At 41.5% G+C, this 72,089-nt stretch overlaps 1 protein-coding gene and 1 long non-coding RNA gene across 2 annotated transcripts; both read right to left on the minus strand.

Annotated features, from left to right (window-relative positions):
- Positions 1-5,214: 5,214 nt before the first annotated feature.
- On the minus strand, positions 5,215-25,240 carry LOC135486402 (uncharacterized). Its single transcript, XM_064769162.1, has 4 exons — positions 25,034-25,240; positions 22,053-22,181; positions 5,821-5,963; positions 5,215-5,361 (listed from the first exon to the last, which is right to left on the minus strand). Exons 1-4 carry the CDS (start codon positions 25,198-25,200, stop codon positions 5,273-5,275), a joined length of 528 nt encoding a protein of 175 aa, XP_064625232.1. The 5' UTR covers positions 25,201-25,240; the 3' UTR covers positions 5,215-5,272.
- A 24,276-nt stretch (positions 25,241-49,516) lies between these two features.
- LOC135487151 (uncharacterized) lies at positions 49,517-50,394 on the minus strand. Its single transcript, XR_010446783.1, has 3 exons — positions 50,007-50,394; positions 49,803-49,883; positions 49,517-49,569 (listed from the first exon to the last, which is right to left on the minus strand). It is a non-coding gene; the product is annotated as an uncharacterized LOC135487151 (long non-coding RNA).
- Between the last annotated feature and the right edge of the window lie 21,695 nt (positions 50,395-72,089).

The following is a 72,089-nucleotide window of genomic DNA, read 5'->3' on the forward strand; positions in this document are numbered from 1 at the left end:
TAACATATCATTTATCCTATTATACGATTTAGAAAACCGTCATAGTAATTATACATATAAAAAATGAGTTTTGTTTTGGTCCTTGATCTGATTCCAGGTTTTTAACTACTTGTTTTAGACAAATGTTTCAAGGTTGATCCTTATTTACCTTCTGACTTACATTCTATAGATAGCCACTTGGCTACAATTCATTGCAAGCCTCTTTGAGGAGTGTTGCTAATATGCAAGTTGCAAGTTGCAAGTAGAAAATGCAAGTTGCAAGTTGGAAATGCAAGTTGCAAGTTCGAAATGCAAGTTGCAAGTAGGAAATGCAAGTTGCAAGTTGGAAATGCAAGTTGCAAGTTGCGCAAGTTACAAATATATTTTCATCAAAATTACAAAGATCCCTTCACAAAGTTCAACCAGCTGAAGCCCACAACAAATAAAGGTTTGTTTTTTTATGTAAACAGTTTCTCAACCAAGTGATGAAGAACCTTGTCAATGAACAACATTCTAATTGTTTATATCGGCCAGTGGGTTATTTTGATCTTGGCAATTAAATGCTTACATTATGTAACCATACTGTGGTATCCATTCTAGAATTAAACCCTTGTATAAACAGATCTGAATTTCTTAGTACCTTGGGGATGGGGGTCAAATGGATATTTGGGTCATTTCTATGAGAGGGCTCTGTTCTTTTGTATGTACTTCCTGTTTTAAATCCTAAACACACTCAAGGTCAAGATTTCTATATCCTTTAAACATTAATCATTTATATGCGTGGTTGCACGTGATTTGGAGTAGTGGGATAGATACCCTGCCAGAGCCACTGTGTCGTTAACTCTGAACTGGCCGAATTGCCAAGTGTAGCGCTGGTTGTAGCATTCCTTGATTTCTACTCAAGGAGGATACCGCGGTGACGTCACATCACGTGATCCCGACCCATATTAGTGATCGCTATGGCCAATCAGATTCAGTCTACTGACAGCAGCAGCACTGAACACATCTCCGCGTCTCACTGTCTGGTGCGCTCCTGTACACAAAAACACCAATAGACATGAAATATTGCAATACCTAGTATAGATTCTTCCTGTGTAAAATAATATTTACAGAGCAGATTAACTTCCACGAATAAAAAAGACGTTTGGCGTGGCCAAAGTGCGGAAATAATGTATCCGCTAAAATACACTACGATATACACTAGGCAATGCACTACGCAATATACAGTAGAGATGCAGTTGAGTTTGTTATTGTTTTGACTTAGAAGCCCGCCCATATCATAATATATTCATGTATTCATGAAGTATGAACTCATTTCTGTCCAATACAACTCTAAGAACAGTCAATTTCTCCTTAAATCATCACCGAAACCGCGATATCCGCAGGAAGATTTCGTTCTAGTGTCCGAAAATGCATGATCTTACAGGGGCGCTAACTCGACAAATAGAGGGGATCTATGGGGATCTATGCGAGTTTTAGGTCCAACAGGTCTCAAACTTGTAAAATCTGTAAACATGCCTCCAAATCCCATTATGATAATGAAAAGATTGCCCCATATCTGGGAGACTGTTTTAAACCATCGCTAATTTTGGAAGATCGGTGCCCGGCTATTTGGTTTTAAAAACCCTATTTTTCCCCATCAAAACAGCACTTTTCATTATTCAAATGATAGCTTATTGTCTGAAGACTTATTTCATAGCAGAAAAGTACTAATAACTTTGATTTGATGCGAAAAATCTAACTTTTTTGATGACTTGATTTTCCCTTGGCCGTGGATCGAGTTTGTTTACATTATGCAGCGCCATCTTGGAAAAGCCGTGACGTCACCGCGGTATCCTCCTTGATTTCTACTGAAGGTTTGTGGAGAGACTGGGTGTAAAGAGCTGAGAGGGGAAAATCATTGATTTTGCATGGTTGGGACCAAGAATCTTACGTCGACTTAGGGATTTTGGCGACTAAGAGATGGCAAGTTAGAAAGTTAGAAATTATAATTTCATACTGTACCTATTATAATAATCCTTCTTATGTCTCAATGTTCATGCTTCAATGGTGTCAGCATACAGAGTGTTTCATAAAAAATAGTTCTGCATTATTATATGATGATTCAATAACGTTAAGTAAACATTTTTCTAACTTTTTGTTGATGCATTCAATCCTGAATAGAAATCAAAAGACTTCCTGTTACTTTAAATCGAGGAACCAGTTTCTTCACTGGAATCATATTGAAGATCCAAGGAATTTACTCTAAAGGGAAACTGAAAAATGATTATTTGCATGATTTTGTTCAGTCTGTGTTCAGTAGACTCAATAATTCAGTCTGGGGTCACCGCAAAACCCACTCTATCCCCTGTTTGTGTGAGTAGGTGCGAGGATAGACGACTGGATTAACGGGTAGTGTTCAGATGCTGAAAGTTGCCAGCTGCCTTGATTAGGAGGGTGAACTGCATGCCAGAGTCACAGAATAAGGCGTCAATGGCCATCTTATAATCCAGATATGCATCATACGCCAATCTTGTTGATAATATGGTGTATATACTATACGATAGATTGATTTGACCAAGCCTGCTAGACCTTTTTAAACACGAGAGCACAGTATCAACCCCCTATCAAGTTGACACGTTGGGAAAGTTTCATGAGCACAGGTCCATTGGTATTTCCGCAAAGTCCCGTAGTCTATTCTTTTAATAGTATAGATAGATGGAGAACACAACATAGAAAATAACCCAGTACATGACAATGGAATAGAAAATGGAATAGACACGTCAATATTTAAATGTGGGTTTAAAGAGTTTACTGAAGAAACCCAATACTGGCCTACCAGATCTTTTCCTTAGACAATCTATAGACAGTCTACCTCGAGTAGGCCTACCAGTAACATGGCATAAGCAATCTACTTTGTGTACTACATTTCAATTTGATTGATCGAAACTTGCAACTTGCATTTTCAACTTGCAACTTGCATTTTCAACTTGCAACTTGCATTTTCAACTTGCAACTTGCATTTTCAACTTGCAACTTGCATTTTTAACTTGCAACTTGCATTTTCAACTTGCAACTTGCATTTTTAACTTGCAACTTGCAACTTGCAGAAAGGAAGCAGGTGAATCCTCGCAGTTATGCAATATTTACAGGTATTTTCCAATATTGTGTATCAATGGGAAGCACAGCCGCTAGTGTACGAGGCCTATGTGGGGTAAACATGCAAGAGAACATGCATAGTTACATATGAAGAATGGAATGATTTTGCTTGAAATCGTCTCTAAGTATAGTGATGAAGGCAGCACTATACATCCCCGCTGGTTGCCGAACACCATCGCTCCCGCGATGGTTTGTAGTCACATTTTTTGTTGTCAGCACTATACAGTTGCGCCAAATGTGTTTTGCCTAGGTGTGATAGTGCCTGTCCTTAAAAAGAATACCTTGGACCCGAATTGTCCAAATAACTATCGACCTATAACAGTCAGCTCTGTACATACTAAGATAGTGGAAGGCTTTATGGTTCCAGTTGATGAAGCTAATGATAATCAGTTTGGTTTTAAAAAGGGCAACGGTGTCGAATTTGGATGTGCTCTTTTGCACGACATTGCCTCAAGTTGTTAATCACTGTAAATCGCCTCTATTTGTCTGTGCACTTGACGCAGAGAAATGCTTTGATAGCATTTGGCATGAAGGATTATTTTTGAAATTGCTTGATGAGATCCCGGAGTGTCACTGATTTCTTTTACGAAATTGGTATAGCAGATTATCGGCTACAGTAAAATGGAATGGAGAGTATAGCCAGTCAATACGAGTATTGCAGGGTACCCGGCAAGGAAGTATTTTGTCTCCTTACCTCTTTAAAATTTTCTTGAATGATATGTTTTCACGTGTTTCCAAAACTAAGAGAGGTGTTTGTATTGATTGCGAAGAGTATAATTCTATAGCGTTTGCAGATGATGTCACTCTGTTTAGTTTTACTACTTTTGGATTACAGGCACTTGTTAAATGTATGCGTAAACTATTCCATTGAATGGCGTTTCAAATTCAATACTGTAAAATCCCCGTGTTTGATTATTGGGAAACATGATTTCAAGGAGGAGCCAAGTTGGTTAATGTATGGCACTCTAAACAGCTGGATGTGTTAGGAGTGCGATTTGATAATAATGGTTGTGGCAAAGATCACGTTGATCAAAGGTTAAGGAAATGTAGAGGAGCTTTTTATGCCAATGCTGAGAATGGTTTGTGTTACCCTGGATTGTTGACTGAAGCGAAGGTGTATCTTTGGCGCACACTTTGCGCCCCTATCTTAATATTTGGGTGTGACACTCTATGTCTGACTAACGGTCAAATCTGTAACATGAATGTACGCGCCCATGTCTGACGGAGTCGTGGACTCTCTTCGATCTCTCTTCCGCTCCCCCACTTACAATAAGGGGGGCACTGAGTTGGCCCTGACCAGGCTCTCACTGAAGAGTTTTTAAATTGCATTATATATCTTTTATGTATATGGCCCTGACCAGGCCTTTGCTCAAGTGATTTTAATTTATACTATACTATGTACTGAAAGTTTAAACTACTATTTACGGTCTTTGAATGTACTTGAATATTTCTTTTCCCCAATTATGGGGGTGCAATAAATATTATTATTATTATTATTAACTGTTTCTCTAAACAAAAGAAAATGTTATGCAAATGTAAAATTTATTGAAGTACCGCAGAGTAATCCTTTTTTTCACGGTAGTAATAGTTTTCAAAAGTTAGTAAAATTTCCGATCTTCTCATTGAAACTGGTAGCCATTAGTCTATTTTGATGACGTCACGAAAATGATGGCTCCGGGCTGAATGCACTGATCGGAACCATTTTTTTCATTGGAGGATTTTCAAATTGTTTCTAATTTGCATATGTTCTGTGGCAATAGCATGCGTTGGGTCTCTTAATCTATGTCCAGTAAATGATGATTTATCAAGTTATCAAGATTCTCGGTAAAGCGCAATGGTGCAGACTGGTTGTGCATTGTTTAGTCCTGAGGGGCTGCTCCGGTAACTGCTGTTTTCATCCTCAAGGATGTCCCAGCCAAATTGTTATGGATACTTTCCCTGGGGTATTTATTTTCTACTGGTGTCGCTGGGCCGAAATTTGGAATCCCAATCGGAAGTGAATTCAACTAAGCAAACCCATGGTAAATTGTGTCGTATTCCGTCAATCAACGAGCTTTTGGGCCACGATCGGGAACATAAATCTGAGATGCAACATGGTCATTTCGTAGAAATATATTTACTGGTGTTAAAACTAGACAGTAAATTGCGGTGTTGCCTACATGGTCAAACCGTTGCCACCTCCAATAAGACCAGCTTCAATGAGGTCCTTCAGAGTGTCTATGTTATCACCGGCTTCGTCCAGACCTGCAAGCACAACACAGAAAAACAAATAATAGTACAGGATATTTGTAACATTACATTTATCACGGATAGATTACATAAAGCATGAGGTAATTAGGTATAACCAGAGTCTCTTAAATAAGGAGACCGGCAACTAGGGAACGAATGGTTTCAACATCAAAGCCACGCCCGTTCCGAAAGACGCGCACTAGGACAGAGCTCTCTCGGGTCACGCAAGCCAATTTCGCACAGCTGGAATTGAACAATTATTCGATCAGCTGAATATATCCAGTCTTACGAGATTCATGGCTGTATAAAACATACAATGGCCACCGTGCCGAAATGTTCACAATGTATTGATTTTAATTAATCCTGGTAGTGCAAACATTTAATATACATTACGTGCGTTCATCTTTCATATACTACATCTTCTGAATAGCCTAACTTTGAAACAATACGTTGGTATATTTCAATCCAACTCACTAAGACAGTTATCCTGTGCAACAAGAACGAATCCCTTGCAGCACTTAACGTGTTTGTCTGGGCAAGCATCCTGGTCGGGCACCTCATAGTAGTCCACGTAGTATTTGGATTGTTGTGTATATCTCATATCGTACAGAGAACATCTAGAAAAGAGATTAGGCCGGGTCTATTTGGCAGGCCGCTCGCCGAACAGGCATCTTTTTTGTCCTGTTTGGAGAGCTGCTTGCCAAAAAGCACTAATAGGCCACCCTGTTCGGCCAGTCGGGCTTGCCAAACAGGTAAAAAATCTACCCTGTTTGGCGAGCTGGAGACTTTACTTTAATATTAATGAGTTCGGCTCTCCATTCAGGACAAGAAAAAGTCGCTGTTTGGTAAGCCGGGCTTGCCAAGTAGTCACTTCCAAGAGATTAACGTCACCATAGCGTCATTCACCAGATTTATGACGTCGGACAACGTTATGGCCACGCAATTTCCTTGATTTTTGCCTTGCCGCGCCCCCGTTCGCAGCGCCAAAAGAGCGTTTCTCTCTGCGTTGCGATGCTACTGTCACATATCGGTAAAATTTGGTACTAACTCGCGCCATATTTGTGGCAGAGACTAAAACCTCTGTAGCATGTATGACTGTTCGGGGAGAGCGATTTATCAAAGATGGCGAAATTGTAAGTTTTGAAAGGAAAAATTGGTGTTTATTTCATCAAATTCCAAGCAAAATCAACCGAGTTTGATCAATTTTTCGAAAGATGATATTTTCGCAATCTTCGCTGAACATACCTCACTCAAAGATATTTTCCAGCTTTGCGGCGATATTTGGTAAATTGATATTTTGTGAAGTGGTTGACCAATCCAAAATGAATTCACATCTTTAAAAACATTTGAGCACCCGGTTTCCTTAATATTTCTTTTTTGGCACTTAATTTGGTGATTTTTCGAAGAAATCTCATTAATTATTTATGACGTTTTGGATCACGTGATGTTAATCAAGCCCTTTTTCGCGGCAATTGCGTGCACGACGCGATATTGTAAAAATATTTTAATGCACAGCGTGTCTCAAATAAATTGTGGTTAAAAGTGAGAATGGCATGATTGTAGCCTGTTTGAGTTCTGTTGATGAATATGCTTAGTCTGACTATAATTTCTACAACTTGTGGCCAAATGACCAGATGATTTTGAGCCTTTTGATAAAGCTACTGGTAGAATAGTCATCACATCAGACATGTCAGAGTGACACTGACAGTGACTGACTGAGTGAGTGTTATGTTATGTTATGAGACTGGAGGTATGTCATGTGTTCCACCATATCGTCATTGATATTGACCAGGAATACTATCGATTTGTGTGGATGTGCTCAAACAGTAATGCTTCACTTCCGAACAGATCCAGGTGACTGAGATGTCACTACTACTACATTGTTGGGCAATCCGACTGATTCTTAATTCAGAAATTTCTCTGTATATCCTCTGTGAAAATAAACTTTCTCATAATGATATATCTTTTGTTTGTTTGTTTGGTAATTTTAGTTGCCTATGTTTAGGCACTTTTTTTGCCAGATTTGCTTGTAAAAGGCTGCCATAGTTCAGGAAAAGAAATCATATACACATTACAATGTGGATCTTCACGGTCCAAAACACCAGGGCCTACTAGGTGACATGGCTCAATAATAGGCATTGTCTGGTAATTTTGGACGACCTTTGGATGGATAGTTTATTTTCCCTGACCCTGGCCTGGGTCTGAACGAGCTTCCAAGCCATCAATGATGCTTATAAAGCCGGGAATAGCCTCATCAGTACCCCCACAAGAGTTATTTTGTGCCAGACATCGCGCACAGAACTTGCCATCATCTCATTTTTAGAGTTGCTGTATCAGTAAAAGATAATACCAAAAAGCTGATAAAGTATGTAATTTGAGCAGCATGACCAATGCCAGTGTTAAAAGGTGTAAACTTAACCTATTACAGGACATCTTCCTGCAAGATTGTGATTGGTTTAACTTGAAGTTTGTCATCAATTTGTCTGTTGTAATTGTACATCCATGCTGTTGTCATTCAGGAAAAATCTGCTTTATCTTTCAGCTAATACTTTCACTTCTCAAGTCAATCGGGTTTGATGAACATGTCAAGCTGTTGAATGGTGTAAACAATCATTAGCAAATAACGTCACGAATGAAAATAAGTTTGATTCCTTCCACTTGAAAAGTTCAACAGCACCACTTGCAAGAATTTGAATTTGGCATTGTGTTTTACACCCTTCAACAATTGACTGTCTGTTTGTTATTAGTGTTCTTGTTTCAATGTTAGCGTTTCACTGTTAAAGAGTTTCAAGATGCAGAAGAGAGGATTAGTTATCTTTAATGTTAAGTTTCTTCTTTGCATCATTTTGTCATTAAATTTGGGCAATGGTGGTCTCATTAAATTTGGGCAATGGTGATCTCATGAAAGGAGGGATGGGACGGCAGGATGGGCTATTGGACAAGTTTTCATAATCGGTATTCTAGAACACGTTTTGTAGCGATGGTGGCGATCCTAGTGTTCGGGCCTCTTCGGCTCAACTTCGGGTGTGGTCGGAACCTAAATCCGGCTGCAACATTTTCTGACAAAAATCAGAGGCAACTTAAACGTATTTTCCAGCCGTGCGGCAGAAGTAATCATTTTTACTATCATGTTATTCAGTCAAAGATACATATAACAATAAATATCAGTCATTACTTCTGAGCACGCGCGATGTTTTTGATGAGTTAGGTGCATTTATTCAACAGAATTACGTGAAAAAATTGCAAATTTTCGGGCGACGACCGCTGTTCAAAGTTACGTAAACAGCAAACCTCAGGACTTTTTACACTTTTTTCTTAATGAAACTACTAATTAATGTTTCATCTAGAATAATATGTTCCGTTTACATGTCATTCAGAAAGATTTTGGCAAGTTTAGGATCGATTTCCGACTTCATATTTTTCACGCCTAAATGTACGCGATAATGAGCTCGTAATGATATGCAGTGACGTCATAGCGCAGAGAGAATTACGCGGAAATGGGGGCGCGGCCAACTGACTGTTTAGTCAAAGGCTCATCTTTCTAAACCATAATAAGCCACCAATGCATCGATTAATCTATAGTCTCATTAGGGACTTTTTTTGTATTCATGCGCGGCCAAGCTCTAACCGTAGTTCCTAAAATCATTGATTTCTCGGTCCTCACAGTATGTCAGTGTTGATTCAGCAGTTGTTTTGGCAAATACATGTTTTTTTGGAGTTTCTGAAACCTAGAGCGCTACTCGATAGGCGGCTAACAAGAAACTACGCATTTACTCTTGTTGCCGACGTATGTGTACACTGAACTTGGGATGTGCGTCGGCCCCGTGTTGAAATGCCGTGCAGTACCAGTTGGTGCGTTTTTCGCTGATTTATGCAAAATTCAACATATCTCAAAAGTTCAATGGTTGACCCTCGTTTTTTTTTTATTTTTGTGTAGCGTAAGCAACTGTCTTTCATGGGAAATGTATAATATTTGGGGTTTTTCGTGATTGTCCGGCCCAATTGGCAATATTGCCATTTGGGATGGTGAACAGAGGTAGGAGCAAATGCGACGCTTATGATTTATTTAAAGAAATAAAATGCCCGATTTAACATCCTGCAGAATCAGGGGAATCGGGCGTTTCCAGTGATATACGACACAAATGGGTTGCCCTCATGCATTCACTTTGGAAACGCATTTTAAAATAGATGTTACGTCCTGTTAATGGGGCACGTCATCATCGCGTACATTTGGGAAAAACTCCCTAACGAGACCTATAGATATTTATCACATGCCAAGACGTCATCGAGGTTTTGCGAAAACCTGTCTCAAAATCATATCAGATATAAATCGTGACAGAAAATCATACCAAACCCTAGATCTTTTGATGATCTATCGGTTGAACACCATTAAAACCGATTTTAGACTTGGCAAAACAACTTTATTCGATTGTTTCTGAGCGTCGTCAGTCCTGCCACCCAGCTGTGTGATATTTTCCCTGATCACACGGGTGAACTATGTGACGCGGTGAACAGTCTTTGTGACGAAACATTGTTGTGGTCTTGACAAAGTACGTCTTTGTCGCTGTTGTAGTAACGTCACGGCTGTTATAAAACGCGGATTCCGCGGAAATCCACGGAAAAATCACAAAGCCGCCAGTAAATACGCGCATAATATTTAATGATAATTATATTATACTAATAACAACATAAATCATTAATCGGAGGCAAGAACTACCAGTTATCTGCACATCGGTCAGACTTTAATCCTCTGGAGCGCCATTCATGCCATTCCGATCGACTCTTCCCTCTTTTTTTCTTGGTGTTGATAAACTTTGCATGTTATCTTCGACACCACCGTGGTTCCTTCCCTAACGGAACACATTGCGAGGCTGCTTTCAAGTGTGATTGATGCCCGGATTGATGTATATGCCTCCTTCAAATATAAGTCGATGACGAACTGAGTTCTGGTCTACGAATTTTTTTTAGGACAATCTCCTTGCAGCTCGAACCTAACCAACCATATGCGACTGCACATTGAAGTCTAATTTAAGAAATCACAAAAACTTACTTCGCGGCCCGTCTAGCGTATAAGTTTATTTCAAACTACAAGGTGCTTGTGATTTACGGCGCATACAGCGCACCATATAACGGGGATTCCCAAAGACCTTGTCACCAGGAGTACTTCATGCGCACAACAATGCACACTACTAATAATATGTAAAGAGCAATCTCTAGTGAACTCACACAACTGTTTGACATGGGGAGCCCCCAAACCCCCGTCCTTATATCTGACATATATAGCCAGTACATCGGGGGATGAGTCCCCCAAACCCCCTCCCCGTTCTCTGAAAGTGACAGGTTTTAGTCAGTACATTGGGGGAAGGCCCCTCCCCCCAACACCCCCCATTGGACTCTAAAAATAGAATTCCTTGGAGACGCTGAACAATAAGGCCCCATAAAGAAATAGTCCCCGCCCCGGTAGCTGTCTCATATCTGCTGAAAGAAGCAGCTCTTTGTGGTGAAATAATAATTGAATGCATGTCATGACACCCAGGAGCTTTTTCTCATTTCTGAAACAGTTGCATGGTTGGAATGAATTGCCAAATCAGTCCGTCAAATCTCTATCCAAATGGAACTTTAAGACCACTCTATAATTGTGCAGTAGTGTTAAAACTGACTTTTTTGAAGTAAAGTACGTAAATCGAGAAGAAGAGGACGTTTGCTTTGGTCTGCAATAAAATGTCACATCTGTCTCCGCCGACGTTGTCCTGTACATATGTCCTAGCAGACGATTTTTAAAATCATGATGTCCCACATCCGCACTTCAGTGGCGCCGGTGTGAATAAATCTACTTGCGTGAATGGTCAATGGCTCATGACGTCATGAAATAATTGCGTCACGAGGAAGGAAACAATGGGAATCATGGTAACTGTGGTTGCGGTGCGTCGTGAAAGCAGGATCGGCAAGCGCGGCCCGTATGGAATGCAACAAACTGTACCGGAACCGGAACTGTCATGGGTCTGCACAAATTTTTTCAGATTCGATGGACATGATGGATATATGAATTTTGTTAACATTTTATACACACGTAACCATTATACTCACTACGTTGTGAGTTATGAAAAACTCTCACCTGCGGTTCAGGTAGCCACCCTGTAGACAAGTTAGATTTTTCCGCGGATTTCCGCGGAATCCGCGTTTTATAACAGCCGGTAACGTCAGCTCCTCATTGCGGCCGTGGATTTCATGTCATTGCATAGCAAGGCGCACTTTTGGTCTAGGATTTAGTTAAGTGAAACTTGCGATGATTCGGGCTACAAATCCCTCAAAAAATTGCAGTTAGTGGCATCTGATACACAGAAAATGACTCTTCGGTCTCGTGGGTTTCCGGGCCAAGACAACCACTCATGTGATATATCCACTCCAAAAACACACTCGGTTGGTTTTCTTATTATACGAAGACCGATCGGTCGGTACACAAGCACAGACTAATTAGTGGTTCCGCAACGCAGTTATTATTGTTTTAAATTACCATTGCTTCCGTGGCGACTGTGATCAGTTTTCGGTAAATTTTAGGGGGAGGGGGGGTGGTCTATTCATTCCCCACATTTTGCTAAATGCGGCATATCAAGCACGTTTATCATCTTATTCGGATCAAAACCGATACAGTTTTAGCCACTATATTTTGGCTGTGACAGTCACATCTTTCATTATGCGGCGGTCATATTGAAAATTGTAAAGCGGCAGCCATTTTAGGGCTGGTGAGGGGGGGGGGGGTCCGTTCATTTGCCACATTTATAAAACGCTCAGCCTAACGAAAACAATTGCAGCTTTTATGGTATTCATCACGTCATTAATAAATTAAGGAAACCTAAATTTAGCACCCCTATTTTGGATGGGATTTCTCCAAGATAGATACTTTTCCACGCTCTCTAAAAAAGTGTCCCATACATTCTTTTTTATGGTCACACTAGCCGGTCAGTCCTACCTGCCTCCAAAACTGACGTGACGTTATTTCATGCATACCCCTGTTCCAGCGGCTGTAGACTTGGCGGTACCTTACTCTAACACAAACATATACATTTCTGAATAGCTTGTCATTTCTAGAATACATCTGGCCAAGTTTCTACGTCGTCTAGACATACAGTCATGCATATATAGGAGCAGCACAATGCACGAGACACCGTATGTTAACGAAAATTTGAAAAAATGTCACCTTTATGCCTTCAAGATTAACAAGGATGGTGAAAAAAAGTCATACACATCTACTCATCACCTTGAGAAAGCCAACTGACAACTATTTCAATCTTTTATATAAAAATAGGCTGTCGTTGCGGCTTTTGTTTGAGTTTTTGCCCTCGACATTTTACCTTGAGAACATGTGCAATCTCACAGGAATCAGTCAATGTCAACATCCTGTTTAGCTATACAAAACATGCAGGGCCCACGTAAGTGCACAGAAGAAACTGGTATTTTCCCATAATAATCGTCAGAGCTTCCCTTTCACAAAATACATTTATATCTGAACAAGTAGCAATAGGGATAGAGTAGGCCCATCTGTATCCACCGTAATCATTCAAATCACCACTGGCTAGTGAGACCCATGGGTCAAGACGAGAAGGCCCCGCATCACTAACTGACCAATCAGCGTAGGAAAGTAGTACTTTAAGGATATCAATGCGTGGTCCGACTGTCCAGTAGGGGTGCTATCTTTGCAATCAGAATGTAGTTTCTCTGATATCATGAATTAAAGTTGTTTCTGGCGAACATTCTGATGAACTTTGAGTCTCATATGTTCACCGACGAGGATTTTGGAATCCAATTAACCCGCCGAGCCGTTAAACGTGGTGGACGTGTGAAATCAAGACAAACACGACCCCAAAAACTTCAGACCCCGAAACCCTGAAATTATGATGGTCCTGACCTGTCAAAAAGTTTATGGATTGATGCCCTGGGTGAAGTGTTATTGCCCTGTAAATATTAGGTTCGAGTGAGATATTGGGAAAAAGTTATGGCAGTTGATGTCTAAATGCCGCGAACTACATCATGATTTGGCAGCGCGACGTTATAAATCTGGCGAAGGACGCAATAGTGACGTTACACATATTTGGAGTTGATATTATAGTCTTGTCCAAGATGCTGAGAAATCTTGAACATCGCCTCTCATTTTCACAATTGCTCTCATGGATTTTCATCAAACCTACCTCAAACTGTGCATTACAGCATGTCCCTGCGTTTTAATCCATTCAAAAGTTCATTCCAACCACAACCGCTCCAGAAAATGATGGTTTTGTGTAGCATATGAGCCCCAATGCTAAATGCATGGGTCATGCTGACGCTACTTGCAACAGAGCGTCTGGAGCTTATCCAACGTCATTTTTCATAGCATTTCTTCAATATGGCTAGTAAATGGCCTATGCTGGAACATCAGGCAATTTTCTACTAGGTCACGCACCTGTATTAAACCAATCAGCACGCGGTTGTACACGAAAATAGTTCAGTTTGAGATCAATGCGTGGTCTCACCATACCAGTTGAATGGTATTTTCCATTTAAGATGTAATATTTCTAAAATTGAGAATAAGGTGTGTTTAAAATGAAGAAAATGATGAAGTTTCAGTCCAATTGGCTTACTTATGTGGTTTTGAGGCTCCATTTAACCCGTCGTGGTGAAAAAGCTGACTCGCGGGTTAAAAGCCGTCAAAAATCCCCCCCCCCCCCACCCCCAGTACAGACCCCCAAACCCTCAAATTATCATGCATAACGTACAACGAAAATTTCATGGGTTGACAGGCTAGGAGAGGTCTTTCTGGCTTTGAAAGCGTTCCTACCAGATTACGTCTCGGAAAAAGTTATGAGCATGTAGAAAGTACTGTTTTAAAGGGAAAACGGCTGAAAACGTTATTACAGGTACGCGGCCAGGAGCGGTTGTGGTATGAATGAACTTTTGTAGGGATAAAAACGCAGTGACATGCTGTAACAATCAATTTGAGGCAGGTTTGATGACAAACCGAGAGATATTGTGAAAATTAGAGCGATTTTCAAGATTTCTTAACATCTTGAACCAAACTATAGTTGTTATTTTTTTGCATCTTGATATTAGACAGGTTGAGAAAGTGAGAACGAGAATTAAGCGATTTTGTTTTATCTCGTTGAGGTAAGCAAGTTAAGTTTATTGATATGTGTTATTGTTTCTATGTACTCTGGACACCAAAGTTTCTTCCGACGTCAAAATGCCACGCAGATCTCGATCTCGATTCCTCATTTTTATGTTTATTACGCAAAAATTCCACCTCGTTCTCGTTTTCTCTTCCACATTTTATGTTCATATAAAGTTGGTTAGAATGTGTTGCAATATCAAGAATAAGAAAGAGCCCGTCAATATTTACATGAGAATTTTGAATCAGTGGTACGTGTACAGTTTTTTCAGATTTGCATCCGGTTACGCATGCATATTAATAAGTAGCCCTTAGTAATAGCAGAGTCTTTCAAATAAAGAGTCAGGCAACTAGGGAACGTATGGCTTCAAAATTAAAGCCGCCGCCAGTTTCAGAAGACGCGCGTTGGGACATAGCTCTCTCGGGTCACGTGGTACACGTGTACAGTGTCAAATATAGCATTTATATGAAAAGCGATATGTTTTGCATTTTACTTTTCGACAGTTTTGAGGAAAAGTGATGGCACTGGTTTAAGAATAATTTTCGAAAAGCGTTTTCTACTCCACATCATCGCATATTGTTGTGGTTAGCAGTTAAGAATGTTGTCGGTGCTAACTGGACCATCGAAGGGTATCACAATGGTTCCATTTGTTGTCATCTAATGGGATATTCATATCTTATTAATTTTGACCGACTATAACTATTTTTATAGCAGGTTTAATTTCAAGTTCGCGATAAAAAACGAAAAAAAGCAAAAAGGCCATATCAAGTCAATTAAAACTGTCCTAATCTAATGAAACTGTCATCTAATGGGAAATTTGATAGCTTTGTGATTTTGAATCCCAGTTTCTAGTTTATTTAGATTAAAAAAAACGGTTCATTTTGCCATCGATGAGCTTGTTTTGATACTCATACATATATAAGTGCAAAGTGGTGTGCGGTATTCCGTTCCAATATTGTTGAACAAGAACTTTGACTGAAACCTTACAAACATTTATGATGTGTACATCAATCTTTGAGTAACATCATTAGAAACAATTTACAGTATATGTTGCGTGTTGATTACAACCTTATTATATATTTCTTATGACAAATTGCAAACAGATGAGAGTGTATGCAGCTTATTGTGGTTTAATTAATATTTTGTTTGGCAATAAGCAGCTTATCAACACATCTGTCTAAATTCCTAGATCGTTCTAATCAATACAATTTGTATTGTAAGTAATAAAAGTGTTTTTATTAGTATACGTATTTGTAACCCGATAAATCATGTATGTACCTCATGTGCAGAGTAATATATTTCCTTAAATATTGTTCGTTCCATCATTGTTTTGCATCTCGGTTCAGCTTGTAGCTGAATTTAAAAAGGCTTCATCATGGCTTCCACTTAATTGCCCGAGAGAGCTGTGGGATTTTAGGAAACCTGCCGTGACCTGACTTTTTATTTGAACGGCTCTGGTAACAGGGAGATTAGAGTACGACTATCGATGACTATTCCTTAAATCAGCCGAAGAAAACTTCGTTTTCCTTTTAATTTCAGGAAAAAGGCCATCGCCAATCCTACCACAAATATCCTATGACAAAGGTAAAGTGTGTGTTCCTAATAGTGGTAAAAAAGTTGTTAAATAGTGGTACTAACTGAATTACTAAATACACTATTTATTATGCGATAGCAACACAACATAATGATATGTCAACATATGACTTTTCGCTAGTAAAGTGCATTGAGCAGAGCCAAGCAGTTTGCAGTAAAGTTAAATTAACATGAATTAGGTCGCATATTTTATCGTACTTTGGAATCCATTGGAATCCATACTCTGTATTAATCCGTTGTCAGCCATGTTGTTTACCTTCCTTGCCATCGACCGGCACGGCATTACGGTCGTTATCCGGAAGCCATTGAAATCATTTAATCATGCACAGTCCCATACTATCCACATGTTAACAAATATACAGTACTCCATTAATAATCCTCCAGTTTTGACTAGTCCAATAGACCAATAATCCAAAGGTCCAATAGTCCACCATATCTTGTACTCTGGTGTAGGCCCTTTTAACGACATTGAAGTAAAATAAAAAATGACAAAATCTTGATAAGTCTACTCTCTTCGAGACGTGAAATGGCCAAACTGTCTACACCCTGGTTCTAGAAATATCCAGTCTAGTGACTCACCATTGATTGCGAAAGCATAAGGGGAATTCCTGTGGGAAACACCAAGGCCTACTGACTTCAAACGTGAAACTAGATATGGTGATTTTACTGTGTTCCTCCCATTCTGTTGAGGCCCTCTGTAATTCTTCGTGTGCCAATTTATGTCTTTTAATCTCAGCTTTGTAACCGTTCTTGTCTAGTTTTTTAACAAGGTAACCAGATCCAGTGATTGCTAATCCATTGATCACAGCAGAGCCAATCAACATACCAATGCCTGCCATTTAATTTAACGTAATTTTGGTGCTTTGCTCTTAATTTTCCCAAGTCTAGATCCAATTTTGATTAACAATTGTCGTTTTCATCAGTTAATCTGATCTTTATTTTATTGAAACTTGATTTACATGGTGTCTGTATTGGTTTATCAAATTTGTATGTTTTCAGCTCTCCAATGTTAGCATTCTTTAAGCTCATCTGATGGCTCACCTTTACTAAGTACTTTATTAGTGTTAATTATGTCACAGTGGAAAATAAAATAGTTCATTGGTCTGAAATTAATTTGATAATCAATTTCACCGTCAACCGCAGAATAGGGCCATTCCGATTGTTTTAAACTAAACAATTAATTGCTTTGATCGATAAACATAATAGGATATCGATTCTCATTTTTCTCTTAAGTAAGTGTAAGATAGCTTTACCAGTTGGTTCTTCTAAATCAAATCTAACAGCATTTCTACTTAAGATGCTTTCTTTCAATTGATATGAAAATGCTTTTGAAAAGCCTTCTAGGTCATAGAGCCATCTGGTATCGTATATCTCTTAACTTGATTTTGTTATGCTTCACTTCTTCACTGGCTTCACTTATGTTGTGAAATGAACATGGTATTCCTGCATACGTTAAACTGACACTACTTACATTCTGAATTTCTTTGTTGAGATTGATAACTAAATCAGTTGAACTCTGATCTGGGAAGTCTCTATATTCAATGTTTATTACAGTTTTCATTTAATTATCTAATTTATCAATCAATTAGATCTAATCGATCTGACTTTGTCCTGAGAGCAAAGCTCGATCACTTTATTATGTTTCTTGGTGAGATACCTTGATGGTAAAGGCACTGTTATTTCCCATTACTAACAGCTACAGTTCCACCCAGTTTCAGAACCTCTTCTCGGTTGGCCTGACTAGGTGAACCAATATCTATTCTTAAAAACCTTCTTGGGAAGTAGGAGTAACGAATTGTTGTTGTTCCCAATAAGACAGTTTGGTACAGTGTATTGATGATGTCTTTCTTTCCTGGTGTATCCATTAGGTTAGAAGGAAATCTAATGCTGTAAGAAGGTAATCTGTGAACTTGTATGGCCCCATTCTTGCTTCTTTTGCGATCGATAATCGTATTCCACCCTTTTGTTTGGAAGCTAGTTACCTGAACCATGAAGATGGTTATCCTCTGTAGTTCTCAGATACAACCACAACCCGTAATGGTTAGTGTCACCGAAGTATTTCTCCATTGTCATGTAACAGCCATGAGTTTTCTTCAGATCTTCAGACATGAACTGTTTCTTGATCTCCTCCCATTGTTCCATCATCTCATTCCTTTGGGGAACAATTGATTAGAAACACTCTCTATTGTAATCTGCCCTTAAGTGAAACTAGGGTTTTCAACCATCTCGGAATCTCTAGAACTCGACATAATCTGACACAAGTAGAAGCAATATGCCTTTAATATATATCCTTGGAAAACCAATGTTCTCTTTTATAAGTGTATCGTTAGCTTTAACACTGACAGTCTTGAAATTATCTATCCAATCGTAATAGATTGAGAAGCCAGAATTGTAGTTGTTACTGACTTGACTGGCTATTGTCTTGTCAGTTACTATGTCGTATTCAAAACATATGCTATCAAGTTTGTAGTTCATGAATACAATTTTGTCTGTTACATTGATTTCCACCTTGGGTACTGATGTGATTTCAATGATAATGTCCTCGTGAAACGGAAACCTGTAAAACGGGGCATGATTGTAAAACAGCTCAAAATCTAATGGTATCTTGTATTTCAATGTCTTTCCGTCACTAGTTTCATCAGTAACATTGGCTACAGCTACACCAGATCTTAGCTACCTGGGATTGTCTGATTGAATACCTTGAAACACCCTATCGTTTCTTTCTTCGTCTGTAAACCACAAATCTTTAAATGTCGAGATCAAATATCTGTTCTGTTCCCCATGTAACCAATATCTTGGAAATCAGGTTTCTACCGGGGTTGTTAACCACACTGTTTTTAGAATCACCGGAAATGGTGATATCAGCCGACAGAAAAAGAGATCTAGGGACAAAGAATGTATTCTTGACTCTCTCAATGCCGGTATCCTAATTTGCAGTGTTTCTTCTGATTTACCAGTAACATGTGGCTTACAAGTAACTAGATCAGTTTTATGATCATTAACCAGTTTAGACTTACTATTATTATTATGTTCTACCTGAACAGGTTTCTTAATGACATCATTCAATTCACTGCTCAATGTTCTTTACTAGCGAGAAGTCATATGTTGACATATCATTATGTTGTGTTGCTATCGGGTAATAAATCATGTAACTAGTAATTCAATTAGTACGACTATTTAACAACCTTTTACCACTATTGGGAACACGCACTTTACCCCAGTTATAGGAAATTTATGCTTGGATTTGCGATGGCCTTTTTCCTTATATTAGCAGGAAAACGAACTTTTCTTGGGCTGATTTAAGGAATCGTAAAGGATAGTCGTACTCTCATCTTTCTTTAACGGCCCTTGGTTAAGGGTTAGTTACCTCAGTTTCTTATTCGACATCTTTCGCCCCCGAAAAAAAAGTAATGAGGGTAATAAAACGAGAATAACAAAAAGAAAGTGAAACAGTCGGTGCTCTTGTGCATGTGCTACAATTAACGCTGGGTGACATGCTTGACCCCCCCCCCCCCCCCCCCACACATACACACATCTCACAAGTCCGACGTCCCATGAGTTCGACATCCCACGATTTCGACATCTAACGAGTCCGACATCTTACAAGTCCCACATCTTATAAGTCCGACATCCCCACAGGTCCGACATCCCACAAGTCCGACCTTCCATACGCCCGAAAGATATGAACTATATGAAGAACATTTTAAAAACGAAGGCTGATATTTCTAGTTCTCTGAATGGTCGAAAAGGTTGTTCAAGTCCGAGTTGAATATCATGCTGAAGGAATACATTTTGTTCCGTTTGGCCCTAGTTATCTGAAGAGTGTTGGCAAGACTTGCGTTATCTGGACATTTTGTCTACATATAACACGTTCGCATCGGCATGTTGAAGAAATAATGCTCCAGAATTTGTTCTTTTTTTACGTGTCCCGGTCTTTATGTGCTCCGGGTTCTATACGTCCCAGTCGGAAGGTTATGGATCAAGGGTTCTATGTTTGGGTGTTATCACAGATTTTGGCGGATATCAGTGTTGAAATATTAACGCTCTGCATGATGAAGCCGAGAATATGCTCTAAATCAGAGATAATGGAAACCACCAAAAGAGCACAGATAACATTCGTGGATTGTAGCCATGATCAATATGACATTTATTTTTCTTTTCAATCTCTACAGAGTTTGCTACTTATCAGCTCAAGGATGTGTAGAATTGTAAGTGGAAAAATTCTATAAAATGAAAACGATTTACGACAGTGCCTACTTCACAGCAAAAAGAAACTAAGGAAATGACATGAAGGCCAACCGCTCAAATTTAAAAGTTTAAAAAAAAATTATCATTACCACAAAAAAAATATATTTCCAGAAATATTAAGAATATGAAGATAATGAAATGGCCAGGGCCATTGTGCTCACCTCATGTGGAGGAAAGATGGATAAAGAGCATGGTATTGTGTCATGTAGTGTGAGTTTTGATGTGGGTCCAAGCAATTACAATTTCCCCAAAATGGCCAATTTACAGTACATTCGACCTCTGTGACCTTGAAAAGTAGGTCAAATCAAAGAAGACCCGGGTGACACATTGAATGGTTGTTAGAATTAGATATACCTATGATATAAAATTGGTGCCAATCGGGCAAGTCATTACTAGGAATAATGGCATTTTGAAGAATTTAGGATTTGGCCCCCTCCCTGGAGGCCAAACGGCAAATCAGATCGCACCAAACTTCAGTACCTGAGATCACCTGACCAAGGGGTACATGTGTACTTAATTTGTGATCAATAGTCATTGCAGTTAGGAAACGTGCCATAGTTACGGCCTGACGGCGAATTTACGCCATTTGACCTCTGTGACCTTGACAAGAAGGTCAAATTAAAAACCTGTGTGACATATACTGTATGGTGGTTAGATGTACCCATGATATCAAATTGGTGGCAATCGGGCAAGAAGTTAAGGAATAATCACATTTTTAAGGTTTTTGGATTTTGCCCCCTGGTGGTCAAGTGGTGAATCATATTGGACCAAACTTCGGTCCCTGAGATCACCTGACTAAGGGGTAAATGTGTACCAAATTTGGTATCAATAGTCATTGCAGTTTAGAAACGTGCCATCGTTTCATCCTAACGGCCAATTTACACCATTTGACCTCTGTGACCTTGAAAAGGAGGTCAAATCAAAAACCCGGAGGATATATGATGCACCTTTGCTAGAAGTACCTACCATATTTTTTTCAAAATTTCCCGACTACTATTAAGGGAGATATTGCATATTTTCACTTTTAACATTTGGCCCCCTGGTGGCCAAACGATGAAACGAATCGGACCAAAACTTCGTCTCCAAGGTGTCATTACATAAGGGTACATGTGTACCAAGTTTCAACTCAATAGCTCTAACAGTTACGAAACGTGCCCTGCTAACGGACGACGGACGACGACGACGACGACGACGACGACGACGACGACGACGACGACGACGACGACGACGACGACGACGACGACGACGACGACGACGACGACGACGACGACGGACGACGGACGCCACGGTATGGGATAAGCTCACCTCTGCTAAGAGGTGAGCTAAAAAGGAAGGAAAGACTTTTCCAATGACTATGACCTTAAACGGGGTTCTCATTAGCAAATTTCTATAGAAGAAGTCTAAACACAGATATACAGACAGTTTGTTTTTATTCTTAGCTCCGTGCGTTCGAGAGATAGACCAAAGAGAATGTCCTGTGAGAATGGCACTGAAAATGTCGCTATGGCAACAGCAAGCGCCATTTGAAAAAAATACTACCATGGGAACGAAACTCTACTATCGCGAATATTTGACACCAAGATAATCTATTTTGATAATTCAATGGATTCTTCTTGACCTCTGTCGGCCACACGAAAACTCTCTCAGCGCCAGGATTTAAGTTAAAAGGTTTCAACACTGTTTTTATCAGATTTCTTCATTTTAAAGGAAGTGTCGTAGTTTTACCTGGTAGCTCCAAGGAATCCACAATCAGTGTAGCCAATCTTGACCTTCTCGTGCACCTTCACCATCTCCATCATAGTCTTGCTCCTCTGGACAGAGTTAACAGGCTGGTCGTTTGAGCAGCACCAGTTACTAGAAGATAATACGTTGATTGTTATCACAATTTAGCGTTACCACAAAACCAGCCGTTCACGAGATAAAGTTAATAGTAAGTTTCACTCCGAAAGAAAAATATTCAAAAGCGCCCTCCTTCAAACTTAGTGAAAGTCTTCGCATGAAATTTATTGGAGACCAGTCCATCTTTAGGGCTTTAGAAGATGATACTAAAGAAAATGTGTCTAAAGAAATACTGCTCAGAGATCCAGACAGCAACTTACATGTGGCAAAACAATAAGCGACGACATGCAATCTCAGAACTCTAGTGAGATTCTGTGAATATGATTGGCTGATACACGTCACGTGACAGTGTGGTATTCGCAATGTTGCCCGCTCGATCCAGCTGGTCGACATTTTGCCATGTCTCCCGGCGTGACGATATTCGGCATGTTACTCTCCTTGGCGGGCAATATTTACTTTTTTTAGCAGATAATATGTCAAGAGTGTGTCGTTTCTCCCGGCAAAATAGACAATCATACTATACTGCCTAATACACACTAACATCACGAGGTTTTCTGTTGAGTTTTGATTGCATATAAGTTGATGATATCCGCCACGACCAGTGTTTTCTTCGACGTCGGCATCTTTACGTAAAAAGCCGATATAAAAGGACGCGCCATCTCCTGGATGATGGTGAAACTGGTGTGCCCACCGCACCTGGCGTTTCAATTAACCGAATAATTGTAGGCCTATTCTTAAAATAAACAATGACTTTTGGTACAAGATAATAAAAATTTCCCTACACGTCGGGTAACATGCCAAATGTTGCCCCTTCGGGATGCAATGTTATCCCGGCGGGCGGCATTCGGCATGTTACTCTCCGTGGCGGTCAATATTTATATAATGCCCTGCACGGAGAAAATCGCGTATATCGGGTCATCAAAAAAACACTACCAGTATTTCAGGGCAGTGACATGTTTTCATCCACGACCGGAAGTGTGGCACATTCACACAGAGCTTATTAAAATGTTAAGTTGTGGTAAATACATGGCTGGGTTGGATCAAAGTGGAATTTATTTTCAATGTGTAGTCGATTCCAAATCTACAGAGTCAGGGAATGTGACCAACTTGCATCCGTTGTCTGCGGAGGTTGCTTCCTGTTGTAGCGCGTGAGGTACATACCATTAGATCCAACAGGTTATGAATGTGTTGGCATGTTAACCTGCCAATTTTGAAAATGGGCCCTGGGGCACCCTACAATGATGATATGCTACTGAATACATGTATTGTTATTTATGATAATAATTATATACATTCTTTCCATAAAACACACTGTGCGTAATAGCTTTAGGTTATTTTTCACAAAGTTATAAGCTATTGAGTTTTGATGATGGCGCCACACCCAATGCATACGTTTGAGGCCACCTCATATAGCCAGTAGATAAACTCCTATTATATCCATGCATGATTCGCAATTTGTTCGCTTTCCATATGTCATACCAGCTCTGCATTTTTCTCTGTATTTGATGCACATCATGCTTGAAGAACCTTATTACCAGATAAACACAACAATATTTCGTTGAAAGACCAAACAACACAGATTTTCTAACTTTATTAAATACAATTTCCTTTCCTAGGATAGGCAAGCTCGGCAAACTTGAAGGCCTGTTAAGATGCTCGGCAATTTGGAGAACTCATTCTCCAGTTAATTTCACTTCAATTGTATCTTATTATTCAGTGGCTGATCCACTGTTGCTTCAGACTCAAACAATACATTTTTCATATGTTTTTTTGGTCCTTTTCACCTGAAATAGACAGCAGATTTCATACCCAATGTTTTAACCATGACCTATTCAATAAACATGACGATTTTCAGCTAACTGCTAGTATTTTTTCATTGAATTTAAGGCTCCATAACAATGCAATTGTCTCTTAATTAGGTCAGGGTAATTATAATCATTTTATTTTCACCACTATGAAATACACCATCCCTGCAAATATGAAGTGAATCGGATTTTCAGTAGCGGAAATGCATTTGATCAGATTTTCCTGCCATCACCTTTGGCTCTATATATAAATATTTGTTTAGGAATATATAAATTGTGTTCTAAGACTGGACTGATGTTTTCCGTATACTAGGATACTATGGTACCTCATATCACAGCATCGTTAATACGGATTAAAGCTATATTTGCGTACTGCAACATTATGTCATCATTAAACACTGCTGCAAAATGCTATTCTTTTTCAGCAAATTTAAGTAGATGCGTAAAAGTGCTTACATAGGTCATTCCAACAATTACACGTTTATTTAACGTTTAAATTTAATTAAATGTATAACCTCTATGCACCTTTCAAAAGCTTTAAGACAGTATCTTTAAGTTGCCTTTAATGCACTATTTATTGAACTTGGTCTGCCCAATGATAGATACATCTTTTGGCATTATTAAGCCAAACTTAAAGCTGCTTAAAAATCGTATTTCGTCCGGTGATTTGTTCTAAAGCTTAAACTACCGGACCGGAGCGAGATATCTTGGACACCCTTCAGAGAAGGCAAATAAGGCTGGCTTCTGGTACTTATACTTAGGGTATGTGGATGGCAGAGGTACGGTCGTTCGGTTTTTGACCAACCTGTATAACAGATTCGAGCGGAATGGTGACTCTAGTCGCTTTGAGAGGTAATATTGTCATCATATTATTATTGTGGGTTCCTGTGCGAATACTGCTGGTGGCATTTCTAGCTTGGGTATTCACATGAGCTTACTTTAGGACCCAGCATTATTTTATCTCGTTTAGTCCATGCCGAACAAGAAACTTTTGATATTTTCTCTTCCGAAAATACAATGCCACCCCTTTGTTGGAATTAAATCTATTAGATGACGTCTTACCTGTTTTCACCCCGTTTCTTGTGGATCTTGGATCCTCTGATCGCATTCTTGAGGCCTACTGGAAGACTCGCATAGGGCGTGTCAGCAAGGATCTGCAGTTCATAAGGAGTGGGATCCCATGCAATAGCAGCACCGACACACACCAATAAGAGAAAAAGTATTTGCATTCTAAGAGCTGGTTTGACCAACAGCAGCTACAGCAGTCAAATGAATAAAAGGCCTACAAGTTTTATTCTTATTTATCAATTAATTAATCCTATCTGTATCCGATTTGTATTGATATGACCTGAGATAGAAAGAGTCTAATTGAAGTTGTAAACTTGGTGTTGCATTAGTGCACGCTTATCAATTTCCGCTCGTCACAGCTGCAAATGTAACTGGGTTGAAGAGGATTGAAATCATGATGTTCTTGGAACGATACCTACACTGTACGTTGTAGCCAGCGAAGTATGTAGCTACTTCTTTAAAAATATCTTTCGACTTCTTCTAAAAGAAAGAATACAAACGTTTTAACTGTTTACTCCAGATAAAGAAATGGCTAGTATTTTAAAAACATGTAGCCCTATTGGCTAATATAGAATGGTAGTTGATAAAGCTTGGAATCAGTGAAACCATGTAACCAGTGATAAACCTTGGAATAGTCTGTACTAAACCGTGGAATCACTGTGCAAGTACCGCGTGAAATCGGGCGCATTCCTTCCGAGACAAGACCACTTATGAATATTCATAGGTTGGAGGGTGGAGGCCTATCAATTAGACGAGTGCATGTTTTTAAATCTCAAGTACATATTTGGAGAGGTATTGAAAAAATATTTGTTGTGGCAAGTCTACAGATATAAAGAAATTATTTGTTGAAAATATTAATTTCGAATTTTGCTAATTGGGTAATAGGGGGCGTTTTTTGAGTTTTTTCTGCCAGTTGGCTGAAAAGAGTGGAAATATCAAAGTCTGTCTAATTTGTCGATTATCAAAAAATTTCCGTGGTCAACTACCAGTTAATTTTTCACCATTTACTTGCCCGACTGTCCGGAATAACATAATCTAAATTTCAGATTCACAACCCACGCAGTATTTGATGCGTCGCGGTCAAACATTTACAATTTAACTGCTAAAAGGCTTAAAAAATCAATTGTGGGCTTGTCTCCATTTACACTACATTTTGGGTCAATTTAGTGAAAAATTTGAATGTACTCAAATCACTCTAATTCATTTAGAATATTGTATTGCTGATGATTTAAGGTCAGAACAAGCCAAAATAATGAGAAAAAAACTTATTTTGACCCCAATGTGAGCCAACCTAACCCCGGTCTAAGTTCGGTTTTATTTTTACAAGTCTTGTTGTTCTGCCATTCATTTTGTAATTCCTTTAAAACTACTTAGGCCTTGATTCTGAAAGTTTTGCCCTAAGCAGCAAAGATATTCCGAAATCACATCCTAAACTTCTAGCTCCATAGCTTGCTTATTCTGGCCAGGGCTGGTCTTTGAATTTGGTCCTGTTGGCTGCAAAATCATGACTTTTTGTCGATTTTGTCCTCTTTCGTCGCTTTTGGCACAGTTGTACCACTCTTGGAAATGTCTCTCATTTCTCCAAAAATGTTCAGATATGACTTTCCTTTGTTCGAGAGTTGTGGGATGTCATCTACATTAGTTTGAAAAAAATCTAAAAATGTTAACACCTGAAATCTACCTTCATTGAGACAAGACCACTAATGAATATTCATAGGTTGGAGGGTCGAGGCCTATCAATTAGACGAGTGCATGTTTTTAACTCTCAAGTACATATTTGGAGAGGTATTGAAAAAATATTTGTTGTGGCAAGTCTACAGATATAAAGAAATTATTTGATGAAAAAATTAATTTCGAATTTTGCTAATTGGGTAATAATGGGCGTGTTTTGAATTTTTTCTGCCAGTTGGCTGAAAAGAGTGGAAATATCAAAGTCTGTCTAATTTGTCGATTATCAAAAAATTTCCGTGGTCAACTACCAGTTAATTTTCACCATTTACTTGCCCGACTGTCCGGAATAACATAATCTAAATTTCAGATTCACAACCCCACGCAGTATTTGATGCGTCGCGGTCAAACATTGACAATTTAACTGCTAAAAGGCTTAAAAAATCAATTGTGGTCTTGTCTCTTCCACGATTTATACCCTCCCAACTGCCAATCTCGTCCCAGCTGACTTTATTGATAGCAATTTGCCAGTAGTTCCAGAATCAACCTTTTTGTGGAGGATGACGTCATCATTGATTGGAAATGTGCATTGGAAATGTGCATTGGAAATGTGTTGTTGTCGTTAGAAAATAAACTTATATTCATGACGGGCCGCCATTTGCAAATATCTAATTATTGCTCTTCGATGAAAGCAAAAGTAAGCTTTTGTGATTGTTTTGTATTCCATGTACTAATATGTAAAGTCAAGGACTTAGTGAGCCCCCCTTTAGGTCGGGGGAGCTTCCCCGAACCCCCCTACGAGCACATGTTAAGTGCAAGCTCTAATATGTAAAGTCAAGAACTTAGTGAGCCCCCCTTTAGGTCGGGGGAGCTCCCCCGAACCCCCCTACGAGCATATGTTAAGTGCAAGCTCTAACAACTACAGCTGTTACAATGGGGGGACACCCCCCAAACCCCCCTCCGTCGACATAGGTTTTTACCAGTGCGTTGGGGGGAAGCTCCCCCCAAACCCCCCCCCGGTGGACAGTCAACTAGCCCTTCTGTGTCATACTGCTGGAGGGGGGGGGGGGGTGCGATGGGACCATCCATATAGTTCCTTCCGACACATTTTTGTTTTGGTAATGTAATACATTGTGATTGACCTTATTCACGGGAATCGGGCGTTTCCAGTGATATACGACACAAATGGGTTGTCCTCATGCATTCACTTTCGAAACGCATTTTAAAATAGATGTTACGTCCTGTTAATGGGGCACGTCATCATCGCGTACATTTGGGAAAAACTCCCTAACGAGACCGGAGCAGACGGCTGAAAGTAGTTTAATTATTGGCCGCTAGGGTACAGAATGTACGTCGCTCACCCGAATTTTTCACGCAACTATAGCTAAATAGAGCTAGTTCTAGTTTGTGATTCAATTTGATACTTCAGATTTGGGCAGTAGACCAATATAACTTAGTCGTCAGTGTGGTTTTAAGCTGGAAAAACGTATTTGTTTTTCTTAAAGTGCCTTTTTTGGACGGGTGTGTGCGATTGTTTTGTTTTTATGTCACGTGACCTCGATCATGTCGACACAAAATTGAAATAAACCACCCTTTTCTGTCATTATTTAGGACGGATATTTCTCTGATAAAAATATTAATATAATTGGCCAATTTCTTAGGCATATGATGTAGCGAATTCCCATGAAGATTTAAATTAATTTAAATTAATTTCAACCAATGGGATAGCAACCACCACCGGAAGATCGCGGAGAAATCGGTAAACTCAACGGAGTTAATTCAGAAAAATACCAAAAAAAATTGTTTGTAGGGTATACAATCTCTCTTTATTTCTCATCATTCATTTACATTATCTACTCCCGCACACACGTGTATCTTAAGAGCCCCTCCTAAAGGGGGGCTTAACAACTACAGCTGTTACAATGGGGGGGGGGGGGGGACACCCCCCAAACCCCCTCCGTCGACATAGGTTTTTACCAGTGCGTTGGGGGGAAGCTCCCCCAAACCCCCCCGGTGGACAGTCAACTAGCCCTTCTGTGTCATACTGCTGGAGGGGGGGGGGGGTGCGATGGGACCATCCATATAGTTCCTTCCGACACATTTTTGTTTTGGTAATGTAATACATTGTGATTGTCCTTATTCACGGGAATCGGGCGTTTCCAGTGATATACGACACTTAAATGGATTGTCCTCATGCATTCACTTTGGAAACGCATTTTAAAATAGATGTTACGTCCTGTTAATGGGGCACGTCATCATCGCGTACATTTGGGAAAAACTCCCTAACGAGACCGGAGCAGACGGCTGAAAGTAGTTTAATTATTGGCCGCTAGGGTTCAGAATGTCGCTCACCCGAATTTTTCACGCAACGTTTGCTAAAATAGAGCTAGTTCTAGTTTGTAATTCATTTTGATACTTCAGATTTGGGTAGTAGACTAAAATAACTTAGTCGTCAGTGTGGTTTTAAGCAGGAAAAACGTATTTGTTTTTCTTAAAGTGCTTTTTTTGGACGGGTGTGTGCGATTGTTTTGTTTTTACGTCACGTGACCTCGACCATGTCGACACGAAATTGAAATAAACCACCCTTTTCTGTCATTATTTAGGACGGATATTTCTCTAATAAAAATATTAATATAATTGGCCAATTTCTTAGGCATATGATGTAGCGAATTCCCATGAAGATTTAAATTTAATTTAACTTAATTTCAACCAATGGGATAGCAACCACCACCGGAAGATCGCGGAGAAATCGGTAAACTCAACGGAGTTAATTCAGAAAAATACCAAAAAAAATTGTTTGTAGGATATACAATATAGTTACTCTCTTTATTTCTAATCATTCATTATATACTCCCGCACACACGTGTATCTTAAGAGCCCCTCCTAAGAGGGGGGCTTAAAATAAAACGTTTTTATTCGAAGAATCATTTGTATATATATAATGCTCTGATAAAGCTCAGTAGATGTGACAAACATGCACACGGGAATCATTAAAACATGTGTTCGCTTAGAACTGGTTACATCACGAAAATATCTCTACATCTCTCGATGTGTACATGAATATGTTCGAAATCGCTCACAGCGAAGGAATTTATTCACATTTTTCATCTCCAAACCCGGCTAAAACCTTCGGTAATAAACCTTCATCTACGTTTCTACGGATAAGTGCCAGCCGGTACTGCATGGTGTAGTCAATCTTTTCTGTATCACCCTGTATGATCACACCGCTCCGTAGTTCAAATAGGCCCCATGTGGTGGCGTAATGAGCGGAGCGCTGATTGGTTCATATTATGGGTGTGTGGTGTGTGACGTGCATGCCTATATTTAGGAGATCAGTAATGTACACTGGAGGCGAGGTATGACTGGGTTGTTCTAAAATATTGATTATTGAATCGGATATGCGACTGATTTCAAAACTACCGTCAAATTCCAATCTGGTCATGTAAAAATAAGCTCCAAATATTGATTCGTAACAACCTTAGGTTCAAATGGCATTATTTCATGTTTTTATGCATTTTTAGGACTGATTCCAAGGTTTATCACTGGTTTCAAGGTTCCACTGGTTCCAAGCTTTATCACCTACCGTATAGAATATGTTGTAGTAGGCTAGCATCCCGGCAGCCCGGTCATAAAGCAGCCTGCATTCAATACGGCAGCATACATTAAAATTCCACTTCCGGCAAGTTTTTTGCAAAAATGGATAGGCCATAATTATACGCATTGTGTTGTATGCATAACAACAGAATAGGATTAGCGGTATACACACAACCAGCCCGCTGATAAGGCTATGCCATGCATACCAGTACACCCACAATCATACAGTTGCTCTGTATGCATTCACGGTACATCACTGTACATACTGAACAAAGGAATTTGGCGATCAGTTGAAATAAGAGTGGAAAAACATCAAATTTAGCAGCTAAAGCAATCATATATTTAAAAATATTAGTAACTAATGACTGTAGGCCTTGTATACTTGCAGTAAGTATGCTGCACTGAGCTATCGTGAGGCCTTTTGAACGGAAAAAGCCAATGAAAGTAGGACAATTGACCATCTGGTTGGCGCAATTTCCGGTTTGAGTTTTTCCCGGGAAGTTTTGCTGCAGCCTCGTCCCAAGTCAATGCGCCCCCACCAATTCGTTTAAAGTGAATTAAATATATTACCTTTATGCACCTTTCAGTAGCCTTTAGCCGCCTCTAATGCACTATTAGTGCACCCTAAAGTTCTGCTTGAAGATATATACATCTTTCTGCATTATTAAGCCAAACTTGAAGGTGCTTAAAAGTCGGATTTCGTCCAGTGGGATTGAAATATTTGGAAACTACAACTTTGTCATAGCTTAGGTATCTTTGATATACCGTTGATCACCCGAGGGTGTTCTTTATTGATGGCAGAAGTAAGAAGTTGAGTAAAAACCTGCTGAGGTCTCACTAGCCAGTGGTGATCAGGTCTGGATTGTACCCTCAAAACACTAGGGCCCATATTCACGAAGGATGTTTAGCCACCGATTTGCTTAGACATGTCTATCTTCTAATCACTGTTTAAAACAGGCTTGTCCACGTCTGTCTAAACACCCCTGATTATTGCATTTCACGAAGGGCGATGATCAGCCGTTTATATGTCCGTGTATAACTCAACGATTGGGCCCTGTTTTAGTCAACGCGGCGAGCGAAGAATCATGTAATTTGAATACGTAACCGGTCGGACAATAGATCGGCGTGTCCAGAGCTTGTAGGAGCGTCGCGTTTGCGGGAAGATTCTCCACCCAGTCATGTCGAAGAAACGGGCCGATAATTTCACGCTTGAGCAGCGTATGGGTCTCATAGCATGCATAAAAAAAGGAAAGCTGTAATAGAAGACAAGCGCTCGGATACTGCGGCAGACCAAAAGAAGCAGGTTGCTTGGGACACCATCGCTAAAGAAATGGCAGCTCTTTTCCCTGAGAGGGCAAAAACACCGTCAAAGGATTTAAAGGATTTGTGGCGACGCATGAAGAATAAAGCCAAGGCTACTGCTCGTGCGGTCAAGGTGGATATCATACAAACGGGAGGAGGTGAAGCGGTCAAAGGAGATCTTTCCGAGGAAACTGAGGCTATTCTGAACATAATAGTAGGAGAGTTGAAGCAGATCCACAACGAATGGGATGATGACGGGTTCCCCTCAGATCAGGGGAATGAGGAAACCCAGGCCAATTCCCAGCATTCGCTGTCCTCTGCCATCTCCGAATTTGATTTGGATGAAACTTTCACTGAATATCCTGATTCACTATCGGGGTGCTCATCGAGTGCTAAGCCCGCCGGCGGTAGAACCACTGAAACTCAGGATGCTAGGTAAGGGCTTTTCCTTTTATGCATTATCTATCATTGCCCCCCCCCCCCCACAAAGTCATGTTTTACATTTGAAAGAACAATGGTCATCAACTTAAAGATATATCTACATTTAACACGGCAACCATGATATACAATCGTGTAATACTGGCACAACTCAACAAGCATGATAAAGGCCTCTAGACAATTACAAGGAAAGGGGAATACCGTTATGAATTGTTTACATTTATTGCAAATCTGTTCCGTTGATACATTCACCCGCTCTCGTTTGCAGGAAAGAAATGATCTGGCCGTTGCCTACAACAAGGAAGGATATTGGAGGTCAACCTAGTACCACAACTAGTAGTACCAGAAACACTGGAAAAGGCAAAAGTACCTCAAAGGGTGACAAAGTTGAAATGTACGTACATATGTGTTCTTACATATTCCTACAATACATGGCAATCTGTTTCTTAATATGACGTTCTTAATGTACCCACACTCGACTCTTCGAAAAATGCAAACCGTGTCATCCATGAACCACATAACAGGAAACGATACGGCACTGAAATTAAAACAGTGCTATCCCTTATGCATTTCGTCCATAAAATAGCAGGAAACGCCACTGGAATTAAAACAATGGTTTATAGATACCAACCAGTAACAGTAAACGTTACATCAAATCGATTTACGAGTAAAGGGGAACCACGTCACTCAAGTCCATGCATTCATTTTTCAGGCAAGCGAAACCTCCATCTGTCGCGTCTACTGTCTCTCTCCCTACATCCCCAGTGCTCTCGAAGGCCGATGCTGCACTTGGCTACCTGAAAGAGGAACATGAGGCAAAAATGAAATTGATCCAATATGAAATCGAATCTGCTGTGGTGCAGAGGGAAGTTGCTGTGGAACAGAAGAAAGCCGCTATGATGCAGCAGACCATCGCAAAATCGAAGAAGGTCGCATATGATGCCAAAGCTGAATTTTACATGGAAAAACGTAGGAGGCTTTGTATTGACCTATAATCACAGCCAGGGTTTCTCTTGAATAAAAATATCTGAAGACCTACTGGAAGTGTTCTGTTATGAATCTGTCTCTAAAAAGGTTGCCTCGCATATTTGCCTCGACTTGGTGAGCCTCCAAATCTGGCTGCTGGTACAGCGCTGCGCGGGGGTCATCATCTTGCGGCGGGACGGCATCATTTCGTTGAATTGCAAGGTTGTGAAGACAAGCCGTGGCGACAATAATAGCCATGCTTCTCTGCAACTGAATAAGAAAACTGGGTGACATATTTGCTCTCTTGGGTGATTACTGACTTTGCTGGAGTGTTGAGATCGACCCTTTTCTTGTTAACAAGAGATTCTTGAGTTGTTTATGTATCTCAATGTTACAGAAGTATCTGTTTAGCCTGTAAAATGGCTTACTTGTATCTGATCTCATCATAATGTCAAATTAATGCGAACTACAATTATAGTAGGAAACACCACTTCCCAGGCAGCCAAGCACAGTCTGAGTCTGTTTTTTTCCCCATTTCCAAACAAGTGCTGCCACTTGGAAAGTGGTAATATAGGTGTGATACTTACCCGACATCGAAGACAATTGTGTTCGCCGACAGAGTGGAATCGTTTCTTCCATATGCCATATGCCCTTTCTATCTGCGCTATGTTATAGCTTCTTTGTGCGGGTGTGGTCGGATTGCGAATGGGTGTCAGCATGTACGAGCGGCAAGTGTAGGCTGGGTCCCCGAGAAGAATTTCACGATTTTCCCCGTTTTCGAATTTCCTGAACAAGCGGGACTCTTCAAACACTCTTGAATCGTGGGCCGATCCATACCATCGTGTAACCACAGATGTGAACATCATCTTGTGGTTACACGTAAACTGGCAGTTGAGGCTGTAATAACGTTTCCTGTTTACGTAACGTACGGCGTCCTCACCTCCTGGGCTAACGATTGCAACGTCGGTCCCGTCGATGGCACCGATCACCCCAGGGAATTCGGCATTTTGTGTCATTCAAACTTACCTATGGAACACTTTTGCATGTTACTCCATTTGGGCTCAAACACAAGAGTATCCCTTTAATTTTCTAAAGGGAGACCTGAGTTAACAGCTCGGCCGCCAGGCGGCGCCCTGACCGATCCCGCGAGATCGCGCCGATCTCATGCCGCCATATTCAGTCTTTACTCTTGTGCTTCTACGAAGCACATCGTTTTTTCAAAGCTGCCGTGAATTCGATTTAAAACCAAATTCAACCAGCCAAGTCTAGACGATTTTTGGGTTCATTCACCTACGGAGTAGACCGCCAAACTAATCTTGGCATTAGTATTGTCCAGTCTATTTAATTATAGACATTTTCTTAGCTAGCTTAGTCGACCCGGCTCCATTATTTTGATCTTGGTAGGGTAGAGTTAAGTAGGCTATTCTCCGCTCTATTGTAATAAACAAGACTCAGATCCATTGCAATAGTGTTTGATTCAAGTAGGCATGTTTTCCTTTCCATTAATTATTGCGTCCTTTCTGGCCTACTTGGGGTTCCCAGTGTTTTTATTGTCATTGGTACCATTTTTTATATGGCGTACCCCTCCGACGGCATCCTTTGTCTCACCACAAAGGAATGCGTCTGGTGGCGGGAAACGGGCCGCGAAGACGCCAAAACCCTCTTCCGGTTCCGTTTCCGGGCATATAACCCGGAGGTCTAGCAAACCTCCCGCCACCACCCCTTCCGTCAGCCGAGTTCCGGTTCCGGCCGCGGCTGCGAAGGATGCGGGATCTGACATTATTAATGTCTGTGGTCCCAAGGGAGACTTACATCCAATAAGTCTCCAAGGGTTTAATATACCCCGGACCTCAGGGAACCTTCCGGTTCCCCTGTCGTCCGCTCCCCCGAGTACAAGCCCTTTGTACCCGCGGGAGCACCCTGCTTCCGGTCCGCCGATTGCAGTTCCGGTTACTGACGCGGGTTCCCGTTTTTCAGTAACCGAAGACTCTACTGGGGGTTTTTCTCAGTCTTTACTGCGAAATAACCCCAGTCCTCACGGACACAGTAGAGTAGGGCCGGACCTTATAACGCCACCTCCGAAACGCCATGCGTCTTCGGTAACAGCGTTTCCGCCCTCCGTACCTCCTTCTAAAAGGGCTTCCGGTAGCTCCATACCGGCGAAGGAGTTACGGGCATTTCCGGTTTCGGACTTCGTCCTACCGGAAATGCAGGCACCTTCCTACGTTGGCCAACCTCTTGGGTGGAACCAACCGGAAGTGCCACCCCCTCCTCGTAGCAGAGGCGTCGTTCCCATGGAACGAGCTACGCAGAGAGGACATCTGAACTCTGGTTCAGAATATGGGCAACTTCCGCTTCCGGAAGACCCATTCGCCCGCACATACGGCTTCCAGGGTTCGCTTATGCGCTCACCCTCGCCTCAACCGCCCGTCGTTGAGAGAAGCCGCACGTCGGGTCCGGAACCCGAGTCGGGACAGCAACTGTCCCAGCTCATCCAGATGGTAGCAGGTCTTTCTGATAGACTCAGCCATCTGGAGCAGGGTTCCGGTTCCTCTGGTGCGCCTGGTCCCATCGGATACCCACCATCCGACTCCTCTATTTTAGAGGAATTTTCTGAGAACGAGAGTTCTCAGCCAGGCTACCGCTCCCCCAATCAGGAGGAGCTGTCACCAGAGGAGGCCAGTATCCTGTCGGATATGAGGACACTCAGATCCTTGATCAGAGCGTACCTCCCGCAGGATCTGTGCCCTACCCCGCCGGAACTGCCAGCCTTGTCAACACCGACCTTTTCACTCTGGGGACAGGAAGTGGATCCCAATCCACAGGTTGCTCAAGGCTCCACTCGGGCACTTGAATTCCTTCCTCCCTCCCCGTCGGTGTTAGCAGTCTCTGAACTTTTGGAGCGTACAATCAGAGACTCACAAGGCGCCCACCAACGTACTTCCATCCCTGTCCTTCCGGCAGTCGGACCGGAAGCTTGATGTAAACCGGGGAAGTTGTTCACGGCACAACTTCCTCCCGTTAGGCAGTACCGCGCTGACTATTATCGAGTTAGCTCGGCCGGCTGTCCAGCTGCAGCATCGACTTCCATATTAAAGGACGATGTACAGCTGGACCAACTCGTGCCTAGGGTGACCTCCTCCTCGGCTTACCGAGACCTTAGAGCACAAGAGGGTCTGGCCAAAAACACGTTAGCGGTGCTCTCCTACGCAGAGCACACTAACCTGGCACTAGCCAGATCCCTAAAAGATAATGAGTCACTATCTGATGACACAAAATCGCTTGTGACATCCTTGTCACATTCGATTAGACACGCTATTGCGCTGTCCGCCAAGACCGCAGCAAATAGCGTCCTACTCCGTAGAGACGCCGCACTGGGCTCTCTCAATGTCATCAGATCCCTCCAGCTGGAAGGGGCCTTAAGAACCGCTCCTATGGACGGTTCTTTCCTGTTCGCAGATTCTGTACAAGAGGCGGCTCAAGCACAGAAAGATTGGGACAAATTATATGCCCCCACTGCGACACAGAGGGCCAAGACCTCTCTACCTAACGCTAGAAAGATAGAGAGGCCCCAGCAGGCATCGGGTTCAATCCCGTACGCCAGGCAGGTCCTGCCTAGGCCTACCCCGCCTAGTCAGCCTGCTCCTGCTGGATCCTTCCGACGGGAAGCGGAGGGTCGCCGGACTGGAAAGAGGAAAAATACTTCCTCTAACCAGGGTGGATCCGGTCCGACTAAGCACTCCTTTCGCCCAAGGGGTGCTGGCCGGAAGAGGTGACTCCCCCCTCCTTTCTCCTCCCGGACGCAAAAAGGAGCCGACTCCGGTAGTCGGGGGCCGTCTGCAAAAATTTGCAGACATTTGGGACGATTGGTGCCCAAAGGGGTCCCCAGTCCCAAACATGTTGAGGTACGGAGTGAAACTAGATTTCAACCGTACCCCCCCGACTACCATATATCCAACCCCAGTTCAGCCACCGAAGGACCCAGTCAAGGCCTCTGCCCTCCAAGCAGAGGTCGCGACATTACTGGAGAAGCAAGCTATCCAGGTCCTTCAAGATCCATGCTCCCCCGGCTTTTACAGCCACGTTTTCTTGGTTCCCAAGAAAGCAGGGACATGGAGGCTGATCATAGACCTTTCCAGGTTAAACACCTTCTTGAATGTTCCTCATTTCAAGATGGAAACCACCAGGTCTATAGCAACGGCGATACAGCCCAACGATTGGGCGGTATCGATGGATTTAATGGATGCGTACTTACATGTACCGATCCATCCAGACTATCAACACTTCCTTCGATTCCATTACGAAGGAAAGACGTATCAATTCAGGGCCCTGCCGTTCGGTCTGGCATCGGCACCCCTAATTTTTACGATGATAGTCACAGCCTTCGTCGCTCCCTTTCACGTGATGGGGTTCAAGCTCCATCACTACCTAGACGATTGGCTACTCCGTTGCAAATCGCGGGAACTACTACTGCAACAACTTCAGGTTCTAAAGCAAAAAGTAGTTTCCGCAGGTTGGATTATCAACGAAACAAAGTCAGAATTCATACCATCCCAAGACTTCGTTTACGTTGGAGTTCGGTTCCTTACGGCCATTGGGAAAATGCTGCCCCCCCTAGACAGGATAAAGAAAATTCTTCATCTCGTCGCAGAATTCAGAGGAAGGACTCAAGCTCCCGCAAGGCGATGCTTGAGCCTTTTGGGACTTCTGAATTCGGCAGCAGACCAAATCCCCCTTGGCCGTCTATATATGCGTCCCATCCAGATGTTTCTAATGTCTCTATGGAAACCCCACAGGGACCCATTAGACAAGTTGGTATTGATACCTCAATACCTACTCAAGAACGTCTGGAACTTCTGGGAGTCGGAGACTCGTCTCCAAAGCGGTGTAGATCTTGCTCCACCGCCCCCAGAAGTGTCCCTGTTCACAGATGCTTCCCTACTAGGGTGGGGAGCACAACTGAACAACGGGGACATGTCCATAAGAGGTCTATGGACAAGGGAGGAGACCATTCTTCCAATAAATATATTGGAAATGAAGGCTGTCCTTCTTGCCGTGAGGGCTCTTTCCCTTCGCCTGAAGAATCGGAGAGTAACCCTGTTCTCCGACAATTCTACAGTAGTAGCATATGTCAGGAGACAGGGAGGCACAAAGTCCGGCATTCTTTGCCAGCTAACTTGGGAGCTTTACCATCTTTGTGCCGACCTTGGAGTATCGATATGTGCCAGACATATACCGGGCAATCGCAACATCCTTGCCGACGCCCTGTCCCGTCAGAACAAGCTAGTTCAGACAGAGTGGACACTCCATCAGGAGATTGTAGACGACCTTTGTCGCCTTTGGCAATCTCCGAAGGTAGATCTGTTCGCCACCAGGCTGAACAATCGCCTTCCCATCTATTACTCTCCACTTCCGGACGAAGAGGCCCTGGAAGTCGACAGCCTTACAGCCTCTTGGGTCGGGCTGAACGCATATGCGTTTCCACCCCTCCCTCTCATCCAACCAGTCCTGAACAAGATCTTGACCAGCCATCCGGTGAGAATAACTCTCATCGCACCTTGCTGGCCAAATCAGGCCTGGTTCCCAGCCTTGCTGGAGCTCCTGATAGATCACCCCAGGAGTCTTCCTACTTGGAAGCACCTCCTGTGGCACCCCCTGGGGAGATGCTACCACCAGAACCCTGGATTTTTCAAGTTTCACGCCTGGAACTTATCCAGTTGCATCTCCACCAGAGAGGCTTTTCGGACATCGCTGTCAAGCGCATGTCCGCACCTCAAAGGGGGTCTACCCTTGATGTGTATCAAGGAAAGTGGTCTACCTTCACTTCCTGGTGCAGGGAGAACGGAGTTAATCCGATCTCTCCCTCTATATACAGATTAGTTGATTTCCTTATTGAATTATTCACGGAAAGACAACTATCTGTCACGGCTATAAAAGGGTACAAGTCCGCCATCGCTTCTACCCTCCGTGTTTTAAGCACCTGGGATCTTCGTTGGGAGGACCAAATAACCCCTCTTTTCAGAGGAATGTTATTAGAGCGTCCTAGACCGGTTCACAACACCCCTAAATGGGACCTTTCTGTTGTCCTTAAGGTGCTCATGAGGCATCCTTTTGAACCCATGTCTATTTCATCCATGAAATATCTGACACTCAAAACGGTCTTTCTAGTAGCCTTGGCTACCGCCCAACGGAGATCAGAGCTCCATGCACTTTCTTTTAAGAAGCTGGCTTTTAGAGAGGGAGGGGAGGTTATCCTGGCTTTTATACCAGGATTTCTGGCGAAGAACCAGGGACCGGCCGCCTCTCGGCCCCCGGTTACTATTCCCTCTCTGTCAGGAACGATCTCTTATGATCTTCCTGACAGAACTTTATGTCCCGTCAGGGCCCTAAAGTTCTACATGAATAGGACAAAACCTCCCGGTATCCGCCAGGGGAGAGAGCGTTTGTTTTTGTCCTATAAGGAGGGAAATAAACGAGAGATAGCGGCCGCCACTATTTCAAGGTGGATTGTGGAGACTATTCGTCTTTCCTACAACACCTTGAAGACTTCCTCTGATCTTCGTGCGCTAGCTAACATCTCAGCGCACGAAGTTAGAGCACTAGCCACCTCCTGGGCTAACTACCGAGGAGTTGCTCTTCAAGAAGTCGTTTCCGCTGCATGTTGGAGTAATCACTCCACATTCTCTCGTTTCTACCTACGAGACGTTTCTTCCCTCGTAGATGGCATGCACACAATCGGCCCGATTGTGTCTGCGGGGCATGTTGTTTGATCCTGGCTAGATCAAAAAGGGGGGGGGGAAGCCCGATTGAAGAGTCAAACGCGCATCTTGCGCCATTTTTGATATGCCCTATCTTCAACATCCAGGCAACCCCTAGTAGACTAGAAAGGACGCAATTTCTTATTGTTGTTTAGCAATAACTCATTCTACACCCTTCAACATGCCTTACTTGCTCTAAGCTCTGTTGCCGGAAAGAAGATGGTTTTATTACGCAATTCTAGCGCTTTCCGGAGAATGGGTCTATTACTCTCTATAAAATGATTGTAATACCGAGATCAAAATACCGGTCCTCCGGTTCTCCCCATTTCTTTCCCCTGGCGGTCCTCCTTAGCTAATATGCCGGTGGTGCCTCCTGGATGGAACAACAGCTCAGCCTTAGGTAAGTCCTCGTTTCCCACCTGCAATAGGTAGCTGGGATTCGATGCAAAAGTGTTCCATAGGTAAGTTTGAATGACACAAAATGCCCATTTCCTTACAAGAAATGGCCATTTTGTTAGTTCATACTTACCTATGGAACACGGCCCTCCCGCCGTCCCCACAAACGGGACATACTCTTTATTAACGCTCAAGAGTAAAGACTAAATATGGCGGCATGAGATCGGCGCGATCTCGCGGGATCGGTCAGGGCGCCGCCTGGCGGCCGAGCTGTTAACTCAGTTCTCCCTTTAGAAAATTAAAGGGATACTCTTGTGTTTGAGCCCAAATGGAGTAACATGCAAAAGTGTTCCATAGGTAAGTATGAACTAACGAAATGGCCATTTCTTGTAAGGAAATGGGCAATTTCGTGGAATCCTTGCATCACCACGCGTCTGTCCTCCACTTGGGTCGGAAACCGGATAAAATGATCCTTCCTTGCACAGATTGCCTCCGAAACCCGACGCACAACACGACAACACGTAGCCTGGGAAACGCCACTCGAATCCCCGAACTCTATTTGAAACGAACCAAATGCATAAAACCGAAGAGCCACAGCGAGTTGCTCTATAAAAGGAAGTAGGGCACGACTTCTATTCGTCGGATGCTCTATCTGGGGTCGAATCAGCTCAAGGACATATGGGAACGAGTCCTTCGAAATCCTGTACCGCCTAATGAAGGTCCGATCCGTGTATTCCTCCAGCGGGTTGCTCCGGTCCTTGAAAACCCTCAAAGGTGCACGGGGTGGTTCCTCCTCCATGTCCTCAGCATCTTCGGCCTCTATTGCAGCCAACTCCATAAGAACCAGAGCGTCCATTCCGCTCTCGACAATTTCCAGGAGAGAAATGATCAACTGATCACCTGTTAAACAAGCCCTTTTGGGCGTACAACTTTTCTTTTGTTATAGAAAAAGAGCCGATCATGTTTAGCAACTGTTTAAACATCGGACAGGTTAATCATCCTTCGTGAAATGTGGCCTAACTTGGTAGCCTGATTATCGCCTGTTTAACCACTGTTTAAGCAAGACAACCATGTTTAACAGAAAATCAGCCTTTGTGAATATGGGCCTAGTTCTTCAATCTCGAGTGATTACCATTAATACAGATAGGCCTATTCTATACTCTATCTCTATTGCTACTTGTTCAAATGTTCTGACGATTATTAGGGGCAAATGCCAGTGTCTTTTGTGCACTTACGCGGTGAGCAGGCCTCGCATGCTATTTATAGCTCAACAGGATGTTTACATAGACTGGTCTTGTAAGATTGCACATGTTCTTAAGGTAAAATTTCGAGAGCAACGACAGCCTATTGTTATACGAAATATTGAAATAGTCGTCAGTTGGCTTTCTCAAGGTGATGAGTAGATGTGTGTGAATTTTCTTGCCATCCTTGTTAATCGTAAAGTTATGAGGCATAAAGGTGACATTTTTCAAATTTGCGTTAACAGACAGGGTGTCTCATGCATTGTGCTGCATCAGTCTATGCATGACTGTATGTCTAGACGACGTTGAAACTTGGCCAGATGTATTCTACAAGTGACAAAGTATTCAGAAATGTATAGGTTCATGTGAGAGTAAGGTACTGCCAAGTCTACAGCCGCTGGAACAGGCGTATGCATGAAATGACTTCGCGTATTTTTTGGAGGCAGGTAGGCCTGGCCTCCGCACCGGCTAGTGAGAATATTGTATACCCCTGTCAACGTCGTCACTATCAATATTCCGAACAATCGACCACGGCTTCTACCAAACAAGTGAACAACGATCAATACTCGTTGCGTAATGTCACTCGTGACCCTAGGGGTGCCCATTCCGCTCTCGACAATTTCCAGGAGAGAAATGATCAACTGATCACCTGTTAAACAAGCCCTTTTGGGCGTACAACTTTTCTTTTGTTATAGAAAAAGAGCCGATCATGTTTAGCAACTGTTTAAACATCGGACAGGTTAATCATCCTTCGTGAAATGTGGCCTAACTTGGTAGCCTGATTATCGCCTGTTTAACCACTGTTTAAGCAAGACAACCATGTTTAACAGAAAATCAGCCTTTGTGAATATGGGCCTAGTTCTTCAATCTCGAGTGATTACCATTAATACAGATAGGCCTATTCTATACTCTATCTCTATTGCTACTTGTTCAAATGTTCTGACGATTATTAGGGGCAAATGCCAGTGTCTTTTGTGCACTTACGCGGTGAGCAGGCCTCGCATGCTATTTATAGCTCAACAGGATGTTTACATAGACTGGTCTTGTAAGATTGCACATGTTCTTAAGGTAAAATTTCGAGAGCAACGACAGCCTATTGTTATACGAAATATTGAAATAGTCGTCAGTTGGCTTTCTCAAGGTGATGAGTAGATGTGTGTGAATTTTCTTGCCATCCTTGTTAATCGTAAAGTTATGAGGCATAAAGGTGACATTTTTCAAATTTGCGTTAACAGACAGGGTGTCTCATGCATTGTGCTGCATCAGTCTATGCATGACTGTATGTCTAGACGACGTTGAAACTTGGCCAGATGTATTCTACAAGTGACAAAGTATTCAGAAATGTATAGGTTCATGTGAGAGTAAGGTACTGCCAAGTCTACAGCCGCTGGAACAGGCGTATGCATGAAATGACTTCGCGTATTTTTTGGAGGCAGGTAGGCCTGGCCTCCGCACCGGCTAGTGAGAATATTGTATACCCCTGTCAACGTCGTCACTATCAATATTCCGAACAATCGACCACGGCTTCTACCAAACAAGTGAACAACGATCAATACTCGTTGCGTAATGTCACTCGTGACCCTAGGGGTGCCCGATACACACTGCGCATCTCCCATTTCACGTTAACGATAGAGTATTCGGGCACAGTGGCATCAACTAAATCACTCACCCAAAACCTTGACATTTCCGCCTCAGAAGCTGTTTTTTGTCTGGTCCCCGCCCTCGGTTTAGTACAGCTGTGATTGGAGCACGCGCTGAGAGCGTGTCGAGAAAAGAGGAAAATCGATGGAATTGTTGATCTCGATAGTGGTGACGTGAACCAATGAGAGTCAGGATACACTCATCTCCTTCCTATGTACCAGGTGTCAAGAAAACATTCGTCACTTTTGATTTCTCTAATAACTTCTAAAATACTATTCCGGTAGGGATAAGATTTCAATAGCCAATAATTGACATCCATCAAATTCTCTGGTGAAGGTTTGGTTGCGTAATGCATTATGACAACCGAGTACATTTTGGGGTCATTTTGGTTGTTGGACTAATGATATTTATGCAGGTTGGGGCCACGCCGCACAGATAACGAGATGTCCGCGCATTGTTGATGGAAACCTTCCCCCCAACGAACACTTCGACTATAGCTGCATTGCATCAGGAACGGCTTGCTCGAAGCGAAGACCTCACAATGTGCGACTTTTTCTCTGGGAATATCTGAAAGAATTGGCATTTGTCCAAAGATAGTACGTAAATGTTGAATCGAGCCAAATGAAACAAGCCAAAATAAACGAACCATATACACATTCTAAACATGAAATTAAGGGGATGTTTTGATGTAATATGATTGCAAAGTGTTAGGTGGATATTTGCATGAAATGAAAAATCACTTTTATTCACTCAGGCCCACTTTATTTGGCATGTTTAAGTCTTAAACAAACCAACATTAACGAGTGAATGAAACGTTCCGTGGAGCACCATGCAAAACTTAAAATGAACCAAATTGAATGGGACTATGTGAAAAGAATTATATTTTATGCCATAAACATATTTGACCGAATCCTGCAATGAGTATTACATGTAAACTTGATCTTTAATTTCAGGTTTGAAACGTTTATTTGGATCGTTTAGTTGGCTTGTTTCATTTTGCTCGTTTCAACATTTACATACTACTATGTCCGAAGGCCCTCTGTAATCGTAGACGAACTTCAACAAACTATTGTGTACAATGGCATTCGAGGTTGTTTTTATTCCACTCTGATTTGTAATCATTCACATCATATTGTATGTGGGATTTAAATTTACACCTTGAGGGTGTTATCTTTTTCGTCGCAAGTGGGTTTCAGGTAGAAAAGTGAGTTTGATCCACAGTGTGTGTTCAAAATGTTGCTTATAAGTGTAAGGGCTGGCGTATATATCGATCCGTATATTCGGAGATTAATTGAAATCGACACCTAGCCGGTGACATCGTCACCATCGGACATGGCCGAGTTTGTCTCAACCTCCACATCCGGGGGTCTACTTGATCAGAATCAAAAATGGATGCATCACTAGACCCTGGATATTCATGTACGCCATATCCAATCATATCGCTCGTCAGCGCCAGAATCTGGCAATGACCTATGACCCGGGCAATACGTGTCGGCACTTTTTCAACATGTCCAACAACCGTTTGCAGCCGACCAAATAATTGTAAAATTGACCGATACAGATAAAGAAGCCTTATACTCAAATATGAAAATAAATTATAAGGAATTTTTAAGTAATGTGATAACAGTGCTCGCGCGATTGGGATTTTTAAACTGTATTTCTTCGGTTCTATTTTGCTCGGAGTGCCCGCATATGGCCCGACTTAATGACCAAAATTTCTTGTAGAGACAATTATTTTTTGTTAATCAGCATTAGCTCATATATTATCCGTGCCCATGAAGTTCGATTATACCGTCAATTGATTTGTGGTTGCACAGTATGGTAAATGGTTATGTAGAATGATCAGTCGCCCTTTTCGCCGATCATGCCATGAACATGCCAAGTGTCAAAACATTGTACACATTTTATTTGCATGTCAAACGTTATCCATTGACCCATCGAATATGTTTTAGCTCAACGTGATACCAGGGGCAGTGCAAGTGACCATAGGAGCGCGCAATGACCCCTGGGTAAACGAGGATAGAGTACAAGAGTGTCACGTGGTATTACGTAGTGTTTACAATCAGCATGTTGTGTCGGATTTCCTACCCCCTGATTGTCGAGTAAAGGTTTCTTTGTTCTGTTAATTCAATTTGAAAAGAAATCATATACACTTGTTAATTAAATTATAGCAATTCGCCAAAATATCGTGCGTTTGTATTGCGAGGTGTAATTGGTCACGAGGCACTGGTGGAATCGAATCCGCATTCATGCTTCAATTATTGATACGAATACGTCGTCACATAAGTTGGGGTATTCTCAAGTCATTTTACTATAAGTTTTGCTATAGGTTGTGGAGAAATCAAAAGTGACGGATGTTTTGTTTACACCTAGTACTACATAAGAGTAGTACCCTCCATACTTTTCGATGATTGAGGGTTTCCCCAATGATTATTCATCACAAAGTGAATTTTACAACAACCGTCCGTCTTAATTTAACCCAACAATTAAGTCCGAAAGAATCAAGCCTACACGAAAAGTAAACATCACATACTGTAGACCTTGCAATAAACAAGCGCCGCAGGAAATCAGAAAAGGCCTAGATTTTTATTTATACATGGTCAAGGCGAAAGTAATAGGAGTTTGAAAGGGTATGAACGCAGGTTACCTACGTAATGGAAATTAGGGCGATTTTCAACCCCCTGTCCCCGACCAAGGCCCAATCTCGGCAATTTTACAACATTCCACGCTCGCACCACCACAAATTAAGCCTTTCAAACCCCTATTACTCTCATCTTACCCCCATTATCAGCGTGAAAAAAAGCACAAAAAAAATTAAGAAATTAAAAACATCCCTATTTCAACCACATTTCTAAACATGGGCCTTGTGTATACCACTATTCTACCTTTAAAAACGCATTAAACTCACACCTTAGTGCATTACACTCACAATTTGTGAATTTTGAACATTTAACTGTGCGTCTGAAACAATGAAAAATGCATTTTGTACGGACCCCTTCACCGTCTTTTGTGATTGCCAACTGTATGCCGTCCTTAGTCTTTTGCAGTGCTCGACCACTTCCATGCAAACTATTATCTTCTGTGGATCTCAATTCCACCCACAAACCAAAATGATTGGAATGTCCATAATATTTTTCCATGGTTAAATTACAGTCGTGAGACTTCTTCATATCTTCAGTCATGAAATGTTTTTTTGCCTTTTCCCACTGGTCTAACATTCTCATTTCCTCCGAGTAGAGTTTATTGGCTATTCCCTCTATCATTACTCTCAAATTTACTTTCTGTCTCGTGCATCATCAGTATAGTCGGTTATAAAGAGTGATAAAATTCCTTTGATTGAGCGTTTCGGGTAATTGATATTTTCATTGATTAGGGTTGTAGCACCATCTACACTCAGGGTCTTAAAATTGTCTATCCAATCGTAGAAGACAGAATAACAAGAATTGTAGTTACTGAGCAATTGTCTGGCAATTCTTTCGTCTGTGACAGTGTCATATTCCAGACATACATTTTTAAGTACGTAATTCATACCTGCAGTTGTGGTTATAAAGATTACACCCACCTTTGGTGCGAAAGTCAGGTCAAAGATTATGTCCTCTTGAATGGGGAATTTGTAAAACGGCGCATGGGTTGATGATAGCAGTTCAAAGTCAATGGGAATTTTGTACTTCTTATCAAATACTTCTTTCAGGGTTTTCTCATTGTTAGTTTCACCGGTAATATCAACCAAAGCCACACCAGATCTTAATTCTCTGAGGTTACTACTCTGTATCTCTTGAAAGACCCGGTTTTTTTTCTTTAAACCCTCCTTAACTTTGTTGGGAATAATAGGCTTTGTGGAATAGGTGGCGGAGTAGAACTTGGCGGATTTGGGGGCCGTGCAGCCTTCAGGGAATAACCTATAGTCAGACCCAAGGTAGAGAAAAACATAATCACCGCTGTTACTATGGCGCCTATTGTTAAACCTTCCATTTTTAAGAGTAATTTCAATCTATCTTTCAAAGGGATCTCTGAGTCTGGTTTCTTCAACACATCAGTTAGTTAGCGTTTGATTCTGCTTGCTCCACTTTCCGTTTCTCTGTCCAACTCAAATACTTTTCTTCTTTCCATATTGAGTTCGTCTTTAACTTAAACAATTTCTTCTTTTAATACTAGATTATCTTCAACGTCTTCTTCTACAGAGTTTACATAATCTCTGGTTAGATCTTTAAGCTGACTTTTCTAGCTCTTCTTTTTTCATGTCTTTAACCCTCTTTACAGTAGCAAGATTATCCCCCCCCCGCCTGTTTTAACGCTCTGACTTCTCCCATTGCATTTTCACTAAATCCAATTGCTTTTAACTCTTCATCGGTTGCGTTAATTAACTATTATCAATTGTGTTACCAGGGTTGTCGCCAACATTCTCTACAAAACTAGATTCTTCATTGACCGTAGTGAGGGTATTATTGCCATCAATTTCCTGAGGTTGCATTGGTTGCAGTTCTATTTCTTCTTCGAGTGTGTTGAGGATATCTTGTATACCATCAGTTATTTCCGTACCATATTGTTTCTTAATATATCATGCACTAACATCTTTCCATCTCTTTTATTGAGATGGGCGATATCCGATTTCGGTATTTTATTATCAATTTATGCAACTCCCCATCAGACAGCCAAATTCGAAAGTTTGCGTATTCTTGTTTCCTTGTGTTTCCATTTTGTTCCTTTTAAAGAATATTTCATTTTGGAAGACAAAATGAAATTCTACACCTGCAAGAGTTGATCTTGGTGCGGGACTGAGCCCCATACTAAATTACTCTTTTTGCCCAAGGGTATTGTTGTATGTTGTGTCAGACGCGGTGGGAACGGCACTCCAACACCTCGACCCTCGGCTATTTAAATTACTTAAAATGGAGAAGACCGCCCCAAATTAAACTTACTAAAACACCACACAGCTGTTTCAGCTAGAATAGAAACGCAAGTTTAATCAGACAGCACCAGACGCCGCTTTTTAGGGAGGTGCTGGATTGAAGGTGTTAATTGCTACCCCAATAAACAACCCAGTTCCTCACCCCAACCGCTTGAGGATTACATAAAAGGCCTGAATCCACCCATGTATGCCCCTTAATTGTGTTAGTAGTAATTAAGATTGCATGCGTTTATTAGAACCAACTTGACCTGAACCAAGCTTTGTGCATTATATTCCGGCTGCCATCTTGGATAGGCTTGGGCCTGCACTGTGTAGTGTATAAAAGATGACTTTGATGGAGTTTTTCTGTAAAAATATTGATGATTGTTTGCACCTCTATTATGTTTCAGCCCAGATACCAATTCTTCTGTAAAAAGCATTTTAATATTCTGCATATAACATAGCTTTGTATGGCTGTGATTAGATTAGGTTTGCACTCAGGCAAAGACAAATAAAAGGCATTTTAAAAGGGCCTACTTCGTTATTCGTTGTGAAGAATGGTCGTCATTTGAAAATGCCATGCCCATTACTTATGTTGTGTTATGAAAGATTGGTGCCCTGTTGTACACAAATGAGACAAATAGTCGCAAAGAACAGGTCTTAACCTATAGAATATATAGGCAGGACAAATGTGTCCTATTGTAGGCCTACGAAGATGAGACAGTTGCAAAAATCGACAGGTCACAACCTATGATATCATAGGCAGGACAACGGGTGTCTCATCCAGCTTGGGGTCTTGTAATTCCGGGAGTGAAGTTGAGACAACAGTCACCAAGGACATGTCACAACCTTTATTATCATAGGCAAGGGATGTAGTTGTCTCATCCAGCTTGAGGCCTTGTTATTCCGAGAGATGAGACAACAGTCACAGAGGACATTATATGTTACAACCTTTATTATCATAGGCAAGGGATGTAGTTGTCTCATCCCGCTTGAGGCCTTGTTATTAAGAGAGATGAGACAACAGTCACAGAGGACATTATGTCACAACCTATCTTTTATATGCAGGGGATGTAGGTGTCTCATCCAGCTTGGGGTCTTGTTATTCCGAGAGATGAGACAACAGTCACAGAGGACAACATATCAAGGCAGTACCAGTACACAAAAATTAAAAGTCATGATTTCAATGTACACAATATTATTATTATTAATTATTCACAATATGCATTTAATTCACATTCAATAGACTCATACATTCAAAAAATAATAATACAAAGTTCACATCTTCATATTCCTTGCTATAGAAGTTTCAACTTTAACTTTCTTTTAATCAAAGTGACAGACAAATGAAGGTGCGCACTGTTCCTGTATAGTCCTCAATTTGGAAATGATGTTCATCAACTTGACTAAGAACGGTTCCAAGATAAACGTTTGAGTCCAATCTGAACAAACACGTGTCGCCGACATTGAATATACGTTTTCCTGATTTGTCAGTGGATTTCTTGGACTTCTTGCGTTTACGACCGAAATATCGCTAATGACCGCCTGCACCAACTTTCGAATCCAACCGAGCTTTTTTCAGAGGAGGGAAGTCACCATCATCATTCCTAGTCAGGTCCATTTTGAAGACGAGTATACCTGGAATTGTAAAGGCGAGTGTAAACATAATGGCAGTGGCTAAATGGGGGAGGGGGGGGGGGGGGGGTAACTGGAGGTGGCTCCAACAGACACAGCTTCTATTCTAATTCAATTCTGACACTGACCAGTGTTGAATCTAGAGAAAGAAAGGAAGTATCCTACAGATGTCCACTTTTATTTCAATGTAGATTCAAATAATATTTAATTGCAATCAAAATAGCCTCGGAACTTACCATCAGTCCAAAATCAGAGTAGTAATCACGCCTGTCTATAATGTCGGTTGCATTTCTGGTGACACCTCTTGGAGGCTGAACCTGAAATAAAGAGTAATTGATTAGAATAGAATACATGCATACAAAGCCTACGGGAATACAGTATAATGATTTCAATCATCTGTTTGTGAATACATAGATGAAGGGAAACATCGCTTAACTTACCACTTATCTTGTTCACTGCCGGATCAATGATGTCGACGTACTGGGCCTATATACATGTAGCCTCTCGAATCAACTAAAGCATCACATCAGCCGGATTAAGTCGAGAAGTTATCTGCAGTACACACCATGCAACCAGCTGAAATTAAAGAAAAAGGCATTTTAGTAACTGAAGGAATGTTTACCAGTCAACAAAAGGCACTGTTTTGGCATCACCCTGTACAAAAATACCACAACAAACTGGAATGTGGGTCAATGGGCGAGTTCATTTTGCTAACAGGTGGATAATATACCAAGAACTTTTCTATATTTGGCGAATTCTTAAGACTATATTTATCAATTACATCTGTAAAGATATTTTCAACATAAACTATGGTATATGCTAACTCATGGCTTGTTCATAAGCAGATCATGACTTATTATTGTACTATTACCCATGCTGTACCCCTTTCACCAAAATAGACCCGACCATCGAACTTAAAAACTCAACTATTTTTAGACATTTGTTTTTCAAATGCATTTTCTGCATGAATAGACAGCAAACTAACATAAAATAGATATATATTTTAAAAGTAAAGATTTAAATGAATACTGGAAGTAACTCGTTTTGCTAAATAACGATCAAGGGAATTCGATGTTGTACGATGAACTTGGCACCCCATCTCAATCTCCGTCTGCAAGTCGGCCATTTTTAATTTGAGCAGATCAAAGTTTGAGAAATTTCAGAATAAACGCACGATTCTGTACGAAACTGAAATGAGTTATGCAAAACAGCCGGGGTATTTATGATATATGATATTATGCCTACCCGGCTATCTAGTCTTGAAGAATTCCGAAATCTGTAACTTGTCGAAAAATCGATAAAAAACATGGAAATCGCCACTGTTTCGTTAATTTTGGTCCAAATTTCATGAAATTTTCAAGCCGGGTGAATGGTCATGTGACACAACTTATGAGCCAATGAAAACCGTCGTATCTAATTCGAGCACGTGTACAGAAGCGCGCTGATGTTTGAACGATGCCAATGCATTAACCCTTTGGCTGAATGGGTATTGCGATAATGTGTGAGATGTGTATTGGCGACAATGTTTACATAGCGGTTAACAGGCTTTTCGCATGGACCAATCGTTGGGCAGCAGGCTAGTAGGCAGAATGGTTTATTTCGATGTCATGTTTAGGCATAGCTGAAACAGCTGTGACCAGTCACGACAAACAATGATCCTTGAAGCGGCCTGAGTGACAGGAAGTGCTACATACAACTGATTGTCATCCGCGTATCCGTGCCTAGGGGCGCCAAAACCATCGATAAGGGGACCAAGTGGCAGGATGTAGACCAGGAAAAGGATGGGGCCTAATACTGACCCCTGTGGTACGCCATAATTGAGTGTTTGAGGCGCTGATCTCTTTCCGCTGATACACACATGTTGTGTCCTCCCCGCCAGACTTTAGCGGGATACCGTCGATACCAAGGAGATTTTGTAGACGCGAGAGGAGAACTTCGTGGTCGACCGTGTCGAACGCGGCACTGAGATCTAGTAACACTAATACAGCTGCACCATGTTTATCAACCATGTTGCGAATATCGTTCTGGACCCTCAGTAATGCCGATTCAGTACTAAGGTATTCTAATACTACTCCATCTTCATTTGTTATTTTTAATGTGATTGTTTTTTTAAATTTACGTTTGAAATAGAATATTTGGGCTTATACATCATCTCGTCTTTTACCACTGGAGTACCAATTCCCCCTAGAATGACGCACAAACTATCCGAGTTATGAACGCCTGAATCAATGTAAAGAGTATTTTTTTCATCTACCAACTTTGACCTAAAAAATAAGTAAGTACGGCAACGGCACATATTAGAATATTTACCTTTTTTCAAGAAGTTTCCTTTTTGGAGGCTAGAATAGCAATAGTGGGGTGACGGCGTAGCAATTGACCACTCACCCCCATAAATATCTTCCATTAACTCCACAGCGATTTCATTGTTATGTAATGAAACTTGATATCCCAATCTTCCCAGAGATAGTTCAACCTTTTACAGTATTGTCTTAAATCTAACGGTATAATTATTTGCCGCAGAGAAATGTTTTTTATGTCCACAATTGCGTTTAGGTGAAAATCATAAGAAGCCTTATAGCTGTCAGACTTCAGAAACAAATTTATTTCCCTTATTCATCTAAATGGAATTATCTACGTGGAATTATCTCCGTAAAATAAGGAGGTGCTGAAGGCGCCAGGTTCGGATCATGAATTCCCGCTGGATAATAACGGTTGTATACATACTTCATTGTGACTTTAGTTTCTCCAGCATCTCTGTCTGTGCTAGTTTTTTTCCTTCTAAAAAGTATTTTTCATGGCTTCAACATCAACATTTGAATTTGTCTCTCTTTGTTTTATTCTTATTGCAATTTTTAAAGAAATATAGTTCTCCTTCTCCTTGAGAATTAAAGAGAATTCCTCCTGTTATGTGAGAATAATTTATAGCAGCACTTTCTAAGTCATTGATAGTGTTCAGTTTTGAAATTGCAGCATACTTACCTTTTTATGTTTTTCTACTTTCTTATGTATAATCTTTTTCTCCCTACTTAAAACTCTGGAAATAATGGTGCTCTCCTTTGTCACTGCACCCAACGCCAAACCTATTGTTGCGGTGATGACACCAGCTATTGCGGACACACCAACAGATCCTGCTGCTATTCTAGTTGAATTAAGAAAGTTGCTAATACCAGTAACTGTATTGAATGCCTTTTTGTATTTTGAGAATACCTTTCCCCTAAACTCAATCTTCTCCTCCAAATACTTCTTGACTTCACAAATCAGTTGGAGTCTAAATTCTTATGGAGGCAGTCCAGTGGGAGCTGGTACTCCCTGTGGTTTAGATAGCGAAGCGACAGCTCCATTCGAAGCATACAGCAAAGCAGACATATCAATGGGGGCATATGCCGATAAATCTGGGTAAATTTTTTTTTCACTATTCTCACTCATTCATCTAAGATAATTTTAAAATGTGAAGTGCTCGAGTACTTACCTTAAACTGTTTTAGACCTTTTATGAGGTGTTGCCTGCTTGGGCGTTGCCTGCTGGGTGTTGCCTGCTTGGGTTCCCTTTGGATTGGTTTCATCGGGGGCTTATCATTGTCTGACTGAATTCTTCTGACTGAATTTCTTCTATTATCTTCTTCCAGTTTTTGGGGTGCCTTGAGTAACCCATATCTTACTCATTTATTCAGAAGATAAGTTCGAGTTGTACGTTGCCACCTCTAAAATTAATCAACCGGTCATTTTCATTGGTTATCTAAATCCTAAATTTGTTAAATGCTTTAGAACATGGTCTGTCTCCCAAACAAGTCAAATAATTTCTGAGCATAGCGTCGAAATCAATGGAATCCTAGCAAGTAAGTATGATTTACTAGAATTGTATATGACTTCATCTTGGTTAATCATATCGCAATGACTATGAAAATAATCAAATGGCTTGACATCGATTGGTTTAGAACATGGTCTGTCTCCCAAACCAGTCAAATAATTTCTGAGCATAGCGTCGAAATCAATGGAATCCTAGCAAGTAAGTATGATTTACTAGAAATGTATATGACTTTATCTTGGTTAATTATATCGCAATGAATATGAAAATAATCAAATGGCTTGAAATTGATTGGTTTGTCACCTAAGCTCCTGCTGGCCAAACTTATGCTTCGGGACATTATGTCGAAACAAGTTGGGTTGTGATGAAAAGCTTCGAACAATGGAATAAATGGTGTGAAGATCTACCAAAGTTAGAAATCTTCAGGACTCCTCGTTGTTTGAAGTCGCCAGAACTAGTCCCAATGGTACACAAGACACATCTCCACTTCTTAGATGCTTCTGAGAGGGGCCTTGGGGCAGTGACTTATTTGAGGACAGAGGATCCGGAAGGTAAAGTACACTGCGCTCTAGTCATGTCAAACGCAAAATTGGCTCCTATAAAAACAGCCACGATACCAAGATTAGAGTTAGCTGCTGCTGTAGAATCAGTAAAACTGGACAAAATCATCAGACGAGAACTAGAAATTTCTATCCATGACTCAGTCTTTTGGACAGACAGTACTATAATACTGCATTACATCAACAATGAATCAAAGAGATTCCAGACATTTGTGGCAAACAGAGTGGTCAAAATTCATGAAGGTTCAGCACCTGCACGTTGGCGTCACGTAGGCACTGGAAACAACCCAGCTGATGATGTGTCCCGCGGACTGACAGCGGACGAAATGATTGGCAACACAAGGTTGACTGATGGGCCAGCTTCCTTTGGAAACAAGAGTGTGACTGGCCTCAGACCCCAGGCGAGCTGTTGGTACCTGAAGATGACAGCCACAATTTGGAAGAGAAACCACAGTTGCAGGTCTATGCTGCAGTAAAGCCGGAGAAAGGTATCTCCGAAAAAGACATCTTGGTCAAGCTGATTGAGCGGCACTCCAGTTAGTACCAACTGAAGAAATCTGTTGCTTGGCTCCTACGAGTACAAAAGGTTATTCGTAACAAAGCCCTGATATATCATCATGACAGCATAGGAGTAGAACCGATTAAGGATGGCGGATTGTCTGTGGCGGAGCTAGAGAGAGCCGAAGTTGAACTTGTGAAGTTTGCTCAGCGGGATATCAATCAGGATACCAGGAGCCAGTCACGCGCCACCAACAAGCATTCCCCTCAGGCAGATGCCGATGTGGTATTGCGAGTTGGGGGTCGTCTCAACAATGCAACATTGCCTAATAATGCAAAGCACAAGATGATACTCCCAAAGCAAGGAGGATACCGCGGTGACGTCACATCACGTGATCCCGACCCATATTAGTGATCGCTATGGCCAATCAGATTCAGTCTACTGACAGCACCAGTACTGAACACATCTCCACGTCTCACTGTCTGGTGCGCTTTTGTACACAAAAACACCAATAGACATGAAATATTGCAATACCTAGTATGGATTCTTCCTGCGTAAAATAAAATTTACAGAGCAGATTAACTTAACAGAATAAAAAAGACGTTTGGCGTGGCCAAAGTGCGGAAATAATGTCTCCGCTAAAATACACTACGAAATACACTAGGCAATGCACTACGCAATATACAGTAGAGATGCAGTTGAGTTTGTTATTGTTTTGACTTAGAAGTCCGCCCATATCATAATATATTCATGTATTCATGAAGTATGAACTCATTTCTGTCCTATACAACTCTAAGAACAGTCAATTTCTCCTTAAATCATCACCGAAACCGCGATATCCGCAGGAAGATTTCGTTCTAGTGTCCGAAAATGCATGATCTTACAGGGGCGCTAACTCGACAAATAGAGGGGATCTATGGGGATCTATGCGAGTTTTAGGTATTACAGGTCTCGAACTTGTAAAATCTGTAAACATGCCTCCAAATCCCATTATGATAATGAAGAGATTGCCCCATATCTGGGAGACTGTTTTTAAACCATCGCTTATTTTGGAAGATCGGTGCCCGGCTATTTGGTTTAAAAAACCCTATTTTTCCCCATCAAAACAGCACTTTTCATTATTCAAATGATAGCTTATTGTCTGAAGACTTATTTCATCGCAGAAAAGTACTAATAACTCTGATTTGATGCGAAAAATCTAACTTTTTGATGACTTGATTTTCCCTTGGCCGTGGATCGAGTTTGTTTACAATATGCAGCGCCATCTTGGAAAAGCCGTGACGTCACCGCGATATCCTCCTTGCTCCCAAAGAAACACCACATTGTCGACTTGATTGTTCGACTTTACCACAACCTGACAGGACATTCAGGAACAGAGCATGCACTTGCAGAGATAAGGCAACGATTTTGGATTGTCAAAGGACGAACTGCTGTCAGAAGGTAAACGCAGGTAAACCTATGACACAACAAATGGCAGATCTGCCAGCAGATCGTTTTAACGAATGGCACCATTCACACAAGTATATGTAAACCTGGTGGTTCCATCCACATTTTAGCCCCCCTAGCGAGTGAAAAACGCAAAAATCGGCTGCTCCAAATTCAAAATTTCAAATTTTCATGATTTCCAAGCTCTCCGCAGCCCATTTCTAACTCTAAAAATGTTGGTTTGGGCACCCAACACCAGGTTTACATATACTCTACACCCCAAAAAAAACCCACTAAAATTCCTTAACACTAATTTTCTAAAAACCTAACTAATAAAGGGTTAAAATCAAATTCTCACGCAAAAACGTTAATCTCCAGAGTCACTCCAAACGATATCCAACATTTCTAACATTTCCAGGTTACACACACATCAAATATGAATCAAAAAATCAAAAAAAACCTCCCTTACATCAGATATTTCACTAAAAGTCCGGTTCCGATCACACCAAAGACAATAAAAAGATATTCATAGTTTTTCATTTCCTCACTCGGTTGGTAGAAATCTTTTAATTCTGGCATTTTATGAAGTTGTACTTTATTCTCTGGATGAAGTTCGTTGTAGAGAACAAAAGAAGCATCAACATTTCGGAAATCAATTGCACTTTCATTTTCTCTTTTCAATTGAAGGTTAACGAAATCAATGGTTTCTTTTCGATGTTCTTCCCAAGCCTTCGATTCCCTTCCTAGGCAACGGCGTTTACTACGGCACCAATTAACATTCCAGCCATTTACAAACAATAAGAAAATGGTAAATGAATGACCACCGAAAAGACTCAAGCGAACAAAGTTCCAACGAACAAAGTTCCAACGAACAAAGTTCCAATGGGAGTTGGCTCTCCAGTGAAAGATGTTTCAAACGGACAATATCTGAGAGAATTATACTTTATTCCCCAAAGTACTGTGGCCTATACAAATGAAAGCCAACTTTGGCGAAAAATAAAAACAGATAAAATGGCAATCAATAAAAAGGAATTAAAAGATTTCCTAGTTAGTTTACCAACCTACCAACTGCACAAACCAATCACCGAAAAATGCACTTCCACCAAAAAACAATGGTTTCTTACGTGGATCAGCAATGGCAAGCTAATTTAGTGGATTTACAGAAGTATCAAAAAGACAATAAAAATTTCAGATACATTTTAACGGTCATTGATTTATTCAGCTGTTACACTTGGGCTTTACCTCTGAAAACTAAAAAGGGAGAAGAATTCAAAGATTTATTTGTCACTATTTTTAAAGAAGCAAAACCAGCGAAATTACAATTTGATGATGGTAAAGAATTCTACAATAAATCACTGAAAGAATTATTGGAAAAAAATAACATAGAATGGTTCTCAACTTTCTCAAGCAAAAAAGCAGCCGTTGTAGAAAGATTTAATCGTACATTAAAAACTAGAATGTGGAAATATTTCATCGCAAAAGAGACTAACAAATGTTTGGATATTCTTGAAAACCTAGTGAATGGTTACAACAACACATTTCACTCATCCATTGGAATGAAACCAATCGAAGCTAGAGAAGAAGATAATACCGGAACAGCTTGGTACAATCTCTATGGAGCATTTCTACTTAAAAAAGATTATGGTCAACCAAAATACAAGATTGGTGACAGCGTTAGAATAACCAAATACAAAACCATATTTTCTAAAGGTTATCTTCCTAATTTTACCGAAGAAGTTTTTAAAATAAAACAAACAATTTTCACAAAACCCATAGTCTACCAACTCGAGGATTATCAATTAGAAATTATAGACGGTTATTTTTACAGGAATTAAGTTACGTTCCAAACCCGGATCAAATCGAATACAAAATCGAAAAATGTTTACGTTACAAAACAGTTAAGGGAGAAAAATATGGTTTAGTTAAATGGAAAGGTTACTCAGAAAAATTCAATGAGTGGCTTCCGGTATCTAACATAAAATCACTTTAAGATGTTAACCACTGCAGGATGCTTTTTCAACATCAGATAATTTACTCAAAGTTTCGTACCTTTCTTCATCATTTGGGAACACATAATTTTCCAGAAAATCTTTGGCTTTTTGAAGTTGAAGTTTGTAGATATTTGGGAATAATTTTGCACCTTTATTCCGATTATCTTTTTTACTGATTGGGTTGATATTTACCCAATTCCAGCAGATTTCTGAAACAACTTTAAAATGAGCCACTGGTAAAACATGGTCGTATTCTTCATCTGCAATAATTTTCCCCTCTCTTTGCCAATTCAACCAATCAATGAAAAACTGGTGAGTGCAACCAAGGTATTCTTCAAGCGGTACCATTTTACCACAACGTCTCATAGAAACCCTCATTTTGTGAATAGCATAAAAACTAGGATCTTTATATGTTATTCTCATGCGATCCCGATTATAATTTCTACTACAATCTTTAGAGTACCCTGCAACCCATCTTTGGATTGACTATTTTAAAAATAATACTCATAGGGTTTTTTATTTCACATTTTGAACAGTATTTATACTTATGAGTTTGAATTAGGTTAATGAATATCTTTTTTACATTTTCGATTCTATCATTGCCGTCTAAAACAATAACACCAACAGGTATAGACAAATCTCTATTTTCAACGAATGTTTCCTCATGGTGGTAATGAACATAATTTAAATATTCTAAACTAATATACCTTTCTTCTGGACGGTTTCGTTCTTGTATTCTTCTATAACAATTTTTTGGGTCTGTTCTAAGATAAATTATGAAGTTTGGAGTTTTTCCAGTTTCACACATTTAATAAAAATATTCAGAATATTTCTTCCCCATTTTTTTTTTTAATTTTTTTAATTCCCTTCCGAATGACTCAAACTCGAAAAGACGTGATGGGTGGAGAAAATACTTCTCTCAGAAACTATGCTTTTTCAGAATCTGCATTGTTATTATCTCTAGAAGATTTTTCCAACGCCATCATTTGAAATTCTTCTGAATATTCTTTAGGGTTACTGTACATAAGTTCCAACATATTTTTTCCATTATAATTTTTCCATTCATTTATAGGCTCTGGAATAACCTCTACATCGTTAAATTCTTTCAAACTTTCAATTAACTTTGATTTTCCGGCAGAAATATTACCCTCAATTATTATTATTATTTTTCTAAATTTTGAATTTAAATTTTGTTCCATTTAAAAAAATTTTCTTTCTTAAATAGACATTTAATTCGATAATAGTGTTGGCGCTCCATATGGAACCGTTGAAATTCCACCGTCTAAAATATATCTCTTATTGTCGAATGGATTTAAACTTCTTTTATTAACTTCCTCTACAAACATATTGTGCTTGTCAGATCTCAGAACCCTCATATTGTCGTGCCTATCTGTCCTGACGTCAATCAATGCTCGCATAAACTATAGGTTACGTCACGGAGACTGTCTTGGAGGATTCAAGTAATGAGGTCTGAACATGTATTAACTTTAATTCAATGGCGATGCCTTTTATATTCTTGCACTATTCTCTAGTTAGTTTGAGTCCCAGAACTATTCAATTTAAGAGCTACTCGGCCACGTTCACCTGAGTTCGCATATCCTCAGATACCTCCCTGGCGAGCAGTCTATGGCTAAACAGGAGCTGCGGGGAAAGGGCGCACCGAAGGAGAAGGAGTCCTAAAAGGGACTATACTGGAGGGACCAATAATATATTATAACTGTAAAGGGGTTAAATCAACGGGAAAGTTCCCTAATCTAATACACATATATTTACTGCCAAAGCAACGTACTAACTACTTGATGCAAGTGTCCTCGGTGTGAAAGTGTGCCCAAAGTACTGTCATGAAAGTCTTGGACAAGTGTTCACCCTTAGGAAGTGTGCACCCTTGTAATTAAATATTTACCCTGGCATCTATATAGTTGCAAATTTAGTTTAGTATGGCATTCAAGAGGAGAGGAAAAGAAGCGAGACCGTTCACAGTGCTGTGTGAAACCCGTCTGCCGTACCGCGCTCCCAACCGTCAACAATGGACGTCATGACGTCGGTTGTACCCCCGCTGCTGAGTGACAGATTTGTTCACAAGATAACATCAAACATTATTAATTCTAGTAACAATTAATCATTAAAAATCGCCTTACGCGGCTCTAATTAACATAAGACATGTAGCACAATATTAGCTTCTGTCTCGTAAGTCACAACATTAAGTTTCATACATTCTTCGAGTATTTACAATGACCACTCAAGCGGTGATGGAAACAGCTAAACAACAGCCAGCCCGTCTGCTTTGATCAACATCACGTGACCATCTTGATGACGTCATATCACGAGAGGCGATGAGGCGCATGGCGGCTTCGAAGAAAACGTGTACAAAAGAAACGTGAAACATCGGCAATTACGGACGGAATAATTATGTTAACTACCTCATATTTACAACGAACGAACCTAGCAATATGCTGGACGGACTGACATTAAACTTAATACATGGTAACAAGGTAAAACAAAGTTGGAAGCTATTTAAATGTCCAAAAATGGTCCAATCATTACTTGCCGCTTACATCAACAATAACACTAACATTGTAAAATCCTCACACTATCCCCCATTTAAATGTCAGCCGCCCTCGGCGACATTAAACAATAAACAATAGCTTAACAACAACAATACATGTATGTACACCCAAAACAAACTTTTTTAAGATCGACTCAAAAGAGTCTTTTAACGAGTGTCCTTATTTTAATAGATCTATACTTCATTTTGCAGTTTGGTATTGACGACTATTATAACTAGACTTACTTAACGAGTTAATACTGTTTTAGAAAACCATGTGGTTCAAATGGTTCAATAAAAAGGATACAAAGATTTCACGATTTAGCGATTGAGCGATTTAGATTGGACTTGGAGACAGGCACGTCATAATTGGTACGGTAGAGACTACGTGTGTATTTATTCCGATCTGGTGCGTTTCCTCTTACTTCCGCGCAAGTCTTGTAACATCCTTCCTTGTAATAGCAGGGTGCTGCTATTAGCGCGAACCCGATCCTCCACGGTGGCTCCTTCGGGGTCGAGCACGGCCAAAGTCATCATACCTGTTACTCTTTGGACGATCGCCGGCACGGCTGCCTCCGCAGCTTGTCCTTCTGCCTTTTCTAGGGGATCTGCTTCCAATTTCTCGGGCGACCCAGGTTCCATCCCTCCTATCATGTTTAGTGTGTCGCAGGAAAGTGGTATCGCTAATGTCGTCTTGCTCAGAGGCCTAGCTGCTAATGCTTGTAGTCTTTTTACCGATCAGCAACGCGGGTCTTCAACTTCATCGCTGGGGAACACGCTACCATAAATCTGTGGCTGCTTCTCAAGCAGTTCCAACTTCCATGGAATGATACTTCGTGCTTCGCGCAATGGCCTTGACTAGTATATCACAGGTGGGGCAGTCGGCACTGTGGTGGTTACATTTGAAACTAGCATCCCCATCACCAGATTTGGTATTTCTATCGGTTGATACGTTCCCGTGATGACTTCGGCAAAAGTGGCTCCAGCGTGCTGGATCTCCATGTGCTGCATGGCATGTCTCTGTCTTCTGAATTTCTTAGAACGGCACATCTTGCACACAAATGGTAGATCCTCGGGTCTGGTGTGCTTGGTTAACACATGCAACTCTGCGTTTGCTCTGTCTGGACCTCTCCACCTACAGCCTTCCATGGCATATATACATTACGGGAAACATCTGCAGCGAGAAGAGGTATATCGTTATTACTTTAGTATGCATCATTATTAATTTCTGCTAGTGCAGAACGCATCCAAGGCGGGCGTAATGGGCCTAGGTATATCTCTAACTTATTGTGGTGCACAACCTTTCCCTTCCCCCGCGCTCTTTTCTGCACTACATAGTCCAGATCAGATACTTTCTTGACGACCAAGAATGGACCTTCAAATTTGTTCCTTAGCTTTGGCGTGATCTCCAATTGTCCAACGTCCGTAAGCATCCATACCAGATCCCCCACCTTGTACTGGTGAAGTACTTTCTTCGCGTCATATGTTTCTTTCTGCCGTGTCGCTGCAGTGTTCAAGTTGTTTCTTGCAACCTCATCGGCTCTGAGCATTCTTTCTCTAACTTGCGTCACGTATTCTCCATACGTTGAGATCTCGTCTTCCTCATGGTCGTCTGTCACCCCGAACATGATTTCTGCTGGGGTCCTCACCTCCCTACCGAGCATTAGCAGATTTGGGGTCAGGCCGGTGGAGGCGTTTGGAGTTGACCGGTACGCTGCCGCCAAACAACCAAGGTTTTCGTCCCAAGCATTCTGCTGGCCTCTAAGATATGACTTGATCATCTTTATCAATGTTGAGTTGAACCTTTCAGTTTGACCATTTCCTCTAGGATGGGTGTTATCCAGTACACAGGGAATCAGCTGAGAAAGCTCAGGTTCAGTGAATCAAAGGGATTAGTCATGTCTGATCGGGTGGACTGGCAATTCGTGCTGCCTAAAGACCTCACCACAAATGATCGCTCATTTAAGTCAACACGTAGAGGTGTGTCAGCTGGGTGTAGAAATAGAAAGAGACACTCAATCAACTTCACGTATGTTTCAAAGGACCCTAGTCACATTCCAGTGATTACTTCTAATCAATTTAAGGACAAGAAGGCTTGGAAATATTCTACAGAGACCTTAAGAGATCTGGCTGGGGTTGCTGTTAACCCTTTGCCATTTCGTCCATGCAAGATATCTTCTTTGAATGCAAGATCAGTGAAGAATAAGTCTGTGTCCATCTCCGACTATATCACCTCCAATGATGTTGACATAATTGCCATCACAGAAATGTGGCTTGGCTCATCCGTGGATGGCCCGTGCATTGTTGAGCTCGTTCCTAATGAGTATGACATTATCAGCATACCCCGGCAGACCGGCCGCGAGGGTGGTGGTGTTGCTTTAATTCATAAGACAAGCCTACCTGTGACTGTTACTGAGTCCACATCTTCCAAGTACTTCACACATTTTGAGCACATTGACACTAAGATTGCTTTTGCTGACCAGACTGTTCAACTGTCCGTTGTCTATCGGCCGCCCCCATCATCAAATAACGGTCTTCGAAATCGAGTTTTCTTTGAAGAGTGGGAGGACTATATTGAGAGACATGGTTGTTGTCCCTTCGAGACGTTGCTGGTGGGAGACCTGAACTTCCACCTGGATGTTCCGTCTTACCCTGATGCCAAACGATTTCTTGAGATACTCTCAGCGAATGCTCTGCAACAACACGTGTCTGGTCCTACTCATATGCGGGGACACACCTTGGACATCGTTCTGACAAAGGAATCTAGTCACCTTGTGTCTAGTGTGAAAGTCAGTGACCCGGCATTCTTTAATGCTCAGGGTCATCCATCGGGGGACCACATGGCGATTACTTTCGAGATATCGCCAGAAAAACCTCGCTGTGAAAAAGACACCGTCTCGTATCGCAAATTCCGTCAGGTGGACATTGACTCTTTTAAAGCGGACTTAGCCAAAATGCAGTCTTCCGACAGTGAAGAGGTTTCAGTCAGTGACCTGGCCACCACTTACTCAAACCATGTGAAGAAAGTTGTTGATAAGCATGCACCTCTGGTTACAAGAACCATCACTCTCAGGCCACATGTGCCCTGGTTTACAGATGAACTCCGTGAAGCCAAGAAGGAAAAGAGGCGGCTTGAACGTCAGTGGCGTAAGTCAGAGCTCGAGATCCACCGGCAGTTGTTTAGAGCACAGTGTCTTGCTGTGAACCAGTTGTGACTCGTCACACCAAAACCAGGTGCATGTCGCACAGAAGATGAGCCTAAATGACACCAGAAGATAATGGGAGAAATTGATGTGCTCATATTTCACAAAAGGCAGACAATAGAGAAATGAACAAACAGTCCGTCTCAACCTGCCAAGCTCAGAGCGACATGCGCCTGGTTTTGCTGTGACGGATCACAGTTGATCATTCAGACTCGGCAGGATTACTTTAAAGACAAACTTCAGGATTGCTCTGGTGACCAAAAGAAACTGAGCAGCATTGCGAGGCATCTGCTTGGAAGTCAAAAGTCTCCTGTTTTGCCATCACACAAAACAGTATGTGATCTGACTGAACGGTTCAACTCCTTTTTCATGAAGAAAATTGAGGATATTCGCAGCATGATGAATTCTGAAGCAACATTGGAGGAAACCCCAGCCAGTTATTCTTGCAGTGAACTTTCAACGTTTGAACCGACTACGGAGGCTTAAGTCAAAGCTATCATTCAAGCAAGTGCCCCAAAATCCTGTGCGTTGGACCCACTACCTACGTGGCTGCTAAAGGACTGTACTGATGAACTAGTGCCATTCATAACGAGGATTGTGAATAAGTCAATGGAAGATGGAATTGTTCCGCAGACTCTTAAGGAAGCTCTTGTCAGACCTTTGCTAAAGAAAGCTGGACTTGACCAAGACAATCTGAAAAACTATCGCCCTGTTTCCAACCTTTCATTCATTTCAAAAATTGTTGAAAAGGTGGTTGCGAAACGGATGGACAATCACCAACAGGTCAATTGTCTGCAGGAAAAGTTCCAAAGTGCATACACCCGTGCCCATTCCACAGAAACTGCGTTACTTCGTGTCCAATCTGACATTCTCAGTGCCCTGGACAAAGGCAACTTTGCAGTTTTGGTTATGCTAGATCTGTCGGCGGCATTCGATACACTTGACAATGACATATTGATCAATAGACTGCGAACATATTATAGCATAAAGGGCTCAGCTCTGAAATGGTTTCAGTCCTACCTCAGTGATCGTTATCAATCAGTATCAATAGGTGGCGAGGTATCTGCACCAATGCTCTTCAAATTTGGGCCCTAAGTTATATTCAATGTACAGTAAGCCACTTGGTGATCTGATCAAGAGTAATGGTCTGGACTACCATTTCTATGCTGACGACACTCAGTTACACATATTCCTCAAACGGAAAGATGTGCAGTCACATGTTGTTCAGCTACAGCGCCTTGAAAATTGTCTTGATTCCATTGCAAAATGGATGGTCACTAATCGCCTAAAGCTAAATGCTGACAAAACTGAGGTCATGCTCTTTGGTCCGAGAAAGTGTGAACTTCCTTCTGTTAGTGTATGTGTAAATGGCGTACCTAGTGTCCCATCATCCACTGTACGCAATCTTGGAGTCATCTTTGACGGGTTTATGTCAATGGAGGCTCATGTAGCAAATGTAACTCGGGCCTGCTATATGCATCTGCGAAACCTTGGAAGAATCCGTAGGTCAATCACTATTGAAACAGCCAAGTTTCTTGTCCACGGTTTGGTAACATCCCGCCTAGACTATTGCAATTCACTGTTGTTTGGTCTGCCTAATTCTACCCTTGGGCGACTGCGGCGTGTGCAAAATAGGGCGGCCAGGGTGATCACAGGGTCAAAACGTTATGACCACATCACACCTGTCCTGTTCAACCTACACTGGCTACCTATTGAGGCTCGCATAGATTACAGGCTGTTACTCCATATGTATAATGCTTTGAAATCTAATGGCCCTTCCTACCTCTCAGAACTAGTCAGTGTCCATGTGCCATCGAGATCACTTCGATCAGCGTCGAGTCTAACCCTCTCTGTGCCCTCTAAGACTAAAAAGCTGGGTGACCGATCTTTTGCTGTTGCTGGTCCCGTACTGTTCAATGGTCTCCCTGAGCAAATACGAACCGTGGAGGCAGTCAGTGACTTTAAGCGGGCCATCAAAACTCATTTATTTTCCAAATATTTTTTAAATGGGTAAAGTCTTATTTTTTATATTTCTCTTCATTACCATTGTTTTAAATCTCTTATGTTTTACACCAATGTTTTACTAATGTAAAGTGCTCTAGCTTTTTTTTGTATTTTTCCTTTATTACCATTGTTTTAAATTTCTTATGTTTTACACTAGTGTTTTACCAATGTAAAGTGCCTTAGAGCTCGTTTTACCTGTATAGGGCACTATAAAATATGGTAATTTAATTTAATTTAATTTATGATTACCGGGAGAGGTCCTGGTTTTCCTGATTTCTAGGAGTTGACATAGCTGAGCGAACACGTGACTGTCATAGTTGGCTCCCTGGTCGCTGTGTAGATCATAGGGGCATCCGAATCTCGCTATCACTTCATTCAAGATTTTCTCAGCGCACGTGACTGCTGTTTGGTCTGGCACGGGGAATATCTCGACCCATTTTGTGAAGCTGTCTGTTATTGATGATATGTATTTATTACCAGCCTTGGTCCCAGGGAGAGGTCCCAACACATCTGTCGCCAATCGATCCAGTGGGGTTCCTGCAGGCATCTTCCCTAACGGCGCTCTTGGGGTCCTTGGTGGCATCTTGATGGCGGCGCAAGTGTCACACCTGGCGATCGACATATTTACATCCTCTCTTATGCTAAACCAGTAGAAACTTTGGAGAATCTTTTCTCTGGTTTTCTTCTGTCCCAGATGTCCCGACAGTAAACTATCATGTGCTTGTTGAAGAACTGTTTCCCTCATCACTTTTGGGACAACAAACTGAAGGTAGTCGCTTGTTCCATCTCGCTGCCTGAACCTCCTGTACAGCATACCATCTCTCATTGCCAGATTACCCCAATAGTATCAATAATGCCGTGCCTCTGGAGTCTGTGCGCAGACTTCTGGACCGTAGGGGCGTTTTTCCCTCTTCAGCCAGCCTCGTACCACTTCGAGGTCTGGGTCACTTTCTTGGCTACTGATGAGCTGCTGCTTATTATACGGCCATTCCCAGCTACATTGTTCTTCCACTGCTCGCTCCAGTTCAGGTGCAGATTCTATAAGCCTGGTCTTGGACCTAGTCACCATTCTGGCTGTATCCTTGCTCTCACTTGGTACTCCTTCTGCCTGGTCAGTGGTTTGGCCATACCAAGAACTCAGCATGGTCACTGATATCTTTTCACACTTCTTGCAGGGGCCACAGGGTAATGACTTGTCTCAGCACTTCCTTCGCATTGGCAGTCCCTTGGGTTTGCACAGCGCGACATGGCATCGGCATCGCCATGTTTTATGCCTTGTCTGTACTCCAGGGTGAAGTCATACTCAGACAGTATCTCCAGCCATCGTGACACTCAATCTTTTGGTTCCTTGAGGCTGAACAGGTACTTGAGCGCCTGATGATCGCTCCGGCAAATGAAATGTCTTCCCAGCAGGTACGTTTTGTAATACTCGATGAAGTGCTTCACAGCCAACAATTCCCTCTGGGTGACGCAGTAGTTTCTCTCTGCTTTGGATAGGGTTTTGCTTCCATAAGCGATGACTTTCTCCTCTCCGTTCTGTACTTGGCTCAGTACTGCTCCCATGCAGTAGGCACTTGCGTCAGTGTCCAAGATGAATTTATCTGTAGCGTTTGGATATGCCATGATCTTTGGGCTAGTTAGGATCCTCTTAAGCTTTTCGAATGCTTCAGTGCATTCTTGGGTCCAAATGAACTCGTTTTCGTTCTTGGTTAGTTCTGTCAGTGGCCTCACCAACTCTGAGAAACCAGGTACGTGTCGACGGTAGTAGCTCCCTAGGCCCAGGTATCCTCTCACTTCAGTCTTCGACTTTGGGATAGGCGAGTGTACTAACTTTGCCACGTTGTCCGGATTAGGTAGTATTCCTTCTACGCCTACTATATGACCAAGAAAGGCAACGCTGTCCTTCAATAGTAAGCATTTTCTTGGCTTAAGCTTCAATCCGGCTTTCCACAACCTCTCAAACACCTCAGCTAGACGGTCCAAATGTTCCCAAAAGTCGGTGGAGTGCACGATCACATCGTCCAGTTAGATCAGACAAATTGTCCACTGCAGTCCCGCCAAGGCCATATGCATCAATCTGGAGAAGGTTGCTGCGGAGTTCTTCAGTCCAAAAGGCATCTTGGTGTACTCAAAGTGTCCATACATGGTGCAAAGTGTCCATACATGGTGCATTCACTCGCCGGTAATCCACACATGGCCTTACCGTTCCATCTTTCTTTCGAACAAGTACAATTGGGCTGGCCCATGGGCTTGTCGATGGTCGTTGTTCAGGCGTCGGCTTGCGCAGGCCCACCGAACGGCTGACTTGTCATTGAGACCGGGGAGTGCCTGGATGGGTCGAGAACAATGGGAAGAAAGACAATGATAAAAAAAGACAATGGCGGTTTTTTAGTATTAGGATAGTTTGCTCTTCGTTCGTAGATTAGTGCAAAATTAGCAACTTTATATCGTTCGATTCGGGAATCAAAGTTATTCTGTTGGGAGATTATATCGTGTAGAAGACGTAGAACCTGAATTTAGAGGTTGTCTATAAAACATTCGCTTGGATATCGTCATCAAGATTCTAGTTTGTGCCGTATATATAAGTTTGCGATTTCGCGGTTTGCTTGCTTGCGTACCTCGTGCGTTGTACGACCTTGATCGTTTCGGAGACTGTCAGCGTGTATGTTTATTTTTGCGAGCTAGCTCGTCGCGTTTTCGCTGTATTCCTTAGCGACTTTTAGTACGTGTATATATGAGTTATCGTTTCGTCGTGTTTATGCCGTGATAATCATTGGCTCACTGTCTATAGTGACCATTAAAGTTGCATGTGTTTTTTAACCTCATTTTGCTACAACCTCGTTTGTCCATAAGGGCTGACCGATTCGGGCGCAATCGGCATCATTGGCTGTGTTTGGCATCATAGGTGTGTCTCGTGAAGTGATTTTGGACAACAAACCATCGTATATATCTGTTTTTTTCGTTTTTCCATGTAATTTTCCAGGGTGTTATTCATATTGATTTATTATGGTCATATGTACGTACATTCGTACAAGGGGACGAGCTTACTATGTTCCAACAAATCGAGTACATTCGCAAAATGTTGATTTTTTGGAAGCGTGTGAGTAGTGCAAATCGGCCACAAACAATTTATTCCATTTGATTCCATTTGATTCCATCGACAAATATTTAAAGAAAAGAACGAATATCGTGCCAGTTCGATAGTTTCAGGTTTGATAAGTAAGGTTTGATCCGGGGGTGTGATAATGATATGCTACATTAGCCGATAATCAACCTGGGATCGATGAAGTATTGCAGGTGTATGACTGTATGCAACTAAGCTTATGGTGAGCATTCGGAACGAGGTAATCACCGTAATTACCGTCATCCATTAATGTTTACATCGTTCACTGCTTGCTTTCCGTACAAAATCAGTAAGTTTTCAGATGTCGAGGTGATGGAAATACTCATCGAAGTGTCAATTAGTTGTCTGTGAATCGCTGGCAGCATTGGTATGACCTGGTTTGGGTGACACTGACTGACAGAGTTGCACTTGCAGCCTGATGCGGATGGCCGGTGAATTCTGAAGTCAACGTATACGTATAGGCCGGACATCCTAAACAGCGTCCACCAGCGTCCACCAGGTTTCAAAGTTATCAAAATTATATTTTCTTGACATATATCAATAAAAAAAGGTTATTCAAAACATATTTTGCAAGTTTTATTGCAATATATTGAAAAATATGTTAATTATCTGTGCTAGAACTAGGCCTAGAAGTAGAAGGCTGTAGGAAAAACCCGGAGGAAAGGCTGGCGGTATGTTCCTTCTGGATTAGGCCTACCCACAAGTATGTCTGTGAATAATTTAACAATCTGTAATGAAAAAGGTGAATTCACTGATGACGGCTCATCCAAGGCAACCAATTTGGCCCCAGGCTTTGGCCAGGCTTATTTGCCTTCTCTTCCCAACAGCGATGGATATGAAAACTCCCTGCACTCCTTCGTGTACGTGGTGAAGTCTTTTCAATGTATTTCACTATTTTTAAACAAAGATTAGAGTGCTTATGTAAACTCATTCTTATCATGTACATGTATTTTGCAATTAACGTAGCGAGAAGTCACCACTATAACAGATAAAACTTACATCAATACGCCTGCATATTTCACTGGTAGAGTAACCTGGCCCACTAGCACTGGCTCCACCATGTCCGCTTGCACTGGAACGACTACAACAATCTTTCGTGCCAACCAACAAAAAAATGTCCGAAAACGAAGACCATCTAATCCGCCGACATTTTTCTAACAAGCCGGCAGTTCCATAACCCTGGTATGCAAAAGTTATATGGCTCTTGAACGAACTCCCCAACGCCTCATTATCCACATACTTCAAAATTGATGCGGAAAAAATTGCAGTACGCTTCTCGTTCTCCGACACTCCCGCCATTTTGGTTTTTTTCTTCCATAACCTCGGCGGACTAATTCCACATCGCCCGCGGAATGCCGAAGACATTAGAAACCTGCACACCAAACGTCGCCGGCTAACTGTACACCTTACGACTTTGCCTCCAGACGTAATATTATAGTAGGAGGAGTACACAGCTTCACACCACAAGTTTGTTGTGGCAATCTACGTCATCATGTCTTTAGTGGCCGCATCAGGGACACCATGCTAAGTCACATAAAGTGTGTCGTGGAGGTGTGTCCGCAAGACTACCGCGTGATTGGTTGACCTAGTTGATATCTGTGTCAAATCGTTGTTTTTGCGACGACCAATAATGACGAATCATCAGCAAGAGTATTGATTTGTCGTAGTGGCCGGTAAGGGCGATGGGACGAGGCTTTATCACTAAGTCCGTAGTGTAACTAGTTGTAACAACCCTTCTTGGTTTATGCACATTTTGCAGTATTTATACCCTTAAAGAAGCAAATGCTTTCAACACATATAATCTGTGCCTCTTAATGATTCAGCGATATCTAGAAATCATCACTTGCGTGTTTCCAGGGAATGTGAAGATTTTTTTCATATTTTTGCATTTTTCTCCAAATATAGGGTTTAAAATGTGCCTTAGCCTGATTATACTTGGGATGCACGACCGTCTGCAGGATGCACGACCGTCTGCACTGTATAAGTAAAACATATCGGTCATTCTACTCCGTTCAAAATCAACTTTTTATGCAATTTCAAAGGGCAAAATTAAATTTTAGTGCAAGTTTAACGAATCGGAACGTGACAGTGTGGTAATAAACTAACGAGGAGTAAGGATAGATACGGTATCGAGGACTGAAGGAGACTTTGAGAAACTTTACAGTGAATTGGTGCTAAACATATTCGCAGTGCATTCGTGTGTATGTAGTGTAAAGTGTACATAAGGACATATTCGACGAAAACCGAGGTTACTTTCATATGCTAATACCATGCCTAAGTGTGCTGGTTTGCCAACCGGACCGTGTCCACATATTCCCGAATCGGACAAGGAAATTCAATGGACCGAATGTGACTTGTGGCTTTGCAAAAGGTGTTCTGAGGCGCGCCGCTTGAATAACAAAGTCGCGGCCGGGCTGGATAAGATATTTAAGTCCAAGGATGATCTAACTATTGACCTCAATAACACTCAGGCCACGTAGTCGTCTGCGTCCAAGAATGACGATTACGCAATCCTTCTCAAACAGGCGAAGGACCAAGGCATTGAAATCAATCGGCTCAAAAAGCAGGTGGCAGAACTGTTCAGTATTGTGTCCCACTTGAGTGGAAACGGCAGTGTGGATGAAAACTCGCACACCGCTTTTAAGGGTGCCCCCGCCTTTGACTCAGCGGATTCCTCGATAAGCTCGAACTCAGAGGGGTCTGAGCAAAGTGATGTAGAGTGGGAGGACTCAAGTGGGTTTGCCCTCTCAAAATGGCAACAGAACAAACTAAAACGTAAGGAGAAAAGAGCTCGTAGGAGAGCCTGTGAGAGAGAAACGGACTCTAAAATACTCCCTTCGGCAAGCTCGGTCTCCAAGCAGAATGATGGTGATGTCCCCCCAGTATCTACCATTCAAGCAGCCCCTTCGCGCCCCGAAACTAAGGCAGTTTACATCGGAGGTGTCTCCAAAGCAAACTGTGGGGATGATATTGTACATCATCTTGCACAGCATAACATTTCGGCGGTTGGGGTTAAGAAGCTTGGTAACAACGACAACTCGCAGTCCTTCAAAGCTGATGTTGTGCTGTCTGACTACGAAAATGCCTGTGATAACGACATATATCCCAGCGGTGTAACTGTTAGGCCCTTTCGTGCAAAAGGCAATCAGCAGAAGATGCCTTTTCGTCCGAAAACGCAGCGATACACCAGCAGGAAACTTGTCGACCGGGAGCAAACGCATCGATTTCGGAAACCCCGCAACAGTCGTGGAAACTCGTGGTTTCGTAAACGTCAACCCTATCGTGGATACGACGCAGATGAATCCAGAGCCCACAGAACCGAAGAAATCCGTTACGATTCCCAGGAATACCAAAACCACAGATACGAG

Source organism: Lineus longissimus, chromosome 4, assembly GCF_910592395.1.
Source record: "Lineus longissimus chromosome 4, tnLinLong1.2, whole genome shotgun sequence".
Lineage (NCBI taxonomy): Eukaryota > Metazoa > Nemertea > Pilidiophora > Heteronemertea > Lineidae > Lineus > Lineus longissimus.

Excerpts from the sequence above, each read along its gene's own strand:
- LOC135486402 (XM_064769162.1), bottom strand. The coding sequence starts at position 25,200 with ATGCAAATACTTTTTCTCTTATTGGTGTGTGTCGGTGCTGCTATTGCA. Across the intron at positions 22,182-25,033 it reads AAGAAACGGGGTGAAAACAG|TAACTGGTGCTGCTCAAACG; the intron begins GTAAGACGTCAT and ends ATTATCTTCTAG. Across the intron at positions 5,964-22,052 it reads GGATTCCTTGGAGCTACCAG|ATGTTCTCTGTACGATATGA; the intron begins GTAAAACTACGA and ends TCTCTTTTCTAG.